This window comes from Gymnodraco acuticeps, unplaced genomic scaffold (assembly GCF_902827175.1).
Source record: "Gymnodraco acuticeps unplaced genomic scaffold, fGymAcu1.1, whole genome shotgun sequence".
NCBI lineage: Eukaryota > Metazoa > Chordata > Actinopteri > Perciformes > Bathydraconidae > Gymnodraco > Gymnodraco acuticeps.
This window is the reverse complement of record NW_022990274.1, coordinates 1,742,872-1,814,960: the sequence shown is the minus strand read 5'-3', so window position 1 is coordinate 1,814,960 and position 72,089 is coordinate 1,742,872.

Sequence of the window (72,089 nt, the reverse complement as noted above, 5' to 3'; positions counted from 1 at the left end):
AATGTGAGCGGCTTCAAGTAGCTGGAATAACTGAAAAAGTCTCCCGTGAGGATGCTGTGGGATGATTGTTTTCAGAAGTAACAGCTTAAATAGAGAGCAAAAGTTCATGTTAGGTTTCCTGCTGTGGCCCCTTAAATTAATTTCCTTAACTTCTTCATAACTTTCCAAAACCGAAGTGCTTGGTAGGTGAGGTAAGCATGCATTCTGCTCCACTCTTTCAAAAACAGTCCTTTGTAAATCACCTTTATATACCCAGAATTCCCCTGTGAGTTTCTGGAAGCCGCTGATTTTCTCTGTCTTGATTTACACCTCTCATTATTCCAAGTTTCAGAAATTCCACGAGCAACGGGAAACCTGGCGAGTGAGCGCAGCGAAGGCAGAGGAGGGAGGAAACAAAGCGGGGCCTGTGCAGCTAGCAGTGATAGCATCACCGCTGAGTCAAAGACCCCGTCTGTGTCCCCCGACTCTCAGAAGCCCCGCCAACGAGAGAGAGAGATAGAGAGAGGGTGACAGAGCAGAGAGAGACGAAAACAACTCACGGTGGGATGAGACACAGTGCACTCTGGTGATGACAAGCAGACCTCATCAATTATCATTTATTTTAATGTGATTCCAGCTGTTTGGCTCAGGGATGGCACAACTTGAAAAAAGGAAAAAAAAACTTAATATCCTGCACAAATAAATCTTACCTCGGTACAGTGCGAATGCATTATCAGCAAAGTCCATGTAAAGCTACAGTCATTGATTTGATGGCCACTTTGGGCCAGTGGAACAAGCTAAAGAACATCGACAAATTCAAGAAGCTGCCAGACGTTCGGAAGCAGCTCTCTCGCAGCTTTCCTGGTGATTGACTTGCTATGAGATCTGTTCTATTTTGGTTGATGTGATTTTCTATTCTTATATCAGGTACTTTCTAACATATTTCCTATCGTTACATATTTATTTTGTTACTTACATTTAAACAATGAGAAGACACAGAGCAACATTGTAATCCAATTATCTTTTAGTCCATATATTATAGAGTCAGTGATGATGTATTTTTGAAGGCCAACCCGGAAGTTAGCATCCCAAGGTCTCCCCCAACAAAACCCAATGGGATTCACCCATTGGGTTTTGGTCATTTGCAGAAAATAAGCCTTGTGACTAACATACTTTTATGATACTTAACATGTTTTGCTCAGCAGGATAATTTCCACATTAACACCACTTAACCCATTTTTTAATCGAAATGCGATTGAAGTAAACAGTTAACGGTGTTCTGTAAATGAACTACATCACGGTCGCATGGCTGTTAATTAACACGGCTAAGCTAAAGATGGCTAATGTTTGCGTGATGAAGTTCAGTAGTCTCATTTCAAGCTCATTCTCAATCTTTATTTATTTATATAGCACATTTAAAACAACCTTCAGTTGACCAAAGTGCTGTACAGGCAGTAACTACAATATTAAATAACCCAATGGGAGTACAATAATAAAACAATAATTAAAAACATAATAAAAAGCACAATAACTAGAAACATATAAAAAATAAATAAATAAAAAACATACAAATATAAAAATATAATGTTCAACTAGTATTAAAAGCCAGTGCAAAGAGGTGGGTTTTTAGCTGAGATTTAAAAAGTTCAATAGACTCAGCAGTCCGGATATGTGCTGGGAGGCTGTTCCACAGTCTGGGAGCTGCAACACTGAAAGCCCTGTCACCTCTGGGTTTTTTCCTGCTCCGAGGAACCACCAACATATTCTGCTGAGCTGAGCGCAATGCTCTAGCTGGAGCATGGCGGTGCAACAACTCAGACAGGTAATGTGGTGCCAGTCCATGCAATGATTTAAAAACAACAAGTAAGTACTTGAACTGGATCCTGTAACTCACAGGAAGCTAATGAAGGTCTGCCAAAACGGGTGTGATGTGGTCATAACGTCTCTTCCCAGTAAGAAGGCGTGCAGCCGCATTTTGGACCAGCTGCAGGCGACGGATCAAACACTTGTCAACACCAATATAGAGGGAGTTACAATAGTCTAAACGAGACATTATAAATAAGTGGATTAGCTGTTCAAATTCCTTACTAGGAAGATAGGCTTTTACCTTCTCCAGAAGCCGCAGCTGGAAGAAGCTTGTCTTGACAACTGAGCTTATCTGTTTATCAAATTTAAAACAGTTGTCAAAGATGACTCCAAGATTTCTGACAGAGGGACGGCTGTAGGAGGCTAAGGGGCCGAGTACACTATTAAAGCCATCCAGGAGTTCAGACTGTCCAAATATTATAATCTCTGTCTTGTTTTCGTTAAGAGTCAAGAAGTTGATTTCCATCCATGATTTGATGTCTTTCAGACAGCTAAGCAAGGCAATCCTAGATTCCTTATTTGCTTTTATAGGCAGGTATACCTGCAGATCATCTGCAAAGCAATGGTAAGAAATGTTGTGCTTTTTAAAAGTTGACCCCAGAGGTAGTAAATACAGACTGAACAAAATGGGGCCTAGGACATTTAGTTACTTGTTAGCAACCACCAATTTGTTATGAGACATAGAAGCTTCAGACATTCACCAGTGTATTACTGACCTAATTTATGTCGTAGGAAAATAATTGAAAATCTCTTCAGCTTTTGGCTAATATATTTTCAGGCATTCAGAAAACCATTGAGACAAAGGTTCCAAATTGATGAAATACAAAAGTATTTCCTTGATTTAGGACTCATTCCTGCACCACTTAATATGCACAGTCTTTTGGCTCTGTTTTGTTGAATGGTGTATTAGGGCCATTGGGGGTAAAACAAAATACTGAACTAAGTGGAAAAAGGTTAGAAATAAATCTCACAAAATAACAAAAATACATTTGAAAAAGTAGTCATAAAGAGTCATACATTTACAAGGAAAGAAAAAAGATTAAGTTCTCTGAGATTAAAGTCACAATTATACGATAAAAAGTACAGTCGCACACACATTGCTTCATTCTGCAAGGTTGGAACAGACTCATCAAAGTACAGCAGAGTTTTGTCTCTTAAATGTACGCCTTAAATTCTGTTTGTTCCTTTGTATCCTACACTGGCCCTAATATGCTGTCATCGTGTTGGTTTCTATCAGCTCTTTGGGTCTTTCAAAGAGCTGAACGATGTTTAATGATTTCTGCAGAGCTGGATGCAAATTCTCTGTGTCTGTCACCTTGCCTAACACTTTACACATCCTCAATTGATTAAAATAATAAAGATATTGATCAGTTGTTCACTACTGTAACAGTTTATGATTGAAGTCAGTTCATTACAGTACACGCCTAATATTTTCAATACTTGTACTGGCAATATGGCAAGTGTTCATCGTTGACATATGTTCTCGGACACGTTCACTGGAGGTTTTCACATTCGGAGAGCAAAGAAACAGTTTTCTGTGCAACAATGGAGATTCTGAGGAATACACCATTGATTCTGAGCTGAGACAAAAAAAAAATTGCCATTCAGTGGAATATCGATCATAGCTTCTGCTTCACTTCTTTATAGTTTGACATCATTGTTTTGTCAAAAAGGGGATAAAAGGGAAAAAAAACGGTGCTTACTGTATCGTATTGATTTAGTTCATGTGTATGTTGTGGGTGGTTAAAAAAGGTCTGGCACTCCAGGCTGCCAAGAAAATGCTTTGAGAATGTGCTCTTTACCGAAAGACAAACCAATCTTTCTTGAAGCAAAAATTAGCTGTAGGTATCTTAATTGTTTTGCCTCAGCGTGAGTCACAGCTCCATTCGACTATCACTGCTCTGTCATCTTTGATGTCGGCAGACAAAGAAATCTGTGTATCCCTCTCAAAATGTGTGCTCTCTGCAAAACCAATTAAATGTCCATTTACTCAATTGCTCCAACAATGTACACACACACACTGAACAATTTGCTTAAATACTCCATATGATGGGCCATTTCCTGTCTACACTTACATTAGGAGAGCATTTCATTCTGCTTACAAGTGGCATCCTTTACTATACGAGAACATCTGCTCGCTCAAGAGCCTTGGTTGATTAAATGCACACAATCAAAATAATACAAAATCCTTTAACCAGTCAACTTGGTAACTTCGACTCTCAAAAGCTTTTTCCCCCCACCTGAAAAGGTTATTGGCACATTTTGAGCAACATACCAACCCTGATCCCTCTTGGTCACAGTGTTAGCTCGACCACACACTCTGTATCTCACCTGGCTCCACCTGGCTCAGAGGGACAATAAGGAGAAGAATACTCCTTGTAATTAACTTTCAGCTGAGAGGAGCTCCAGTAAAGAGGTCTCAAGTCTCTGGTTCTGTCCTTTGTCATTCCATCACACACAGCCTCTCACAGGCTCGTACGCTGAGCGGAGAGTGCATGCAAACACCTACATGGCCAGTGTGTGTGCTCACATTTCATATGTTTTACTCCAATAATTAATGGTTTTGTTCTCAGGCAGAGTCAGTCTGCTGGCACCTGACTTCCTATGTTTATATAATATCTCTTTCTTTTTATGCTATTCTATCTCTTATTTGATATTTTACTTGTTTATATATACTATTTGATTTTTTGTATCTCCTATTTTTACAATCTCAAATGGAACAACTGCAGAGGTTGACGACATACATAGGTCATTTAATTTAGTAAAGGTAGAAATACTTTGGTCTGAAAATACTCAAAATGTTTCTAAAGTAGAAGTACAGAAGTATTGTCAGATAAATTGTCAAACTCAAGGCCCGCGGGCCAAATCCGGCCCACAACCTCATTGTATGTGGCCCACAAGAGCTTGCAAAGAATATAATAAGTTTATTATACGGTTACATTGAATCTTGAATCTACATGCCGCTTTACAGAAGCACGTTGCCGATAAACTACATGTCCCACAATGCATCTCGTTTTGTGACATGCGCACTGAAGAGACTTGCAATTATTTGCCCCAGACTTCTTCTTTCAGACATGGTTAATTATGAAGTTATTACCCTATCCGATAATAATCCAATGCAGAGGCAATCATATAATATACTACATTATTTTATATAGTCTTAAAGGTACAACCGGCCCTTTGAGTGCAACCATAATGCTGATGTGGCCCACGAAGAAATTGAGTTTGACACCCCTGTCTTAGAGTATCCAAAGTAAAAGTACTTGATCTTTTGAAAGTAGTATATTATGATAGAATATTATATAAATCTTTTTTTTACTGCTTACAAAAGCATGTAAGAGCATTGTAAGTGTAGATCAATATATTTGGTATGTTTTTTTACTTTGTATATTGAGTTATGCAATATAGCATAATGTCATGTGTTTTATATGTAAACAGAAGCTGTAACTATGAGTGTTAAATGAATGAAGTGGAGTACAAAGGGACAGGGACCTTTGCAGACCATTTACATGCAAGAATAATAGAACACACTGCAGGAAAGAGAAATCTCCAAAGCACAGGGCCTCTTTACATTTCTGATTCCGATATTCCTGCATATCTTCTCAGTATGTAAAGCATTTGTTTGCTCCCAGGTTCACTATATTAACTTAAAAGTGGAAGATCTGTCAGTGTATGTGTTCACGTTTGTTTCAGAAGGCCTCCAAGTGGACATTAAAGCAGTTAATTCAGCTTTAAAGTTCGACATTACAGACTGGTACTTAAACTCACAGAAAATGAACAGCCAGTTTTCTCCGGGCTGTGTTGGTGCAGTGCCGACTGCAAACAAACAAAGCATAACAATAAGCAGGCAAATCATGCCCATGCACTGCCATCACTATAGATGTTAATTGCTTGGAGATGATATGCATGCATCTGAAGAGGTAAGGGTGTGTGGGTGTATGCAAATGTGTGCGGGCAGATAAACCTCGGAGAGGATTTGTTGTTTGCACAGTATGACCATATGCTTTCCCACATTTAATGTTTTTTTTCGGCGTAGCTGCAGGAGTGTATTTGTACGTCTACTAATAATATGCACCTCAGAGAGACACACCCGCTGAAGTGTAGGTACACACATGATATATACACACTTACATCCAGAATGGATAGGAGTGTGTGAGTATGCAAATGAGTATGTATATAGGTGTGTGTTCTGTCCTATCTGATTATGTGTGTGTGGTGTGTGTGTGTGTGTGTGTGTGTGTGTGTGTGTGTGTGTGTGTGTGTGTGTGTGTGTGTGTGTGTGTGTGTGTGTGTGTGTGTGTGTGTGTGTGTGTGTGTGTGTGTGTGTGTGTGTGTGTGCAGTTGGGGTGTAAAGTGAGGGTTTATATGAGCGGTTCTGTGTCGTAGGAGTAGGTTGATGCTGGTGGTCAGATAAGGTTTTTTTTAGACAAGGACCCCCTTTGTGTGCCAGGACTGTCTCAGCCACTGCAAGACGATCCGCCTCGGCCCCCTGGAGAATGAAAAGCCTGCCGTGTCCCAAACCAAGCGAAACAAAGTGGCTCCAGACCCTCTAACAAGAGCCAGGAGCCACTTCCGTAAACCGCAAGCTATAGGGCCGGGGGGGGGGGGGGGCGGGGTGGTTCCTCCTACAGCTGCAGGGCCAAGGACAAAGGCTGGTGGAGATATCACAACTAATATCGAATGGCTTATCATTAAATGTGGTTAAGATGGCCCCCAGAGGATGAATCCTAATGCCTTTGACCCCTGACATTCCCTGTGGGGACACCAACAGGTAGACATGGTTGGTTTTAGCTGAAATATCTTAAGCATTGTTGAACTTACCATGGAATTTAGTATGTCAATGGAGGCTAAATAACAGCAGGTTTATGAGGAGGTAGGATCTGAATTCCTCTATTCGTCCCACAGAGGGGAAATGTACATTGTTGTTTAAATTATGTATTTCACATAATTACTAGTGATGTATTTCATTTGACTGCTATTGCAATCTTAAATTAAAGCGAAATGTTGCTGTTTGGACTTGTTAGTCTTTTATTCAATGACATTAAGCAGGGTGGTTGAGCTATCCTGGTATTAAAGATAACCGTGTTCAAAAATTATATATTCAATTAATTTCACAAAAGATAGTTTTAGCTAAAGACCATCTCATGATGCGGTCACACAACCCTCAAAAGCAAATGGGCCAGGCGCGTAAAGTGTGTGTGTGTGTGTGTGTGTGTGTGTGTGTGTGTGTGTGTGTGTGTGTGTGTGTGTGTGTGTGTGTGTGTGTGTGTGTGTGTGTGTGTGTGTGTGTGCACCCTCTGCCCTCTATCTGCCAGCGACTTTGCTCCGCACCACTCCCTCTTTGTGACACCTGGCAAAGTACTCAACCTCCTGTGTGCTAGTCCTTGCAACAGCAGGTGTGTTTAAAGCACATTTTGTCATGACGACACGCACACACACACGAGTGAATCAAGTGCTTTTAATATGTTGCAGGGTATATTTGAAGTCAAATGAAGTCCCGCTTTGAATCAGCGTGTCTAGTCTTCAACTTGTCTGTTGTTATTGGGCCTGTGCGCAGTGAGAATTGTGTTTTTTTGGTTCCTAGATTTAGAGTGAGATTTTATTCATTGACCTGTGCCATGCGTCCTCTTCGTTACTGAAGGGATGTTGGTGGAGTGGATTACTGCCGTGCATGACCTCTTGTTTCTCGCTGGTAAATCAGAAGTAAAGGTCGGCGACATCGAGCGGGGGGAGGGAGTTTATGAATATTCTGCTAAGACTTCTAAGGGTAGAGAAGAGAAATATGGAGCGGATTTAGAGTGGGCGAGTACAATTAAAAGCTCTTTTAAAATTAGGTTTCTTGTCCAAGTAGAATGAATGAAATGTACATGATGCTTTGCTCTCTTCGAATGCACCGTCCCTGACTCTGAACAGCACCTCTAACTCTGTGTGGGCTGATATGTTGCCAGTGTTTTCTTATAGGTCAGTCTATGCAAGAAATGTAAAATAAGTTTTAAAACGCTAGAATTAACAACTCATTATTTAAATATGTCTCTTTTACAAGTACTGTTTATATGAAATAATTGTTTTTCAATATTATAAATACGTATTTTATTAGAAATCCTAATAAATAGTTTAAAATGGTGTTGCCTGTGTTCTAAGATGCATGCGTGTGTTGATTGTAGCTTTGAAGTTGAAAGGAAACAAGTCAGAGTCCCTGGTTCCCATCAGTCATTGAACTGGAACAAATCGCCCACAGGGTGAGCTATTTCTAGATGTTCTACCACAGAAACAAGCCGTCTGGATTCTGCACGTGTGTGATGTGTGTATTTGCATGAAGGGTGGAATGTAAAGAAAAAAGGAGTGAGACATGGAGGAGGGGGCCAGCATAAATTGGTGGAGGGTGCAGGGTGGTTGGATAAAGCATGTGGATATGCAAATGCCTTTTCAATGGTTACATTGGGAAACCAAGATAGCAACAGTAATGGTAAAGTTTAAAAAGGTAAATAGTTAGATAAACTGAGTAGGGTTCCAATGGATTTATTGAATCACGTTAACCTCTGACCTTTGACTTTCCCCTCTTTTGAAGTCAATAAGCCTTAAAGGTGGGGTAGGTCATTTTGTAGAAACCAGCTCGAGTGCGCTAGAATTTGAAAATACACAGCCGGAAGAAATCTGCCACTTCCTTACAGAGCCCCTCCTCCAACACACACAAACGCGTACATGACCAATGAGGGCACGAGATAAGTTTGTGCACAGATGGAAGGCTGACAGGCAGGTAGGCCATCCAGTTATTTTAGCCGGGCCGGCTCAGATGATTGGTCGTACAGCACTACGGCTTCCACAGATGACGTTTCTTTATGTATTTATTGTCAAAGCATTTAAAATATTCATTGCTATCGGGATGTTAAGAGCATTCCGTGGAATATAACAAAAAGTGTTTCTGAAGTGAATTACATACCCCACCTTTAACTTCAGCGTTGGTTCTCCTGCACCGTTTTTGGCATATGAGTTTGTGCATGTCAATAACAGCAATGTCGTGCTTTTACCACGCTGCTGGAACAGATTACTTGCTATATTTATTCAGGATTGTGATATTATATATCTTGATCCTCGATTTCACTCCATTGGCTGTTTGTAAAATGTCTCTTCAATGGTTGGTTTGGTCTCTTCGTAGTGAGTGTAAAGTACGCAAAGTAGCATAGCAAAAAATAAAACACACACTCAACGGCAGCAACAATTATAGTACACCAGACCAACCTCCTACAAACTGACTGTTCAGACTTTTTATGATATTTTAATTCTTAATTGCATAAATAATAATACTGAATGCTATAAAGGAGGACTAAAATGAAAGTGTGACGTTCTTTTCAGACAGTGGCACTGTAAAGTTGTATTATGATTGTCCTACTGCACAATTTCTGATATTTAAAATGATTAGAAATAAACACAGTACCTTTTTGTGATTTTCTTTTTGTATACACCTTTCTGACATCATTAAACACTTCACAAAAGAGGAGATCATATTCCAGTATGAATCATCTCATAACTGATGAACCCCGAGTGAATTGTTTGCTGAAGTATATCCAGGTCTGCGATATATAAACTACAGCCAACATCAGTTCTATTTCGGTCTCTTCCTCTCATTCCCACTGACCCTTTGAATCTGACCCTCTGAATTTCACATTGAAAGTGTTCCTACTCCTATTGGTTATTGGAGGGAACTCGGAAACCCTCACTATAAAGGGACGCTCCCACATGCCAACTTGTATTGAGTACAAGTCTGCTTTTCTAGAAGTCTTAAATAGAATACCATAAGAGCTCAAGAATAATCATTTGGGACATTATACTCTCTGAGCCTCGGGCATGTTTTATTTTTATCTGACTTTCCTTAAAGCATTTAATCTGGATCGCTGGATGGGAATCTGGATGTTGGGGTCTTTGCCTTCTTTATTGTACAAGATTTTGTCGCAAAGCCTGAAAATACATTACAGCAAGTTAGCCACCTGTTTCCAATGGAATTGTCATCAGACTCAAACAGTAAAAGCCCTCATTGAGGCCTGCAAATGCGCTGATGCAGTAAGTCTCACATAAACACTCTCACATGCACACAGAAGACTCACACACACACACACACACACACACACACGTCACAAACACACACATACGCACGTGCGCACACACACACGTCACACACACACGCACACACACACACACACACACACACACACACACACACACACACAGTTCAACTGCACATGTGGTTAGGCACTTACAAACACACAAACACACAAAACCCAACAAAAAGGATACACACATGTATAACAACACATGCAAGCAGTTACACACTTGCACATATGACAGCTCTTGCAGATATGCTGAAACAAATAAGTATTGTCCATGTGATTGGTCAGGTTCAAAGTCGTGTGTGTGTGTGTGTGTATAGTGCTCAGGGGTTTTCTGCTGCCGCCCACTGCCCTGATCTCTCTTTGAACTTTACCATCAAGCAGCCTCTCAGCAAAACACACTGTGTGACTTTGTTGCAAGAGAGAGGGAGCGAAAGAGATGCAGAAAGACAAAAAGAAAGTGAGACAGAAAGAAAGGAGGAGAGGTCAATGAGGGAGAAGGAGAGAGAAATAAAGAATATATATATAATATGTCTTGCAAGTTTTCTAAGGCAGTGTTTCTTTGTGTTTTATTGCATTCTGACATGTATGTGTATAGCTGTAGCTCCGTAGGAATGTGTGGGCTGTGGACCAATAAAATATATTAAGGTGAATAAATATATAAATTCAAATGAACAATGAGTTCTCTGCTTTGATATGTTGCCGTGTGACAGAGGGGCAGGTAAGAAGGTCTTGGCATTGTTTTTGTGCTTTATGTATTTTTTTGGCTATGTTTCATTCCTAATGATACAATTGATCTTTAGTTACCTTTAAAGCGGCTATATTCAATGTTGTTTCATGAATCAAATGGCAATTGAAGTCACATTAAGTGTCAGTTCATTGTTAGGATTAGAGTTGGGTTAGGGTTTGGCCTATCCAGCCCACAACAAAACATCTTATGACTCTTTTTCTTTCCATAGTCTTCTATATTACTCTTTAATTTGGCATGTCTGGAATATGTTCAAAAATGATTAAATAACTCAATACTTGCCAGGCCAATTGTAAATGGTTTGCTCTTCTGTCCCTCCTCTTCAGTCAATGTACTACTTTGAATTCAACCTCTATATGAAATGTTGTACTGTATGTCAAGTTGTATAACTAGCCTACATCATGTAAAGGGGAATGCATATTAGACAGGCAGTGATATGTGATATCGAATATGAACGATTCATATTATTTCCAAGTGTGACTTGGTTTGTACAAAAGAATCGGCACTGAAAAATATGGTTTTTGTTACTTCAGTTTTTACCCATGCTCCTGAATGTAAAGATCTTCCCTGTGTAACTATTTCACAAGATATAAGACAACATTGTGTCTGCTCTCTCTATTTGTTTCTTGTGACAACCCCTTTTTCTGTCTTTCTAATCTTTCTAGCCAAACATTCAAAATCAACATGTTCCATATTTTATGTAGGCTCTTTCTCAGGCTAGCTATGCGGTCACCCAACATTGAAAAGGAAGTAAGTGGCCCTGTAGAAGAAGACAGACGTGGGGAGAGGGGCAGGTGGGTGGTGGTGTCTGGGAGTCTAAAAGAAGAGAACAGTGGGAGACAGAAAAGGAGGAAGAGTGGGCTGATGTCTTGTGGTGAATTAAAAGACAGACTCTCAAGATGAAAGATTGGCATCTGCAGAGAGGGAGGACATCTAAAAAAAAAGGCGGAGCGCTGGATTGGAACCAGTGTGGGATATCATTGAGAGGCAGCCCCCCCCACCACCCTCCCCTCACTGACAATCACTTCCTGGCTTGTATGTGGAAACATATAGGAGCCGCCCATCTCAGAGTTTGGTGATTATTCACTGAGACAATCACCCAAGAATGGAAAGGGAAGCACATTTTTGCTTTCATATAAACCTTATGTCTGCAAGCACAGTCTTTGAGTGAGTATTAGGTTAGCCTAGCTTAGCATATAGCCTGGAAGTAGTGGGCTTGTCTGGCTCTATAATGCCCCTTTCACACCAGCGCTTTTCAGGCTCCAGCTCCGAGCCGGAGCTGAAAAAGCGCTGGTGTGAAAGGGGCATTACAGAGCCAGACAAGCCTTTCCTGTTCACACCGCAGCGGCGCCGGCTCTTAGCTCCGGAATCCGGTTCACTTCCAGCTCCAAAAAATTGTCGGTCTAGAGGCAAGAGCTTCGGAGCTAAGAGGTGGCGTCGCTTACGTCTCTCTTACGTCGAGGCGTGCAGGAAACTAAACCCACCTCCCCTGAACATGGGTCGACTGTCATGCCTGCCTCCAAGCAGTAGTGCTTATAAACACACTTTATAAAGTCAGGCAACACTAACCAGGCTTCGTGTGATTCTGTTTATTTGTACCTTACTTTGACCATCCGTTCACTGTTATTGATCATTGTGGAGAGAGGCAGACGTTTTGTTTTGTATTATAGCAGTTATCGGATGGAATCAATACATGGGCTGCACAGGTTGTCGTGTCCGACTATCACAAGTAGAATCATAATAAAAATAGGCCGGTAAAATGTGCCTGTAGAAAACGGTTTATGCCACAATAGGATAGCAATAGCAAGTAGTCCATTTAGCTTCGGTTGCTATGCTAACATCACCCATTTTATACCAGAGAAACTTTCATAACAGCGTTGTGATACCAAACAGCGTCAATTCAGACTGACACACATTCACTTAGGCTAAGGGGAACTGGGGATATGTATCAGCTGCTTGTGTGAGTCGGACAGTGAATACTTTAGAGCGGCCGCAGCAGTGTGAGCTAACCGGGAGCTAACGGGAGAATAAACTCCAGTGGAAGAGCAGCCAACACTGCAGCGGTCGGTAAATGCTGCAGAAACACATTAATAAACAATGAACCACGGCACTCTGGAGAAAAGTATAAGGTTGGAGAAGTCGTTATTTAATTTATTCTGGCTTCGTGTGATTAAAAGCAACACGATCATCGACCCGACGCAGTTCCCCGTTGTTGTTGTTGTGAGCGCCGTAACGCCGTTGGGGAGCAAATCAGTGATGTAAACGGTGACGTCATGACGCAGCAGCGGCAGCACCAGTCAGGTGCTGGGCGGTGTGAACAGAGCGGGAGCAGAAAAGGGAAACCGGAGCTGAACCAGAAAAGCTCTAGCTCGGAGCTAGAAAGGGAAAAGCGCTGGTGTGAAAGCCGCATAAGAAGTGCTAAAAATACTCCTACCACCACCTCTCACACGTCTTAATTACACATGTGTCTTTACCTTGGGGATTTACGTGTAACTTGGGAGCTATTCTAAACTAACATGTCTTTCCTCTGGTACTTTTTAATAAGCTAGTATATGCTACAGGGAAAAATGAGCTCCCGTTTTGGTCACTGTCGAGGCACAACAGCAACACTATTGTTCACCAAGAAAGAGTTCCAGCATGTAACTTCTTTTTACGTGTATAGTTTTTTTAATCTGAGAGCTAGGCTATATATTAATATAATAAGGGCTGTTCTATCTTTTAGCATGAACTTGTGTGTTTTTGTGTGTTTAAGATGATGTCAAGAGCAAGGATACTCAAACAGCCACAAGGGCAGGGGGCATTTGTGTTGTCAGCAGTTTGTGTCTATGTCTAAATATGTGTACATTTGTCCTTGAAACCTGTGTATCAGAGGTTCCAACCTGCACACCTAGTATTTGCTTTTTACCTTTCAGATCAATGTAATGTAATCTAATTGAATCTAATCTAACCTAATTTACATGGCCAATATCTCTGTCTGTCTCTCAGTTTGCTTTAGACAAGGTCATTCAGTCCCTGAACTCTCCACATACCTCTATCCTCTTTTTCTCCCTAACAGAGTACAGCAATAACTTTGCTGAACCCTGAAATGTGCTTTCCAACACTGTTTCCGTCTCTTCCTTTCTCTTAACACCGTACCTGTTCATACTGTACACACAAAAACACCCAAGTCTTCATGGTCATCGCTCATATAGGGACTATTTAACTACAATCACTCAAACAACTCAAAGGTTGTTGCAAGATTATATCAAAGAAGCAATCTGGATCAGAACACATTGTTTAATGGATCCTTAATGGGCTCCTGGTGGGACCCCAAAGAGCTCTGCTACAGAAAATATAAATTTCCTCATATTTTACACACAATCATGCTAACTGCGTTTCTAGGTCTTTAGACTTTGATCTAACCAACAAAGAATCCTATCAGGATTGTGCTGCTAGATATTCATCATACTCTCAAAAAATCCCATTAAAGATCCAAACCAATTGATCCTACTAAACACCTGTTCATCCACTCAACCGTTGATTAAGCAATATTTAAAAACATTTTTTATAAATAATACAGGAAAGGGAACAACCCAAAAAGTAGAATAGGGCCTCTTTAAAACTATTTAACTGTAAATCTGTTACAGCTTAATTAATGGTGTAGCAGTAAGATGAGTGATGAGTCATAACACTAGCTGCCAGAAGGAAGAGGTCATACCAAGCAATGTATACCAAAGTGTATAGAGCTACGCAGGAGGGAGTATTTTACTGTGAAATTGGATGGTCCATGTTTTTTAAATGAGAGGCTCGTCTCATCTTTTACAGGGAAAACATTGACATTTAGAAAGTTTAACCAACTCAAAATATGCAGAAGTTTACCCAACTCCTAAACATGCTTGGAAAACTGTTGCCTCTTTTTTTTTCTTGTTTTCAGAGTGTACTTGTGAGGCCCCTCACTCACATACTGTAGTGGATTTTCTTGGCCCTGCTTGAAATGTCCTCACTTTCTACTCACGTCCCCTCACATGTTTCATTCAAATGTGTCCTACAAAGACAGAAGTAGAGAGGCACATCCTCTCAGAGTACACACGTTTCTCAAGGACAGGAAACAGACGATGGCGCGAGTGGAGAGAAAAGAGCAGCATGATGAAGGTGAAGAGGGGTTTTAATGATAACTCTACATATATGCCCCCCCCCCCCAACCCACACACACGAATGCAGATACATAAGAATGGTTGCCATAGGGACTGGCCGCGGTTCAGAAGACTCTGGGGGGGGGGGCAGGGGTCTGGCTGAGATCAGAGAGCCCGACTGTTGTCATTTAGGCCCCGCCTCCCTAGCACACACACATTTTCTTGGTACTCACCCAACCTTGAGTCCAACCCCACCCCACTGTCTCTGCCTGATATCATACTCCAGTCAACTCTAACATTAAACACATTCATTTATTCATTTTGGTCGTCCCTCTGATCATTGTCCTGTGAAACCTGACGTTGTTAGAAGAATTCATTTAGCAGTGTTGCACTTTAAAGTCACAAAACACGCTCCCAGATGTGATGAAACACAAACCGACAGACGACAGCAGAAGTGTAGCGGATGGTAAAGCCACTTTACCTTTGAGTGTGCAGAAATAAAGGGTGTGTACCCATTAAAAGCTGACATCAATCTGCCTTTCAGCCCACATCACGGTAAGTAGCTTAAAGAGATCTACTTTATACGACGCGTCCCCAGTAATGTTGATTTATGTTTGCTCACCTTGTAAATCCTTCTAATGACTGCTGGCTGAAGGCAATAATCACACACGTTTATTTGCAATACAGCGATATCAGAGCAAAGGAATTAATGGATGGAGAGATAGATACTGATATGAGGAACTCAATATCATTTTCTATGGTTTCCTCAGTGATGAATTATACATAATAATAAAAAATGTTTGCAGTAAAAACAGATGTTTCCCATCTTTGACATTGAAGGCCTAATTAATGACTATTATAATGTCAAACAGGGCTCAAGCATTGAATGCCAATACTGTGTCATTTGTATTCACTCTCCGTCTGTAGCATTTCCTGGAAATTCATATTTCCAATCATTCAGTTGGCATGGGTTTGTAGTGTAGGAAACTGCTGGTCTGATTACTTTAACAACCCACTGTGGTTGTGGACATTGTTTGTAGAGAAAGATTGACTCAACTTCTTAAAGGGCTCAGCAATTTAGCAATGCACTCATGAGAAACATAATTTAAAAAAACAAAGGCCAAAAACCAGGACAAAGGAACCCTGACATTTATTTCTTATGGGTCCAGTTACAACATTTATGTCCTACAATTAGCCTGCCAAACAAACAGTCAGGCAATAACATAATAACAGAATAATAAAAAAATAAAAACATCATACCATAATAAAAGTATCACAGAGAAAATTGTGAGGAGAAATCCAAGTTTAACTATCTGTAAATGATTCCACTTTCAGGCACATAGTAGTGAAAGTTCCGTTTTTTCCTGAGGGGGTGTCTCAAATTTCAGACAGTCAGAGATATCTGCCTACCGACCGTCTGGAGATTAAGAAATGCAAAGGTGTTAGAACAGCATCAGGAATAGCTGCTAACAATCCGCTGGCCACTACCTGTCCAACAGCACCTGTTTATAAACATGTATGTGCCTGCCACGTACAGTAGGGATAACACTCTGCCATTGGTCAACGTCCTCGAGGAAGCGCCTTCTCATAAATGCTGCTCACCCCTTATTCTTTGTAGAACAACAAATACAGAGTAATCAGAATCCGAATACTTAGGTAATTAGGTAACGTGATAGTTGCATCATATTATAACAAAATGAACAAACAGACAAACATCAGAAGACTGCGGCCAATCGTAAAGACATGGTTAAGAATTGTGCTCATGGGGAATACTTGTTGAAGCTCTCTGTGCGCGACTCATGTCGGCCCAAACAATCTGGATGCCATGGATCTAAACATCCTGGTGCAGCCATGTTTCTGTAAAGCACATTAAACTAACCTCCAGATCATCCATATAACTCCTAGCTAACGGCGTTAGCTCGTCCTTTAGCCAGTGATTTGTTGTGCCCAGGCCATGAGGGGGAGACACTGCTTATATATCCTTTTCCCCATGAATCTGGACCCATCTCTCCTCCTTCGTCTCTTCAGTTTACCCAGCATCCTTTGTGTCCTCCTCCAGATTTAAGTGAGGATATCCGTTGTTCCGTCTGCCATGCCAACCAGCTTTAGCATGATCAGCTGTTCCTGGTGAGAACAAAACAGCCATGGGTTCAGTTTAACGGAACGTTTGCTTAGCCCTCAGCCTTTAGCTCACCATGCATCCTCTTGGTTCTAAAAACAATAACATGGATAATTAACATCTCTTACAAAAGCAACAGTCATCAGTGTAATCTTGCCATGGGTTTAATATTACATGTTCCTCATTTGTATGCACATTTTACTCTTCTCTTTCTCTCTGTGTATAGATGTGTATCTCTTCATTATCATCGGTATTTCATTGTTCTACAGTTTATATTTGGCTATCAAATTATTAGCTTGTTAGACACCTGTAAACCCCTTTGGATGAGCGGTGCTGTACAAATAAAGTGCGATGATAATGCAGTGGTTCATCATGGTTCCCTCTGTGTAACCTTAATGTGACAATAAAGACATGACTTTAAATAAAAAGTAACTCTGCATTTTAAATTGCTATCACGTTAACATAATGAAGTGCATGGCTCACATATTTATTTGTTATAACAAAGCAGTATTTTTTTTCAATTGTACAATATTTAATTTTACATTGTGGTGACCACCTTTAATACACTAGGTTACATAATCCACACATGGAACTAGAGTTGGGGGTATTGTTTCCACACGGATATATATGTGGTTACCTTTATATGTTGTGTGCCCTCCTGGCTCTTTCTCTTGTTGTCCCGGGCTGCGACCCGACAACACCTGCATTTCTGCTGCTCATTAAAGACAGTTTTGCACCTTCGATGCACCGCCTCCGACTCCCTTTCTCTCGGCACTACAACATACTGTTTTTAGCTTCTTATCCTATTTTATGTGATTATGGCTTATCATTTCTGCATTTACTTGCACATTAGTCACAGTAAGTTTATTGTAATGACGTACAGCGTTCACTGCAGCAGAGTCCAGTCTATTTACGTTTGATAGCTGACATTCTTTCACACACACATACGGGTTTTGGGCCGAGGGTGACACCGTACTTCCGGTATCAACCATTTCACACGAGGTGCATACTGAATATCATAGTCGATTGCCTTAATCAATATAGTCAACTCTAAAATACCACATATATGCATTGGCATGATAATATTATTGTGACAAGTGGGGTATTCACCTGGTGTTTCCAGAAGATAGACGTAGATGCAGCCAAAATCGACCGAAGGCCACTTTTGAGGGTCGTAATTCCATACATTGTACATCCAACAACCCACACAGCTCTAGTTTACGCTGGTAACGACCTAGAGCACACCCCTCAAGTCCAGAGATGTAATCCGAAGACATGCAGCGATTTCTTCGGTCGTTAAATCAGAAAAAAAACCTAGTGCGCTCTGCCTGGCTACATCAGCTAGCTGTTTATATAGCATTCCCAGGATTTTTGCACCTCCAGAAAAATGGCGTCTTTATAAAAAAATATATGGCGTGTTGCATTGTGGGTAGCTGTGACGTCACTGTGTGTGAAAGAATAGCATAAACCGCTAACCGCTAAAGTTGGGCTATCGTGCTAGAAAGAGTGATAGATAGATAGATAAATAAATAAAGTTATATCACAAGTAGAAACAAGAAAACACTGAGAAAAATAGGTCTATAATTGCAATTCATTTTCAGCAAGGGCCCCCGGGGTACCATGAGTGCGTTTGATCCCAAAGGCGAGCAAATGTGGAAATGGAGAGATGCAGTCTATGTATGCAGAGGGGGAGAGGGAGAGAGGGCAGCCGGGGAGTTGGAGAGAGGCAGAAAGCTTTTTAATATTCCGGGCCATGGGTTGAGATGAGAGACTGCTCTCATACCTTCAGGTTCATGAGCATAATGAGATTTTTATTTTGCGGATTGCAGTCTGTGAGCAAGCGTGTGTCCGTCCGTCGCACACAAAACACTTTCTGATCAGCTGTGTGCGCACGTGAGCGTGTGTGTGCTCTGCAGACTCTCCCTGTGGGCCTATATGTTTAAATTTGAGCTGTGTGTGTGTGCTGAGACGTAGACACACATCAGTATCATTCCCCTTTACAGATCAGATGACATTCATTGACTATAAGCCTCACAATAAATACTCATAACATTAGCACACTTCCATACTTCCGTATTATCCTCCCCAATGGCTGATTTCCCAAAACACCATCTCCCACTATTCCCACAATCCTTAGGGCTGAAAAAGGATCGGCCACATGACACAGGGCTCGTCTCGTACACACCCGATCAATGTGTGGGAGATGCATCTCTACAAACAAATGTGGTGTAGGTCTGCACACACACACACACACACACACACACACACACACACACACACACACACTCTCTGGTGTCTTTTTGTTTGGAATCGCCTGCTGAGCTCTTTGTCAGGAGGGATACAAGCAAGACTGGAGTCATGTTTCTGTTCGCCGCAGTACAGTGGATCTTTTGTTCGCTGTGTATAGGTGTGCATGTATGTGTGTGTGATGACAGGCAGTTTCTGCATTGTGTGGGAAAATGTCTTCAGTCAAGAGATGCGTGGGTTTAGGAAGACTTAGCCCATAACCAGAGGGCAAGGCATGATTCCATTTAATGAAAATATATCGCCAACATTTTGCAATCCTTTTTGCTGAGAACAATGTAGGCAGCAAGACACCTTTCTTTCTTTTCTTCTATTAGTCAAACTGAAACATAAAAGGGGAATTATTTGTCCTGACTCAGAAACAGTCATTTTTACAGGCTTAGGAAGTAATGGACTACATGGAACAGGATACAAAACAAGATAACTGTATTCCTTTGCAGTTATAAGAAGTAATCAGTTTACTGTTACATTTCTTACAATTGGGATTAGCAGGATTACAATGTTAATACAAACTAAAAAGAGCATAAAGTGTTTGTTGTAAAGGATCAGATGTTATCTCTTCTCTTAGGGCCGTACTGTTCTGTAGGCTAATACTCAAAGAGTGAATCTATCTCTACTGCCTGAATCTGCTTTATGCTTTTCTCTTTATTTGCTTCATTTGTTCTGTTTTAATTCAGCAGGTGAACCTATATGTTGATAAAACAGTGTGTGAGCTTCACTGTGTGTTGAACTAAAACGGAGCATTTGTTCTCGCTTTTTTAAACTAGTAGGCTCTGTGCTCATGTGTTTCAGTGTTGGTGCATAGGCTGCTGCCTGAATATGCTTCATGAAAGCCAGCTTTTCTATAAATAAAATCATTTTTGATCCTAAATCTTCTTTTCTAAGGGTTAGGGTCACATTGTTCTCTTGTCTTACATAATCATCGTTGCAGTATTTTAGTTTACAGTCTGTCTGTTATTTATCCAAACTGACATTCATAATACAAGAACAACACATGTTCAGCTATTATCTTAAACATACATTACACATGCATTCCATTTATTTGTCTGCCAGACTCAACCTTCATATATAAGCATCTGGATGTGTGTGCGTGTGTGTGTGTGTGTGTGTGTGCATGTGCGTGTGCGTGTGTGTGCGTGTACGTGTGTGTGCGTGTGTGTTAGAGTCTTGACGTGACAGCCTCTCCACACCTGGCTGTGCTCTACATAATCATTTTACTCTCCTTCTCCACAGCTGCAGTGCTCCTCCTCCTCCCTGGGTGACACTTATTTTCATTTTCAACCTCATGTTCTGCGTTTCAAATCCACTTTCAATCTTAATTATTCATCTTCATTTTCTCTTCTCAGCCCACCCCCCCAGTCACCTCTCTGCGCTCCCCTTGTTCTGCTCTCCGGAGGTGCTGTGTGTGTGATCTCGGCGTGTCATCAATCCTCTGTGAGACGTTGAATAATTAGACCCTGCATGCATTACTTGTGGAGCCCCTAATCCCCTGGAATTGTGCAAAGTAAACCAACACCTCTGCGGCCCCTCGTGACCCTACGCCCTCCCCCTCAAACCCTGTTTAACCCTCCATCTATAGCCTTTTTAACCCTCCGCCCACACCCTGCACAAACCATACATCCTCGTCACCACCCACCTACTCCCTTTAACAAGATAGTTAGTTGGAAAGAACCCAATGTCCTTATTAACAAGAGTGCAATATGTACACTTTGAGTTCAGTTTGAGTGGTGGGAAAATCAAGTCACACCTCCTCAAATATTTCAAATGTTGTGAAAAGGACTAGAGAGATATTCCCACTATCCAGAGCTGAATTAACTGGGCCAAATGTAGCTAAAACATTTCCAATATTTCAAGAAACAATACTGTTTGTTTCAGCAGATAACCTCTTGGATTTAATGACACATATATATATATATATATATATAACCACAACACTAAGGGTTAGAAAAATAATATATATGTTCCAAATAACTTAAAAAAAAGAATAATAATAAAAACCAAAGTAAATAATATATGTTTGAATTAATATACAAATATTAATACATACAAATAAATAAATAAATGAACGAGTTAGTTTGTATATCCACTGCTGTGGCGCCAGCTTTGGTTCCAAAACTGGTTCAATTAGGTACTTTTTTCAAAAATGATATATATAAGTTTGGAGGAATCACATATTCCTTTGCCGGTCTAAGATCTGCTGCTTCTCACAGTGTGCCCCCTGAATGCTTTCCCACTATCTAAATAAAAGATCAAATGCAACAAAAAATACGTATTTACCCTTCCTTCTCGACTCCCTCTGAGTATGGAAAGTTGTGTGCGGATGCAGACTCAAATATTTTCTTAGCATTCATTACTGTGTCATTACTTCACTTATCCTCCTTTTATCTCCACATTTCCATTTCTCCCTCCCTGTTCCACACTCTATCTTTCCACACCCCCTCTGCCCTCACTCCATTTCTCTGCGTCTCCCTGCCATCACATTGCTATTTGTCTAACCCTCCCCACTCTCACTCACCCCCTCCTCTTTATTTTTTAGGTTTATTTTCACATCCTATCACTCGCCGCGCTTCCATGTCTCCTTCCCACGGCAAACGGATAGGAAGGGAGTGACGTAGCGGGCGGTGCATTATGGGTACATTAGGGATGAATGTTAAGGGAACAGAGCAGTGCAGAGGGGATATTAATGGGGGTGAAGGAGGCTGACTGTGCATTACTCAGCCAATCGATGGGTTGATCTCGCCTTCAATAGCACCAGCGGGGGGGAGATATGTGCTTTTCCACTCTTGTGTGAATTGTGAGGTCATCAAACAGCTGAGTTCCAACACCTCGGCATCCTCCAGCAGCCTGCTGTGGTTAAACTGTGACTTCTGCCCCCTCCCTCCAAACATAATATATATACACATCAATAGCCCAAAATGACATACATGCACAATAGTAGTTAACACCGAGACGATCACAGTTGTTTGTATTCTGTAACTGTGGTTCCCATTGATGTACAGCAATGTATTTTCTATGTGCCATGTGTCTTAAAAAAATAAAATAATAAATAATAATATGTACGTGCCAACAAACTAAAACTAAAATAAATAAATGAATACATTTAATTTTAAATAATTAAATGGGTTGATCCTGCCGACTGTTAATTCCATCAATAGCACCAGCGGGGAGAGATATGTGCTTTTCCACTGGTGTGTTCTGTGAGATCATCAAACTGTGATTTCCTGCTGTGGTTCAACTGTGGCATCTGCACCCCCCCCCCCAGAGAAGTGCCTCCAGTTGAAGGCTTCTGCAGCAATGTGTTTACCTCCACATTAGCGTAAACAGGACAGAAGTCTCCGCCTGAGTCAGTGCTAGCAGACGCTCAGCACCTGTTTGTGTTTACCCACAGCTCAGAGATATTACTGCTCCCCCCGCATAAGATCAGCCCAATAAACAGGAAGGATGCTGACCTCCCATCATTCCTCTTTAGTCATGCGGACACTGAGGCTGGACTGCAGTAGAAAATCAGTGATTAGCATTCGTGATGATGTTGCAGCGAGCTATTTGTTTGTAGACGCGACCGGCTCCTTGGAATAATCTGCCTACGGCAAACACAAATTGAATTTAGATGACTTGCTTCCTCTGATATTATTTCGCACAAGCGGAAGGAATGTGCAATTTATTTGTTCTGATTGCTGTGTTCTTCTGAGGCCACAACAATGCAAATCATGTCATCTTTCAGCCACTGTAAGACCTCCTCTGTGCTCGCATGCCTCCACTGCAGCGCCAAATTAACTTGATGTTAGAAACACATTTTTCAGCAGAAAGATCAGGGAAGGGCCTCCAATACTTTTTACAGTCGAACATCTCAGATATGCAGTCTTTAGTCTTTACTTCCTTATCTAATTGCCCTTATATTTGAGGGGTTTTGCTACAATTGTTGTGCACCGTCAAAAGTGCTAAGTCAGTCATGTTCCATGTTGTTATTCTTGTATTGTCTTTCACTTCCTGTTTTGTTTTGTCACTCTTTTGTCACGTCTCATATTTCATGTTCCTTGACTCCCTTTCCTAGTGTGTTGTCCCGCGCTCATCAGCCAAGCCCCTGATTGTTTTCACCTGTGCCCTCCTGTTTATATTCCCCTGTGTCCCTCTGTGTGTTGTCAGTTCGTCTTGTCCTGTCCTCATGCCAGAACTCTGCGTTTGCTTATCTTGACACATGCCTGATTCATGCTCCTGAAAACTTTTTTGTAAGTTTTGTTCCTCACGTTGTGAGCGTTTTTTTATTGAGCCTTATTGAAGCTCTTTATTTTTGTCACCTCGCAAAGAGTGTTTTTCTTTTTGTATATCCTTTTTGGCAAATAAAAGTATATTACTTATACTTTACCTCTGGCTCCCGGGTCGTGCATTTGAGTCCAAGTTCGTAACAATAATGTCATTTGTAAAACCCTTTAAATGAAACATTTCCTGGTTTGAAAACCTCCCATGATCAGCAGTGATATGAACTAAGTACATTTACCCGAGTATTGTACTTAAATACTTTTTTGACATATTTGTACTTTACTTGAGTATTTCCATTTAATGCTACTTTATACTTCTACTCGATTTCAGAGGTCAATATTGTACTTATTACTCCACTACATTTAGTTTAACAAACACACTTACTGGTTATTTGAACATAAACACACTGTACTGTACTGTACTACTAATCTACACAGTATTTCAGGTATGAATATTAAAATGCTCTTACACAATTAAAAACAGGCATAACACATATAATGCTGTGAAAAGATCCATCCTGCGTAACGAGTACTTTTACTTTTAGCTGAAGTACAAAAGTATTTAGCTGATAAAACTTCTGTACTTTATGCAATTCTGAAATGGGCCATAGTGCAGAATGAGTGACATCAGGACTTTTACTTGCAATGGAGTATTTGTAGACCATAGTATTTTTTATTTTACTGAAGTAAAGGTTCTGCGTACTTCTTCAAACACTGTGTAAAAGTACAAAGGTCCAGGCAAAGAGGTGAGCAGTCTGAAGCAACGAGTCCTAGTTTAGGAGTTCTTCAGGATAGAGGAAGTGTGGCTGATTACTATTTTAGAAAGGTGTGAGCAAAAAAAAAGCAACAAAAATGGCTAACTAAATGGACATGTAATGTAGGCCTACTGTTAAACTGTAGACTTTAAAAGCCGTGGTGTAATGTTGAATATTATTTTATTAAATCTGCCTTATCAAAAGAAGCCTATTAACGATTTGAAAACAAAGGCCTGCTTGTGCAGCAAAGCCAATTCACATGCTGGTTATTTTAGTATTTACTGTACTTGATATTAACAGGGGAAATGACTTTAGGAGCTCCTTTAAGGTTATGTATGAATAACTTAACTTTAACAAGATCTAGTTCTAACTGTAAAGGTTAATTCCAGAGATGGGGTCGTTACTAAAAAAAAGTAATACATATTACATTAACAAAAAGTAATATATTACACTATTATTTCGTTACTCTCTACATAAAGTAACTCGTTACTTTACTCGCAGGGCCGGCCCGCCCCTCCCTACAGGCAGATCACACAGACTGCTAACGTTTCAAATGTTCTCTTTAGTTCAGTTTCCATTGTCGCATAAGACTGATCCAGATAGCTCCTGAATGTTCTCCTATCTGACCATGGCTGTCCTCTGTCTCCTGCTATCTGTATTTTGCGCAGTATATCTCTGAACGATGGTGATTCCACTGTGCAAATGGGTAACATTTCCTCTACTATGAAGGATGCTACAAGCCTGTCCATCTCTGCTTTGGTTACCGGTCCTCCAAATTCTAATTTGTGCTGCTTCGGAGTCGGCGGCGGCGCACTCACAACATCCTCACTCTGCGTTCGGGGGTCCTTAGCTATTAGCTTCACCTTAGCATGTGTTCTTTGCAGGTGCTTGTTGAGGTTTGACGTGGTGTTTCCAGCAGTGGATAACAGCTTCTGGCCTGGACACAGTTTGCACCTCACCGTCACATTCCTGTCTATTCTTCGGACGAACTCAAAATAATGGGCATACCTCCACCCCTCGAGAGTTATCGCTGACTCAGCCATGTTTATGCAGCACTGCACGTGGAGATGTGGAAGCGCAAATCGCGCAGATTACTATAAACCTGCGGCGGAAACCCCTCTTGTCTGTCAGTGTGATTATGACTGATTTTATAAAAGTAACGAAGTAACGCGTATCGGGGCAATGTTAGTAGTGTGATTACTGAATTATAAAAGTAGCGCGTTACACTACTCCGTTACCGACAAAAGTAATATTATTACAGTACAGTAGCCTTCTTTCTCTAAGTTCAGCAAAAGCACAGCGGCAGATTTAGTGTAAGATCTAGAGAGCAATGATGGTGAATTCCTCTTTACAAAATAAGTATGTATATCTCAGAGTGCTGAGCGTCCACACATAGGCTACTGGCACACCCACAAAGCATCTTCTCTGACCTCTCTTCATGATACTTCAAAAAGGAACAGATTATATCGCAGTGCCGCTCGCTCTTCTGGAGAAAATACAGCAGCTACATCCATATTTCAAAGCCCGGAAAGTTAGCAAAACAGGCCGTTTTAGGGAGGCCTCGAGTGTCGTACAACTGTAAAAGCCTTGTATAATTAAGAGCCACACAGCGATTCACACGATGGCTGGCTTCACTGCCGCTAATTGCGAGTGTTTCCAAGTCCTGCGCATGTTATTTGGAAAGGGAAGAGATGGGGTGAAAGCGATGGATCTGGTGAGAGATGCAGAGATCCTGACTGATATCAAAAAATCACGTTGGCATCACAGATAAGTATTGAGGTTTTTACTGCAAAGCACCTCTTCGAAAATCCGGTTAATGTGAGTCTGAGATTATTTCCACAGAGGTCGGCGACTCCTTTGCAAAATGTTTTGGTCACGCTTTACATTAAGTGGGTTTCTGAGCATCTCCGTGGAGTTAAGTAAGTGCCGTGCGGTTGAATGAAAAGCGCTGACTTGTGCCGTCGGATTAGCACGAGGAGGAGTTGAGGAGGAAGATTTTAGCGCTGAGAAAAAAGACAATGTTAAGCTTTGGAATGTGGTCAAGTATGAGGGTGCTGTGAATTCACTAAACCATCTGAGTACAGTAGTATAGAGTGTATCTATGCTAGGATAGCGGTATGTGTAATGATAGAGCATGACATACATTACATGTACAAAAGAAGACACACAAAAACGTCACCTATTTGTAATCGTTGAACACGAACGCCAGCCACAAGAGCAACAAGTTGACGAATCACACAACACCACCTTCACCACCTTTTTTTTGTAACACAATTATTTGAGAATGTTAGTTGCCTAAACTGCATTATGTACAGATGTACAGTACTTCATGTACAGAGAACAAGTATTGGTACAACATTTCTGTGCCATTTATGTAAAATATCGTTTAGATTTGAGACCATGTTATACAAGGACTGATTTGCTCAGGTTGTCGATACTAATATGTTATAAAAAGCTGTGTACTTCCGTGATTTCCACTGTTAATCACTTGAACATGTTTTTCTTTTTTTCTACAATTTTGTTGTAGGCTAAATGAATTGTCCGAACATGGAAAAAAGTTGCAATCATGTATATATCGATAACAAATATGTTTTTTAAAAGTTTTGTGTAGAACAAATAACCTCTCAACCATCATTGGAGCTGTGAAATAGCTTCAAACAATGATCCTCGTTTGTTTACTCTAAAATGTATAAAATGAGACATACAGTATGTAGAGTTTCTCTTTTTCTATCAATTCAACCGATGCAATGTCAAAGGCGGTGCTTTGTCAATATTTAATGGTGTTGGCCATTGGCGTTATGAAACCGCAGGTTGGAGGTGCAGGCCGGTCAAGTCTCTCCAATCTAAGAACACATGTTCTCTATGGAGCAGGCTTGGTGCACGGCAGCAGTCGTGTTGAAACTGGACTGGGTCTTCCTCAGGATGATGCCACAGGGCTGGAAACATACTATTGTTTCAAATGTGATGCTGTAAAACTAAAGCCATTGACATGTATGTCATTTATAACTGAGAGGCCTTGCTCAGAACATAAAAGTTGTACTAGTCCAAAGTACACAAAAGAGTTCTCCATAATTCGCCATTACCATACATACGTCTCCAATTAATTTGAATAAGAATTAGGAAATCTTATTCCTGTCTAATTCCATCATCTAATTTGAAACAATTAAAAAATCATTATTCCGACGCTGAGTCATGCCACATCATGCAGAACAATCAGAGACATTGATTGAGGCAACGGAATAATTAGGCCCTCCTCTGGCAGATTAAAGATGCCTTCCCCAGATCAATTACAGCGGAATCTCCCCAAACATCAGAGCTGGTGGAGCTGGCCTTAGCTGCTCCGCCTGCTCGCTCCCATTCATACAAAATGCTGTATGAATATGGATTATCGAGTGAGGCAGTGCGGGAAGAGCCCCTCGCTCTACAGGCCAGCTCTGGATGAACGGTGGTGGAGCTGCTCAGCAGAGCGGGGGGGGCGGTGAGCGTGCAGCCCGTATGTGCCGGCCGTGGTCATGCATGTAAACTCAGTCAGTCAGTCAGAGGGATGGCATGAAACATGTATGACCCCTCACAGCAGTCAAGACTCACTCACTCACAGGGACGCGGAGACATGTGCAGAGATATGTTCCAAAAAGGCTCAACTGTCAGGCACCGCTCTGACACATTTCGGCCTCGAAGCTATTCATTGTTGTGCGGAGTTCACATAGCGGTAGGACTTCAGGAAAAAAAGACCAAAGTGTGGCAGAGGTCAGGCCCGGTTGACTTTGTCTGACGCAAAAAAGAATTGCCTATATCAATAAATGCTTTTATGCTTTTTGGGGTTTTCCATTTTTACTGTAGTGTGTTAGGTTAGGTAGGTTTCTGTGCATGTAAATGGTCTGCAAAGGCTAAAATCCCTGTTATCCTTCCATAGGGAGTTTCTCTCCCCCTGCCTGAAACACCTCCATTGGACTCCTTTGTTAACTTCTGTAACATAGGGACATCACTACGTAACACACTCTTACTATTGGCTATTTTTCAGTATGAGAAACATAAAGAGCTTTTTGAACATTAAAGCATGGAGACATGTCGCAGGAGAGACACTAACAACAAAGATGACATTGAGAGTGAGTATAAAAGTGGCCCTTGAAAATGAAATGATCAATTGATTGCAGGTCAATTCATGTCAATTTGTGAATGAACACATGGTTGGAATGAGCTGTTGGTTATTTTGTGGGTCAAGATGATTTGCGGGGCCCCTTTGAACCCTCTGCTCTCACTCTTTGTTGCTGCATGTCCAGTTTCTCTCTGCTGGAACCTGACCCCTTATAATCTGAGTGGTCATTTCATTAAAGGCATTTTCAGGTCACATGACCAGGTCATAAAGCAGGATCCACCGGTCAATAGATATTGTGATTTAGTGGAATGCATTTCATGAAAATAATTATGTAAAACTAGCACACACAGAATGTATTGGTCTTTAAGGGTCTAGCAATCTGATTAGGTATTTTCTTATGTAACTGAAAGGGATACAGTAACCCTGCGTTACTCCCCAAGCTTAACAGTATGGTTTGTTTACATTTAGAGTAAAGTATGTTCAAGAAGCAACAAGTGATGATGCAAATGTTAAAGAAGACCTGAGGCACCCTGAGCAAAGAGTGTGTGTTTCCGCGTCAGAGCGTGGCCCTCAGTGAAACTCATCCCAATTTGCTCTCAAGGATATCTTCACTGTAGTTCTATAAAACACAGTAAAGAAGCTGGCAGCTGATAGAAGTCAACTTCCAAAGAAAGATGAAAGCCACACACACACACACACACACACTCGCGCTGACCTGAGGCGTGCTTCACTTACACTCACACGCAGCATACCAGAGATGCTACAGTAACAACATGTCCCCAGAGACAGACAACAGCATACCACAAAGCGCCGTGCTGCTGATGGATTTCCCTCAAGCTGATCTCTATCTGCACCGTTTCACCTGGAGTGTTTTGAACACAGCATTTAATTAAATGTGTAATGCAAAGTCAGGTGATCTGTACCCGCTCCATTAAACTCCAATGCATGTTGACACGTCATCAGCCTGGTGTTGACAGACGTCAGATCACGGCTGTAATCCATCAACTGTTTTCATGGTTGGGCTGCAGTTTTGATAACTGCATGTCAGCTTCCAGTTGTGTTTAATCAATGCACTCAGCAGAACACATTTAGCTTGATATTACTGAATTAAGTCAAACCCAATGTTGAAGGTGATGAATGGACTGAGAGAAAGATCCTGGTTGCAGATTAGTTTAGTTGAGTATTTCCCAATGTTTGTTGTATTGAACGAGAGGTACAATCATACATGTTCACAATTGAACATCTTCATTTTTTTCTTCAGCTCCAACAGTCCACCCCGTATCCCCTCCTACCCCTACCTTGAAAACCCATACAGATCTCTAATCAAAAGATGCACATTGATTTCATGTTTAAAAATAAAATAAAGTAAAAAAACAAAAAGACAGATAAGTAAATAAAAAGATAAATAAGTGGGTGCATAAAAAAAGCTAAGAATATATTAAAAGGTGTTGAAAATAAATAACATAAAGTCATTTGTCGCTATTTGGTTGGGGGTGTATGGAGGTCGATCAAGCACTGCAATTTCTTATAGGTTGTATTTAGTTTAACCTACCGTTTCACTCAAACTCATGTCCTCTAAGAGTTTCTTCTTGGCAATGAGGATCTGTTTCTTTCGTTTAACACTCCCTGACCTGGAGCAGTGAAATGAATGCACTCATTCTGTTTTGTAACTGAACTCTGAGTGAAAAGGCCCCGGGTGAAAACCATAAAGAAGTAATAGCAGGAAGTGCAGGATCCTGGAGGGTGGAGTCCAGGGTTGTCAAGGACAATTTAAGTCCCAGTTTTAGAAGCCCAGTGGTGGAAGTATCTACATCTTTTAAGTTGCAGTCCAACTATAAAAAAGCGTAAAAAACACCTGAATTCAAAATATTACTTAAAGGTGGGGTATAAGTTTGAGAAACCGGCTCGAGATACACTTTTTGTTATATTCCATGGAATGCTCTTAACATCCCGATAGCAATGAATATCTGCTTTGACAAAATGACAATGAAAAGTGCTTTGACAAAAGATCCATTAAATAATATAATCTGTGGAAGCCGTAGTACTGTAAAGAGCACGACCAATCATCTGAGCCGGCCCGGCTAAAGTAACTGGATGGCCTACCTGCCTGTCAGCCTTCCATCTGTGCACAAACGTATCTCGTGCCCTCATTGGTCATGTGCACGTTTGTGTGTGTTGGAGGAGGGGCTCTGTAAGGAAGTGGCAGATTTGTTCCGGCTGTGTATTTTCAAATTCTAGCGCACTCGAGCTGCTTTCTCTGAAATGACATACCCCACCTTTAAAGAGAGAAACCTTTTATTCATCAGCTCAAAACAGTTATTACAAATGAAGCAAAGAAAGGGAAAACCATAAAGCAGATTCAGGCAGTAGCCGTATAGATTCACACTTAAAAGTATTAGCCTACAGAACAGTACAGTTTACAGAGAAGAGATAACATCTGATCGTTTACAACATGCCTTCCTAATTTAATACAGTATATGGATATGCTAGTGAACTGTCAATGTGGGGGGAGCCTCGCTGCGGGGAAACGGTGGACCTCTGTCGACTGTCAGCACAACTTCAATGATGCCGTTTAAAAACATAAAAATGTAAGTGCAGTGCCGGCAGTCAGCGAACCGGCCCTTGACGACCGGCCGTTCTGTGATTCTCCAGATTATACAGATGGCCAGTCCGCCCCACACACACCTCTACACACACACACACACACACACACACACACACACACACACACACACACACACACACCACACACACACACACACACACACACACACACACACACACACACACACACACACACACACACACACACACACACACACACACACACACACACACACACACACACACACACACACACACATACCACACACACACACACACACACACAACACACACACCACACACACACACACACACACACACACACACACACACACACACACCTCTACATCAGTGGTTCTCAAATGGGGGTACGCGGACCCCTAGGGGTACGTTAGAGTACTGCAGGGGGTACGTGAGATTTATTTTGTTATTGAAAAAAACAACATAAGTAATGCATTTAAACAAACTACTAATAGTAGATTAACTACTTTATTCAAAAGTTTACAATAATTCTGGATAATAAAATGGGGAAAATAAACGGGGTGCTCTCTTTTCCTCTCCCTCTTCTGACAGCTCGTCAGTCTCGTGCAGCTCGCTGAACCTGTAATAAGTGACCCGGCAGTAAAGAATATACATTATGTATAACTAGTTTAGCTAGTTCCAGAGTAGATGAAATAGCTAAGTGTGTTAGGTCTAACTCTTAGTGTATTTAATTTTGCTCCGCTCAACGATCCGTCACAGCGGCGGAGCTGTGATCATGCAGAGCTGTGTGTTCTCCGTCAGCAGCAGCTGATCTGATCTCTGATCTCTCTCTCGCGTCCGGTTAGACTTCACTCGCGTTTATGTCCAAATCTATCAGATCCAGCTAGTTCTAGTTAATTATATGACTGCCTGCTTATCAAAGGACCTAAACAATAAGCATTGCTTGGCAACGGCTTGAGGCCGCAAAGTATAACGCAGCATTATGCATATGTTTATATGAGGGGTCAAAATCCCATGTTCATAAAATGCTCATAAATCTTTTTCTCTTCATTCCCCACGCCCCTAAATGAATAAATATACTAATTTTAGGAAAAGTAAGGAAGTTTGAACAGTGTGGGTTTTATATTAACAGAGTTACACATATTTCAAAACGTGAAGTGTAATAACTGCAGTGGCCTCCCTGTCAGAATGACAAAGATCCTCAGTGAAGCACAAGCCCATGTTTCTCACTAAATTAAGTACAACTTATTAAAAAGATCAGTTCAATGCAACTAATGTCGTCTCAGTGTTATTGCATGATGTTAAAATTGGTTTGCCATGAATTTAGTGATGGATTGTAAACATTTGAAATGAAGCATTTAAGTGTTTCTCAGTTACAATGTTGTTGTTTTAATAAATCAGACATTGATGGTGCAGCGCTGTGCTGTACCTCTTTATATAGGCATTTGTTCCTTAACTAATTGTGTTTGCGCTGATCAGGGGGTACTTGGCTGAATTTTTTTTCCAAGGGTGTACATTATAGAAAAAAGTTTGAGAACCACTGGTTCGAACTGCCCGATTACTGCCCCTTGGATTAGTTTTATCAAGGAAATGTCCGGTCACCAGGGTGCATGATGTGAGTCTGTTTGTGCTCTGCTCAGCTCCGCTCTGTGTGTTTGTTTCCCTTTAAACCATGGCAGCAGGTACTCTGAGAGTCACGGACATTCATTCATAGATCAAGGCAGACTGGTTTACAGACTCTTCTGTTTTGCCAATCCGGTGCTTAAACAAATAGCTCTACAACCCTGGCCGACATGTCCATCAAATTAGCCTAAATTCGAAATATATCTCAAATAGGCCTAATGTATGCACTGTCATTTCCCCACGTAAACATAACAGTCTGCAATGAAATGGTTGTCTCCTGTGTGCTCCACTTCCTCCTTGGCACACCGGTAACTTTTCTCAACAAAAAAAAAGTCAGGATAACGGATGAGTTTCTCGTGCGCACGAGATACTCACATGCTTTTTTTTTTCTCTCTCTCTGTTTTTTTTTCATGTCCCTTTAGGGCATGGGTCGGCAACAGGCGGCCCGCGGGCCATTGTTGGCCCGCCAGCAATAATATTTGGCCCGTAATTTTGAGAATCAAAAATAAAATATTTTTTTTATTTTTTTATTTTTATTTATTTTTTACAACATAACCCTAACCCGACAGTCGCACATCAGGGTTTCCGTTAGCCGTTGATCGATCGGCCGCCGGTCATTATCGGCCGATATTCACTCTTAATAGTTTGATCGGTGCTCTCTATAAAGGCCGATCAGGAGAGCTGGATCTGATCGATATGGACATAAACGCGAGTGAAGTGTAACCGGACCCGAGAGAGAGATCAGATCAGCTGCTGAGTCTGATGGAGACACGCAACTCTGCATGATCACCTGAAGCCCCGCCCACTGTTTAGCGAGCTGCATGAGAAACTGACGGGCTGCAAAAGAGAGCATCCGTTTCTCCCGTGTTATTATTCAAAGTTAATGTAAACTTTTGAATAATGTACTTCATCTACTACAAGTAGTTTGTTTGAATGTAATAATTATGTTGTTTGTTGTTTGTGGAATCATTTATTGAAAAATAAATCTGAATTTTTTTGATCTGTAACGATTATAAACTGAAGCAATATAAAAATGAGCCCCATTAACTGAGTTTTAAACATCAGCATATCCGGTCCTAGTCCGGTGATTACCTGCTAACGGAAACTCTGCTACACAATTCTTATTATTATTATTATTGAAACATGACCGGTAAGTTTCAAATGTGTCCGGTAAAATCAATTCTGTCCCGACATATCCGCTTACATTCATAATGTCAGCGGAGGGAACTTGACAATACTTATCAGAATAAAAGTATTAAATAACACTGCTAGTTACTTTACTCAGTGGAGGCTCGTCCATTGAGGAAAGGGAGGACCATCCTCCCTACAATTTCAGAGAAAAATAAACTTTGAAGAGAACAATAAATACACCTCAATTTAAAAGATAAGTCTGTTAAAATACAGATAATAGCCCTGGCTTTGGGACTGAAATGGGGCTAGAGAGGACGAGCCTCCCTTTGGGCGGGTCTAGCCAGAGGCTCTGGATTGGGCGCCTATATCATCAGTGAACCAATCAGCGGATCTGACTGCGCATCAGAGTGTTGATAGGGAGGGTTATCATCAGAGTTTTTTCTGAACCGGGGAACAGGGGCGCTGCGCCCTCTTACCAAAATCAATTCCTTGAATTAGGCTTTGATTATGTTCTGGCCCGCCATCTTGCGGCTCAGCAAAAAATTGGCCCACGGCCAAACTTACTTGCCTACCCCTGCTTTAGGGGCTCTGTATAATCCTGCTAATTTCCCTATTTTTATAAATGCAACAGTAATATCATTATGTATTTTTGATGTAACTGTGAGGGAATACAGTTTTTTTGTATCCTGATTACATTATCCCGCTACATGTAATCTGTTTCTCCCCAAGCATTTAGGTTTCTTTTATTTATAAATGTGCAAACATACATATTTTCAGTGTCAGATATTCTTAGTAGTAGTAAAAACTGTAGCGTTTGTGGCTCACTGTTTCTCTCTATAGACTACATGGTGTTTCTGGTGTGTTTAAATCGTATTGACGATGATAGTAACGTCTTATTGTGGTCATACTTTGCTCTGCCAACCCACAGTCTGACCTTGAGGTCATAGTAGATGTTGTGAGCCTTGAACTGCACGCTGAACAGGTCACTGAGGTTATTGTTAGATAATGTGGCTAACATCTGCTCTTGGGAAAAACCAGGGCAAATACAATGTATCCATCTTCTTAGTGAGAGATTTCAGTGAAAATAGGATAGATATCATCCCCCGACTAATCTGACTGGACCGTCTGCCGTAACAAAACCCTAAATCCTGCTGGTTTAACACTGTGTCTGAGAAAGTGTGTGTATATGAGAAGGAGTGTGTTTAGGTGAAAGAAAAAAGGAGAGTGAGGTTACAGAACAGCCTGATCCTCTGGTAACAGGAGCTGAGGCTTCCTCGCAGAATGACAGGTTCCCACACCCTCCCATCACTTCACACTGGTTCTCACACACTCCCAGTCCTGCCTCTGGCACTCAGGTGTCACTGCCTGTCGCCAAGTCCCCTCACACACACACCTGTGCGAGTGTGTGTGTGCAGAGGTCTCCACGTGTGTCCTTTCACCTGAGCAGCCATTTGAATGCACACCCTGGAGCCTGGCCTGCTAAAAATTACGTTTCCAAACAACTTGATAGCATTTTCATTGACGTGTCAAGGAAAATGGTTTGTTCCAGATTAAGAGTGTTGTGAATGTATCTCATAGATTTGTTTGTAATTGGTCTGCGGAAGTTTGTGAAGGAAGGATGTTGGAGTGGATTTATGGGTTAAACAAATACAGGACTTTCATCCATGGGAGCGCTGTTCGTGTCCTGAGCAAAACTAAATGTCAACAACTTTTTTTAAGTGTACGGTACATGTAAATAACTTCACAAACATTATTTTTTTAGGACACAACAGGATATGAGGCAAACAAACAAGTGCACTGGTAAGGTAAATTAGGCCAATTAATAAGATATGAAGTGCTTTGTAACTTTGACCCGCTTGAATGAATACACAAAAAATATGAAGAAGGAGTTATCTCTGGGGCTGCCAGCTGTAGCTCCCCGCGACCCGAAAGTAGCGTAGCCTAGCCTACTTCAACATCAATGCATACGAATGTGCTCGAAATAGGCTGTATTGAACAAATAAACTAACACAAACTAACTGTATCACTATAACATGATGGTGATAAAGAATGCACCTAATAATAATAAATAATAAAGTAATACACAAACGGAACATTAAACCAACCATCATGCTCTTACTTTGAAATCTTGAAATCCGGAAATGTCATCATCAGCAGGCCATCACGTGGTTTCCGAAAATAACCGAGTGACACGAGCAGATTTCAGTCGAGACCGGCGGAAAGTTTGTCTCAAAATTCTGTGTGTGTAAAAAGACGACCCACAAGCAGAGATGTGAGATCCACGAGCGCATTTTTGGTCAACAAATACAAAATGGATTCACAAAAACCTGATCGAAAGTTGTCAATGTTAAAGAGATATTTACAAATTCCTTTTGTTTTTTTGTAAATTAATTATAGTATTCACAGATCTTTTTTTAATTTGTGAAAATATTTTCCGTATTTGCAGATCTGTTTTACATTTGAAAATGTATTTGAGTTTGCAAATCTTTTAAATGCATTTGTGGATGGTGTTTTACTACAACAAATCACATATTTACACACACGTAATTGTTATGTTCACACATATTTATGAGACAAATCTAAGCCCATACCCAAAATACGAATATGAAACTGAAAAGCAGCGTATGCGCTCTTTAAGTTAAAGGAATGGTTTGCACTAAAGAACAGCAAGTATTCCATTACTGCTTGTCCTCGCCAACGTTGGTAAAATGAACACACCGATGTAAAAAATACTTTGTTATTTTAATCACCTTAAACTTGGACTTGGGCAAGACGAAAACAGGCATCGAGAAATCACTTATTATATGTTTTGAACACATTCATGAGCACAATTGAAATGCATTAACAGATTTGCAATGACGTGTTTTATCACACACTTATAGAGGGTATAATAACCGGCATTGTAATATCTGACAGGCATCGAGCCACAATAGAGATGTGTTCTCTTTCTTACGCTCAATTCAGTTGTGAGCAACGAGGTATTAAATCAAGAGAGAGAGCGAGCGAGACGCAGACGAAGGGAAGGATATTGAGAGAGCTAGTGTATAACACAAGTGCTTAGAGATGATGTCAGTGATCGAGCCCAGCTGTGCTGCCATGATTTGGTGTTGGAGCCTTTGTTTCTGTGAGCTGAGAGAGTGTGAAAATCTGTGCAACCTTACCAAAGTGTGTATGAGTGTCAAAGGGAAAATAAAGAGAATGTCTGCTGAAAAGCTCAAACACAGTCGGCATACAGCCTCTGGAGAGAGCTGCAGGCACTACTGACAGAACAGCCACAATATAGTGGACCAAATTCACTTTGCAGCTTTTCATTGATCATGCAGTTCCATGCAATGGATGGGGCTTTTTCCTGAATACTTTTGAAACAAATGATAGGAGGGAAAGGAACAAGTGTAAGTAACAACATGAATGCATTCCTGTGTTTCAGTTTCAGGATCTGGTATTGTTCCTGTTGACTCACTGTCAAACTGTCATGGCTTACTGGGACAATAGAAAACATTTAGCCATTGTTCCGCCACCTGTGGTTTTTCTACTATGACAAGGCAACATGTTGGCTGTCACCAAACACTAAAGTTTAGTGGTCATATTTGTGAGAATTGTTTTTTATGTCATACTTCAGACAGGTAGAACAAAAGAAACGGGCAAATATAGAAAAGTATTTTAAGGGGCAGTATAATGATTATTTTCAGGTTCATATTTGTGCTTTAAGCCTCTACTGTGAAATGTTCACATGTTCATGTTTTCACCCTCTGTCTGAAATCAGAGCCCAGTCTTTTCTCATAGCTGTTAGCTGCCCAGCTTAGCTGTGACTGGTCAACCACTTAGAGATGTACACCTATCACGTGCAATGTGTTGGAGCACTAGCCAATAGAAGTGCAAGTGCTGTGTAGTGATATCACTGCTGTATGTTCCGGAAGTAAACAAAGGAGTCAAATTGAGGCGTTTCAGAAAGAGGGCAAAAAAAACCATTATAGATAGTATTGAATATCAGACTGATATAAATAAACTTGTGTTTCACTTACGAGAATATAAGGATTTAACGTCTGAGTTGTGGTTGCAACTGACTAGTTCATGATATTGAAAGGGGGGGCTAATCCTCAATTTTTGAAGGTTATTGACATTTTAAATATAAGACCTGCTGGAAGGATGGCGTGAACCATTGCAAGAATGGCAAGTTTCTCAAGGAGATAGTTTCTGCTGCCAGCTCCACTGACAATGTTTTTGCAGGAAAATTATAACACTTCCAGCCAAGAATAAATGACGCGACCATCTGGGCATTCTAATTCCTCTTTCTTAATGGAACTGCCATCCAGAACATGCTGTGTTCAAGAACAAGGCCTTCTATTCAATCTGTGGGGAAATGTTAGGGCATTATTCAGGGATATGAGGCCTCGCTGCCAGACTGTCCTGACCTGTTGGAAACAGATAGGCATTCTTTCCTGGATTTGGAACGTCTCAGAGAAACTTGACATTTGTTTTCCCTGTTCTATTTCTAACTCCTAGGGAATAGTCGAAAACCATGTTCATTCATATTCAAATGCTCAAATCCAAAAGGCTGACATTTACCTTCCCAACACCAAGATGTGATTGCACAGCAGTGTTTCCTGAACAGGAGGCCTCCAGAATAATGGGCTGACCAATGGTAAACCTTCGATAATGGTCGTTATAAAGTAATAAGTTATTAAGCCACTAAATGTGCAAGGAGATTTCTGGTTCTGACTCTGGTTCCAAAAGTTCAAACCTTTAGTGAAGAACCAATGAAGGCAGAAGTCTTGAAGGTTTATAAAAAATAAATCACATTGTTCAAATCCATATTGTATGATGACGGTTCAATATACACTTGATGATACCAATATATAACACTGCATGAAGTCAATGACGACTAGACTTTATACAGGCTAACATGGTAACACATTGTATATTAACACAGTCAAGAACATACAGTATATGGATCCATGCCTTGCAGACTTACTTCTACTTCTACTTGCTACTATCTGCTTTAGGGCATTTTTAAATATATGACTATATGCCTAAATATAATTTTAAGAGCTTTGAGCTTTGAGATGTATGTTCTTGACTGTGTTAATATACAATGTGTTACCAATGTGTAAATTTATAATTTACAACTTCCAAAGATCTAAGCATTGAGCTGTCTTCTCATTAGCAGGAGTGTATGGGAAACCTCATTTCTGTTGATGACATCTTGTAACACATTGACAAAGATCAGTGGACTTTAGCCTGTTAGCCTGACCCCTGGAGTGGTGGACCTCAGGGTCAGTAAACCACACACATGATTGGGTCATTGGAGAAGTTTAGTGGTCAGTTCAAGGCCACATTTAGAGTTCTTGTTACTAAGAAATCAAGTGAATGATCTGATGAGTGGGGATTGTGTTACTATTTTGTGAGTTTTAGCCCCCCAAACAAATGCATGTGTGTGCTTGTTAAATTCTCAGCTGATACTTCACAGATCCACAGATTCAGAAAACACCTACTGCTTTGACCTAATCCCTCATGCACTGTTAATCTCACACTCTCATACACACACACACCATCATACGCGCACCTGGGAATTAACTCACTGGCTTAAGCTGAGACAACCCATTGATAAAGCAACGAGATGATGTATGGGCATAATGATACCAGGCTAATACTCTATGAATCCTTAATCGAGGCCTCGGCCGGACTATTCCGCAGAGACACAGCGGATTAACATGCGAAAGTCTTCGTCCTACGCAGCCTGATCCCATCTCCTCTTACCTCTTTATGCCACTTCACCCCTGAAGACCTGATGAGCAACGGACAGGCAGATAAAAGAGACTAAGACTTGTAATGATCGTGTCAGTCAGACAGATTGTAGCAAGGGAAGAGAACAGAGCCCTTCATTGCAAGTGGATGATGTGTGAGTGGAATTTGTCTATGTAATCAGCTGTTTTCATTTGAAATCTTTGGAATATTTAGTTTAATATGTTTGCAAGTGTATGCATATCCCACTCCTTCCCTATGCCTACTGCAACATGGTTAAGAAGACTACATATTGGTCCAAGGACATGTTAGCTAACATGCTAACGTTTTACTATTGTGTTGTGTCTCGTCAAATGTGTTAGTTGTGTCATGTATTATGTCTGTGATTTCATGTTTTTTCATGTCTGTTTATATTAGGTCATGTAATCTCTAGTCAGTCTCTGTGTTTATTGTCATGTCTCGTTTTCCATTTCCTGTTTTATTTTGTGCTTACCTCTTGTCTTTCATTTCAGGCCCTGTTTCTCCCTCCCCTTGTGTGTTTTCCCGCCATCATCAGTGTCTGCCCCGCCCCTGATTGTTTCCACCTGTTCCCACTCACCTCATGTTTAAATAGTCCTGTCTCTCCCCTGTCCTGTGTCAGTTCGTCTTGTTTGTTTCCCCGAATGGTCGTGCCAAGCCTCAGCTCTGAAAGGATCGCTTTCTCTCATGTCAGGTTTTCTTATTTTGTTTATTTTGTTGGCTTAAGTTTTTATTAAGTCCTCTTTTTGTTATGCTAGTTTTTTCCTCCTTGTGAGCGCCTTTTGTTATTTCTACCACCTACTCTGTTAAGAGGGATTTCCTGATCTGTGAAAATATCCTTTTTTTATATTCAAAACTTTGTCTCTGGGTCGTGCGTTTGGGTTCATCAGTTTGTGTGAGTATGGACAGCCTTAAATGTATAGGTTGTCTTTGGGCTAACTGCTGATTCGCTATAGCTTTTGCAACTCAATACAGTATAAATGAGCGTTTGTCTATCATTTAATATACTATTATAAATAATTATCTACAAAAATATTGTCATTGTTTTTTTTGTGATGCTGTTATTGTTTGAAATAGAAAAATCATTATTTGTCATGTATTATGTTTAGCTTTAATTTGTGATCTAGGTCTATACTAGTAGCCATTAGCACTCGACTCCACAGTGGGTCAAGTTCAACTCTCATCGGTTTTGGCATGTAAGAATATTGTTTGTCAAAGTTAGTTATAATACTCAACTATTCAATCAATATCCTTTTAGACATGTTTTTTTATTCTAGAGAAAAGGCGCTAAGGTGTAACACAAACCCTGTAGCATGTAGCTGAATTTACACTAAATAGTTAGCATGGATTATTTATTATAAATAATCATTTAAAAAACAAAACAAATAACATAAACTCACTCAAATTCATTAATTGATTGTAGTGCATTTGCACTAAATATAGGAGCTGCGTTGTAGATGGCTGTTGAGCCATGTTGCCACGCCAATCCGCACAAACCCTCAGTGCTTAGAAATAAATAAATCTTTCAAACGATAATCTCAATAATTCATATTCCTTTTTAAAAGCTGCTTTCGTTTTGATTTGGGAACAACCAAGCGTAAGCTTTCGTTCTAAATATATTTCATCAGAGGTAAGAAGAACCAAATTGCAAATGAGTGACATTTCTTACTTCCTGTCATCTCTCCTCTGTCCATGCTTCTCTCCTTCCTCTCATCTCTTCTCGCTTCGCTGTAGGGGCTAACGTCCTGTCTGGACTTGTAGAGTTGGAGATACACACTCACACATTTATACACAGTCAAACACATCAAAGCAACAAGATAAGTACAGACACAGCATGACTGAAAGTGTGAGACGGCAGGTAGGAGGCAGTGGCTGGGAGGCAGTCGTTTCTCTGCACTTGTTTTTATTCAGGTGATTGATGGAGATATGGCACCCTATCTCATTCTCTCTGTCTCTCTCCCTGACTGTGTGTGTGTGTGACAGAGAAAGATAGAATGTGTATGTGTCAAATGCCTGTTAAAGAGGGCGTTGGCTTTCCATGTGTCACATAAAAAACAATGCTAAAAAATGGTTTGTTCTGTCCATGTATTGTCTCTGTAAGTGTTGTTGTGTGTGACACAAGCTTTAACACAGTAATTAGGGCATATTATGCTTACATTTTTACAATGTAGCATCATGGGATTAGCACAATTAGGTGTGAAGAGGACCTTTGGACACGCTTCAACATGCAAACACTGTGGTACCAGTATAGCAACACAAAACATTGCAAACACTGACCCATTTCTGGCATGTGTTTGGTACGGTGATTTTATTTTTTATGTCTGCAATAAAAGTACTATTACACCAAACAGGCCGACATAATGTCAAATGCAATAATAATTGTTTTTTGAATCGTGGTGTCATTGTTGTCTTTATGGCTTTGTTCAGTGTTCAATCGTATTCAAAGGATGTTCAAAGTGCTTATTTAAAAGAACAGCATTTGATATGTTGTCACCGTCTGGTCTTTGATTTATGACTTTGAAATGTAGATACAAAAATAATTAAATCTGTAAATGAAAGTATTAAAGCTGATAAGACTATACAAAGCTTCAAAGTGTTCTGTGCAGGAGTTTGTGAAGAAACAGACCTGCCAAGTTAAACGTCTATGGGATTAGACAACATGTTAGCCGACTGTGAATTTAGTTTTTTTAAATACAGCTCTAATTAACTAAACCGAAACAGGTTTTGTTTTTTTTACCTTTCTAAACTTGAAGGAATAGTTTGACATTTTGAGAGTTACGCTTTCTTACCAAAAGTTAGACTAGAAGAACAATACTGCTCCAATAATCAAACTAAGCAGCCAGTAGCTAATAGCAAGCTGTAGATTCCTATTTACATGAGAGTGATGTTCATCTCACCATGAGAATTTGTTTTCACACAAATATTTTAGTTAAGGACTGGAAACATGAACAGCGTCATTGTTTGTGCTATAATGTTGTTGATCGTATCTTGAATGTACACACCTGAAACCGTAAATGTATGCAAATACTCTGATTGAAAAAATGTGACTCCTCTGTCTGGACTCTGCAGGGCTGTGAAAGAGTGTTTGGAGTCTGAGTTGTTTCTTACATATCTTTTTTTTTTAAATGTATTCCATTTGACTTTATTCCAAATGCTGCACAGAGACATATATATATTCAAAATTGCTCATATTTCTATATATTTAAAATATTCAAGATTCAAGGCTTTATTGTCATGCTTTATTGTTAGCTGTGTAGATATGGAAATAAAAAACTTAGGTCACAGGCAACAGTGCAACATGAATATCTATAGGAACAAATAAAATAGTGAAAGACAGCTTCACATAATTATATTGTTTATTTTAAACTGTATTCATTCTTTATATGTATATTTATTGTATCCTTATGTGAACTCTAACCTGTGCTGTGGATTCCTTTTTCTGCTTTAAACTGAATTGTCCCTAAGGAGATCAATAAAGGTTTATCTTATCTTATATTCTAGTTTTTTTTAGCTACTTCCTTTAAACTGTTTTAGAGAATATAATGTATAAGAGGTATATAACCGGGTACTCCTTTTGCAGAGTCACAATTAAACTTCACTTCACTATTCATTCAAATAAAAAATACCTAAGTTCTACTAGTTACTGTAGTTCTGTTTGGAGAGAAATTGAACTGAAACGTGACATTTTATTCACCTTTTAACCTAAGCTCTGGGTGGTGCAGGAAGCTTTGGTATGATTTCATCAGCAGGATAAAGTGAGAAGTGTCAGATTACAATAACAACACTGTACACTTGCATGAATTTGATTGGATGTTAGTAATCACTAGCTGATAGTCAAAGATATCTGATCAATGGACCACTGATTGTGACGCGTGAATGAAACCGTTGATCAGTTAACACACGATCATAACGCAGAACTAACGCTACACTGTCTACAACACGTTGTATCACATAGCAGACAAAAAGACATGGGAGCAGTCATCACACAACAACCTAAGGATCCATCGAAGAGCCAATAGTGTGTGTGTGTGTGTGTGTGTGTGTGTGTGTGTGTGTGTGTGTGTGTGTGTGTGTGTGTGTGTTTTGCTGGAGAAGTGGATGATCTTGGCATTATTCAAAATCATGATGCCAGCTACTTAGTTTCCCATTCACCCTCATATATCTTTTTTATTGCAAGGTTATCTTAGCGGAAGCCGGCAACATTTGCATATAAAGATCAATTGCCCTTGTGTTTACTAAGACAGACAAAATGAAAGAGTGCCATTAAAGGCTCATGTTTGGGAAGGGAATACATAAAGGACAAGATGAGGACACTGAGGGAAGAAGACAGACAGAAGGAAAGGCTCAACACTCGGTCAGAGTGGTCATGTGTGTTGAGCTTGGACCTTGGCAAATGTTCTTAACATACTTAGACAAATACATTTTAAAAGACACATAAAGGCTGCTTCGACGTCCCCCCCCCTCCCAACACACACACATAGGCCTAACCGTGGGGCAGGGCTGGTTCTAGACATTTTGGTGCCCTAGGCGAGATTATGATGTGGTGTCCCCCCCCCTCCAATGAATAAATAAATAAATGAAAAATCTCTACAAAAGACCAACACACTACAAAAACTGAAACGTATTGACATGATGGTTATATACATAAAGAAGGTTTCAAATGTATTCATTATTGTATGAACATGTTTTAATTGGGGGGTGGACGTCACATCCTCTAGGGGGGTCCGGGGTTAGCCCCCCCGGAAAGATTTGTTGGAACATTTTAAAGTAAAATGCTTCAATCTGGTGCACTTTGAGTAGAATTACTAGAGACGATCTGGGGGGTACAACTTTAAACACCCATATGAAAAAGATAGGTTTACATTTTAATAATCAAATAAGTATTTGAACATAACCAATCACCTACCATAGCCAATAACAAATGAATGTATCAGATTTTATTTTCGTTGTTCATTTATATCTTATTTTACCCAGTTAACATTTATTTATTCATGCGTTTTTTTTAATATCCAGTTTTAAACGATATTTTTGGTTTACTGTCCTATAGTATGCATTGATTTCAAACCTGTTTATATTTATCCTAATAATTATAAAGGAGTGCCTTGGAAATATGTGTTTACATAAATTGTGATCAAAACGTTTGAGACCCACTGAGATAACTTAGCCTAAAGTGAACTATCTAAACCCTCAGAGTCCTTTACCTCACTGAGCTGTAGTATCAGCCTCAATCCAACAACAATCCGCGGTACCGATGCGCGCCCTCTCTCTCTCTCTCTCGCTCGGAGGCTCCCTCGCACTTTGGCTGTGAGCTGCGGGCGCCTGATAAGTCGACATCCCCCACTTTCATCACTTACAGCGCCCATCGTACAGGGCAAATGAAAAGTGTAACCGGGGTGAAAAGGGTGTTACATTTACTTAATTATGAATGTTGTTACATCAAGGCTGAAAATGAGGATGAGCCAAACGGTCAAAAATGTATTTTTCCCTCCCAGAACTACCAGCGCAGCGCCCCCCAGATCTGGCGCCCTATGCCAAAAACCGGCCCTGCTGTGGGGCCACTTTCCCTTGATTCGGGGGACAGTATTTGTCTGAATTCTTGTCAGACCTCCACCCCTCAACACAGCCAGGTGGGGATAGGAATAATAGCAACTAGAAAGAGAAGGAGGGAGGAGGTGAGGTGACGACAGGAAGTATGGACGACTGGCAGCTACTGCTAAGATAAGACCTGCTGAGGGAGAAAGGAGGAACACGGGAATGGTTGTGTCTGGAGATGGAGTGGGGGGTTTCCATGGTGACTTAGTTGCCTCCATATTTTGTGTGTGTGTGCGTGTGTGTGTGTGTGTGTGTGTGTGTGTGTGTGTGTGTGTGTGTGTGTGTGTGTGTGTGTGTGTGTGTGTGTGTGTGTGTGCGTGGCCTAGCATTACTATACTTGTGGGGACCTAAATCTGTTTACACAGTCACGTGTGGGGACTCGCCTCCCTTATGGGACAAATTGGAGGTCCCCATGAGGGGAATCGGGACGGGTGGCGCAGTGGTCTGTGCATCCGATCATCAGATCAAGGGGGAGTGCTGGGGAACTCCAGTTCGAAACCCGCTCCTGCCGCCACTGCGTCAGGCCATTGTGTCCTTGGGCAAGACACTTCACCCGGATTTGCTCCTGTGGGTATTGTCCACAGTACATGTATAATACCAATGTGTACCTGTAAAAGCGCCTCGATGACCTCGAGGCGTGAAGATGGACGGTGTGGCGCAGTGCGCTGTGCAATGATCATCAGATCAAGGGGTGAAACCCGCCGCTGCTGCGTCTGTAAAGCCGGTGTGTCCTTGGGCAAGACACTTCACCTGAACTTGCTCCTGTGGGTATTGTCCACAGTATCTGACCATTGCATGTATCATATATGTGTAATGTGTGTATATGTAAAGCGCTTTGAGTCATTGATAAAGCGCTATAATAAATGTAAGGAATTATTATTATTAATCATTCATTTTAGGGTGAAGACTTGGTTAGGTTTAGGATTAGGGTAAGGTTAAGGTTAGGGTTAGGGTAAGGGTAAGGTTAAGGGTAAGGGTAAGGGTTAGGGTTAGGCATGTGTTGGTTATGGTTAAGGTTAGGATAAGTCTCCAGGAAATGCATGTAAGTCAATGTAATGTCCCCTGAAGTGATGTATACATGGTAAATGTGTGTGTGTGTGTGTGTGTGTGTGTGTGTGTGTGTGTGTGTGTGTGTGTGTGTGACTGCATGCATAATGTGGACTGTACAACGTCTGGCATCCTTCACCACCTGACTACTCCTCAACCCCTCCCTGAGTGAAGATTGTGTGTGTGTGTGTGTGTGTGTGTGTGTGTGTGTGTGTGTGTGTGTGTGTGTGTGTGTGGGCGGGGTGCCAATCAGACGCCGGCGCCTTCATGCTGGCAGGCTTGCCCAGGTCAGACGTATCCCACAGACCCTACACACACACACACTATTACCACCTCCAATCACCAGCCGCGGGCAACCTGCACAAACACAGAGACACACACAATAACACACACACACACAGACAGAGTGCATAATTAGCTCTCCATCTCAGCAGACAATGTAAAAGAAAAAATAAAGGCAACCCCCCCCCCCCGTGGGTGATCTGGTGAATAAAGCAGACATACAGTAGGAGAGCACACTCTGGAACAGCGGGGTCAGACTGAGCAGCGCTAACATCTGGCTGACAGCCAACACGGACATAGGCTGATACACTTGTTTGATTTTGACTGATAACAAGCAAAATGCAAAACTAATCTGAACCCAAGACTGCAGGCTAAGAGCTGAGGCTCATGGGTAATTGGTATCCGTCTCTATCTGCGATTATTAAACACTTTTCTATGAATGTGTTTATCGAGACTGCAATAACTGAGTTTTTTTCTGCCAAAAAAGAACATCTTTGTTTTCTTATCTCCTCTGTTTACTTTGCTATTATGATTTATAGTGCTCTCAACTTTAATCTGCCACCTTGCATATGAAGCAATGTCTCCGAGGTAACTGTAGCAGATAAAAGGATGACACTAATCTCACGGTTCAAGAGAAGTTGGTTTGGACATAAGAAGATGTTCCAATGACAGCCGATGGCAGCAGCAGAGTTTAGGGTTAAACTTGTGTCAGAGTCATGATAGAACCCGCACTGCCCTCATACCTGCAGATCCACTGCTGCTACAAACAGGGAGAACAAAGGCTTTGATCCAGTGTGAAGAAGTTGTCTTACTTGATGCATGACGATTAACCAATAGATAACATCTGAGGTTTACACCTTGAGTATGTGTCAGGGTGCTGATTCTCTTCAGAACTCTTATACAATGGAAACGTTAACTTTAATTAATGACAACACATTTCCCATAATTGTATTAGGTTAGCTGAAAGCAATAATATTAGCTAGAATCTAATATTTTGTATTTATACTTAATATTATTGCTTTCAACTAACCTGATACAGTTATGTGAAATCTGTTCACATAATACATGTATTTAAAGTCAATGTTTCAGTTTTCAAGAGTTGCTCCGAGACGAGATTCTAAAAAAATATCGTATGTAACGTTATGAATTAACCAGAGTTGGGTGTAACAGTAGGCTACATTAGTACAGTAGGCTACAGTTAGTAGGCTACTAAGGGAATACTTAAGAATAATTATCCTTTTGCTAACTTGCCTTCCATTAAAAGCTCAGCATGATTTATAATACAATGCATGCACTCTCTCCTCTTCATCAGTGTCTGTCAATCATTGATGTGTCTATATCAAGCTCCACTTAACTGCATCGTGCTGCAGAAATATCCATATCTTTGCATAAAACAAGGTTCGGGCAGAATGATGCTGATCATAGCAATCAATGTGGACTGTCAGTATCAATGTAGTCAATACAAGTCATACAAAAGGAATAGAACACTTTTCTCCATATGTTCCCACAGCACTTCTTTCCACATTAAAGCCTATATTTAAAAACAACAACTTGTGAATGTGATCATCCTGTCAGCTCAGTCTGTAGGGACTCTGCTTGGGAACCGAAACCCCTTACCTCTCTATTAGTGCATGTCTATGTGTCCTGTTTGTGAATGTGTGTATGTAAAGAACACCAAAGTGAAGAACCACATTTGCTGTGACCATTCTTCCTATAACAACTTTTTGTATACAAAGAAGACAAAAGACCATTGCTAAGGAGCTCAAGGGACTATGTACAGTCATATCAAGTCTGGTCAATTTACCGTCAGCTGTGGAACAAAGAGTTTTCTCCACCAGAAACCACTTTGGAATGCTTTTTAATATTCATTTGTGGAGGGCACAAAACGTTTGATCCATGATGGCTAAACTGTCCTCAGAAAAGAAAAGAAAGAGAATGCAAGAAAAGGAAAGCCGTCAAACGACAGAGCGCCGGAGGTCAGAGAAATCAACAGAGGAAGTAAACTCTACTTTGATCAGTGCTGCCATCATTTGAAGTTATGTTGCTGTCATCGCAGTTCTGGCTGTTGGTACATTCCAGAGGGAGGTGGCAGCAACAGACAAGGACCTGTCCCCCCGGAGCTTAGTCCTTCTGGTTTCTATGACTTTTGCATCTCTAGACCTGAGACAGCGGTTGACGATGTGAGGTGGAGGAGGTCAGAGAGAGGGAGTGGCCAGGTCTCTGGGGCTTTGTAGGAGGTGTCAATACTGTATTTAACTGGGAGCCAATGGAGGAAGTGAGGGCCTAGAACAGTCTGCAACCTTTTTGACCAAAAGAGCAATTCTTCCCCCTTTTCCACCAATTGTTTTTGTCTGGAGCCGCAAAACATATTTGATAGCTTGATAGCTAATAAAGTTGTATATTGTTACATCATAGACAAAAAACTACTGTTCTTTTGCATTTAGCGCTTTGAGCACCAGGAAAAGCGCTTTATAAATGTAATGTATTATTATTATTATTTATTTCAACCATGCAATACAATGTAAATAGTCCTACAAATACTTTTATTTTATTTCCTTCTCATTTTTGTCTAAGCTCAAGGGAGCCAGAGCAGAGGGCTTAAAGGGCCGCGGGTTGCCGACCCTGGCCTAGAATAATGTGGTCTAATAATAATAATACATTTGATTTAAGGCGCCTTTCATGACACCCAAGGACACCGTATGATTTTGTTAAATATTCTAAGGGGTAAAAGCAACAGAACATGATAAAAACACAAACATACCATCATGGAGAAGACAATTAAAGTGGACACAAATGATAGGGACGGTTATTCAGGGGAAACAGATGATAGGGAGCACTACAGTGAGTAGGCTGATCTGAACAGGTGGGTTTTGAGGAGGGACGTGAATGCGGTGATTGTGTCAGACTGTCGGATGTGAAGGGGGAGAGAGTTCCATAGTTTGGGAGCAGTGCAGCTAAAAGCCCGAGCCCCCATCGTGACTAGGCGTGGGGTCGGGACAGTTAGCAGGCCAGCAGAGGAGGAGCCGAGGGAGCGAGAGGGGGTGAAGGAGGTCAGCCAGACAGGTGGGGGCCAGGTTTTGGAGGGCTTTGAATGTGAGCAGGAGGGCTTTGAAGGCTATCCGGTATTTTACAGGTAGCCAATGCAGACGGATGAGGATGGGGGTGATGTGGTCAGAGGATTTGGTGCGGGTGATGATCCGGGCAGCAGAGTTCTGAATGATTTGAAGTTTATTGAGGACTTTGATGAAGACCTGAGAGGATGGCGTTACAGTACTCAATACGGGATGTGACAAATGCATGAACCAGGTCTTCAGTGCTGGGTTGAGACAGGGCGGAGTCTGGAGATGTTTCGTATATGAAAGGATGCAGTCCGGGTGAAGTTTTTGTGTGGGGTGCCAATGAGAGGCAGCTGTCCAGAATGACACCAAGGCTCTTGACCTGGGTAGTATATGGAACAGGGGGGTGGAGCTTTGGAGAGGGTGGATTTGGAGCCAACGAGCAGGGCCTCCGTTTTGCTCCCGTTGAGCTTAAGGAAGTTACGGCTCATCCAGCTCCTGATGTCCTGGAGGCAGGTGGTGAGAGAGGTGGGGGGCAGGGCAGCATATGGAGATGTAGACATATGTGTCGTCAGCGTACCAGTGATTGGAAGTGAGCAGTGGGGCAGAGTTCTGGACATATTGGAGTTTATTGGTGATTTTGAGTGTTTCTGCAGCGGTAAAAGAGATGGAGGGTCGGAGGCGGGCATTGTTTTTGATATGGAAGAAAGTAGTTTTGGTGATGTATGTCCAAGTACTGCTAGATGGTGATACTGGGCCTCCACCCTTCTGGATCAGGGCTGAAAACATCGAGAGGAACACACTTATTACTCTTCTGGGTTCATCCTCTTACAATTAACTTGAAAAAACCAATATAAATAATTGATTAGAAGACATATTTGCAACTTTAATATTTTTAGATGTTGCAGGACACAATTGGTATGTTAATCTAAAGTAGGTTGCTGGGTTGTTGTTGTTGTTGTTGTTGTTGCTGTTTTTAGGGTTGGTAGGCCTGGGAATGGGTGAGTACAGATGTTCAGGCCCACCCTAGATTCCAGTATTTACAGTACAGCTTCCATCCTGGAAACATGGCCCACTTCTTATACACGGGCTCCAGACAGGAAGGGCGTGATGGACTGCCAAGAGCGCCATCTGAAAAAGCAAACACACACACAAGCTCATGTGGGCACACAACATGCATACATCTGTCAGAACACACACACACACACACACACACACACACACACACACACACACACACACACACACACACACACACACACACACACACACACACACACACACACACACACACACACACACACACACACACACACACACACACACACACACACTATTTTCATGGGTACAAGAGTCACTTCAGCGGACTGCAGTGAGCAGCAGTGAAAACCAAATTCACTCAGCTCTCCCCTGATGATATGGGATGGATGTAACCTGGAGGACATGGAGAGAGATGTGGAGGGAGGGCGCTGAGTTTGTGGGGCACCAATGGGGGCACGGGAGCAGATGATGGGAGGCGAATGAAGAGGGAATCCAGCGAGCGGTTCAGTCTATGAATTATAAATGAGGATCAGAAAACGGAGAGCGCGAAACAGCGATCAGTGAAGTGAAGTGAAAAAAGGAAGAGACTGGAGGATTTGACAGTTACAGTGAAAGAGCAAGATAGAGTAGGATAAGGATGGGAGTGAAAGTGATTGCTAGAGCAAGGGAGAATTCAATGAGGCAGGGAGGTGCAGGAAGTAAAGGCAGGGATGAGAACAGAACGGGGAATTATGGGCTGCTATTTACATAAATGATGATGGATTGAGTTAGAAGAAGGAAATGCAAAGTTTCTCATGTTTTTCATTAATGTTGCTAAAGTTTTGTTGAGAAATGTTTTCATGTTATTTTTAATTAGTGACGTCCATCGCTTCACTACTAAAGGTCGACTTGGAAAGGCCCAGGATGAAGGTGGCTAACCGCTACCTAGCTACTTCCCATGGTCGCTGCTCTCACTTCCTGTGGGGAGTGACGCCCCCCCTGACTCTCAAACGGGCTTCCCGTTGTAAGTGCATCGGGGTTCTGCGGTGATGTCGACAACCAACCTTGGCTAAGTAATTATGGTTTAGAATTGTGATGCTGCCTGACCCCATCAACATCAAAGAATGAGCTGAAGGCAAATAAATGACATGGCTTGGGGAGCAGTGGCATACATACATGTAATGGGATTACATAATCAGGATACAAAAGAAAGTTAATGGTTTTCCCTTACAGTTACATGCAAAGTAATCAGATTACTGATACATTTCTAGAAAATGGGGATAACTCCAACACTTTACAAAACAGTTTAACTTCCAGATCTTTCAACAAGTTAGCATTTTTCTCAACGTCAAAGTTTCAAAATCATAATCTCTAAAATACGTATATTACATTTGGGACACATGAGAAACGAGTCCCAGGGAAACAGAAAAAAACAATTCACAAGGGTAGAATAATTTCTGAAGTGCTTGTGCTAATTGATTTCCACCTTCCTATACATGTATGTTGCCAAAAACCTGAAGAAAATGAAAATAAAATGCAAATGTATTTATATCATTGGCACAAACACACCTGTAAACCTAAAAAGAGGCCAAGCAGAGGAGCCTGAACATGAATGAGTCCAATAACAGAGTGTAACATCACTGTCTCTCATCAGAGCGCCTGAAACATCATGTTTCTCCTGCTCTGACAGGAGAGGGGAGGAGAAGCAGGCTGTATTCCATCTGAACACACACATGTTTGTCTTACACGTTCACAAACACATGCAGGCTCAGTGTGTGTACATGTGTGTGTGTGTGTTTGCTTTTGGCCCACTACTGTCTCGGGTTTAGAGCTGGAGGTAAGATCACACGCTTCAGTTTGACAGCTGTGTGTAACTCACACAATGTGCCTTGCTTCAACTCTCGTATACACATTCCAACAGGTAACAGTTGATTTTTTAACTGACCATGAAGCCATATGTCCTGTAAACTGTGCATTGAAGGCTTTGATCAATCATTGAAAAAATACCTTTACATATAACAGCGAGGAACAACAAGCAGAGATGCCAGTGATTCAAAGCTCCCTCACCACAATGATGGGCTATGCTAAATCCACAGTTTGATGAAATCACCTGGCTGCTATATTCCTCTGCTGTAACCACACCAGACAGAATGAGACAACTGCTGCATTACCAAGGTGTCACAGCCAACATAACATGTATAAGTAGCAGCATTAAATTGAAATATCTTACTTTTGACCGTAGACAAAAAGCAACATCATCAAGTGGATTGTAAATGATTTCAATGTCAAGTGAAGAGTCAGCTGAAGAAAACACAGTTATACTGAAGCAAACTAGTTCATGGCAAGTTTTTAAAAAAAATAGACAAACAGTTACTTTACACCCAAGCATGTTGGAGTCTCCATTGGACTCCTTTGTTTTATTCGGTAACATAGTGACATCACTATAACACACTGGCTAGCACTCCAACACATTGTACCTAACGGTTGGGACATTTCCGATACATCTCTAAGTGTTGACCAATCACAACAGGTAACCAATCAGAGCATACTGGGCTCTGGTTTCAGACGGAGGGTGAAAAGAGGTGCTCAGCACATCAGGGAATATGAGAAAAATAAAGTAACCTGAAGTAACCTGAAAATGAGCATAATAGGTCCCCTTTAACAACTGTTGAAGGATTGCCAATCATTTGTCCTGACAATAATATTGAAATCATCAATATGATAGGCCTGATTCTTTTAAGACTAGACTTTGTTGAACAAACACCACAGATCTCCAGAAAATTAGGCCTCAGCTGAACACAAAGAGCGTTTCAAGTTAATACAAAATAAATATGCATAACATTACCCAGTTTTCTGAATCACGACGTATACAAAACATTCACTTTTCGTTTGGGTAATGCACGATTTACTTACAAAAGTCATATTGAAAACCCAGCGTGAAAGTTTGAAGAAAAGGCCTGAGACCGAAGATAAATTGCTGCGATATATGCTACGTGTTTGTCCCTAAAATAAAAGATGTACTTGATATATGTTATAATTCCTTGTATATGTACACAAACAAAGAGAGCTGATTTGGATACATATGTACTTCACCCTACTTGTTTGTATCTAATATTTGTTTGCACTGTTCGTTCAAAAGGGGATATGCCAGAGCCAGTTTCAGTTTTGGATTTCTCTCTAGACTGCAGTTCTTTTGATGGCTTTCAGTGTGTCCCTGCTGGAGTCCAAATATCCTGCAATTTCACACACACCGCCTCCACCATTTGTTTCTTGTGTCTTCTCCCCTCAGTGCTATTCTCCTTACCCAGGCCTGTTGCTTTCAGGGCCCCTCACACAGGAGCTTATTCGCCAGGTTGGCTTTTTGATGTCTCAGAGCTAACAGGCTGCTGGGCTCGCTGGTACTCCTCTGTTTTGTCAGGTAGTTAGCCAGAGGGGCGTATGGTGTGTGGACAGCCTCTCAGTGTGGATGAAAATGGGTCCATGAGAAAGAGATTTTCCATCTTTTACTGTCTCTCATGCTGTCATTTCTCCACCTGGGCTTTTGACATCCCCTCCTCTCTTCCTAGTTGTTGGGGTCTCTCTTTCCTCTGGGTTTCCTCTGACAGTCTCCTCTTTGGATATATCCACATGGCCAGACATTCTTGTTCCTCTTCTCTCTGTGTTTAACTTTAAAGGCTCTCTATCCTTTGCCGGTTCAATGGTGCTTGTCATTTGCGTCACACAGGGACCTCGATGGCAGAGACAATAGCCTGTGCCACTAGGGAAGCAGACGTTGGAACCCTTAATATAAAACCATTTGATGCCACAGTGTGATGGGCTCCGACTATAGACATAATAGAGGAGTCCATCCATCACGAGTGAAATTAGTTCACGATAAATTGAGTTGCAATGCAGAAAAGCTTAATGGGCTATTATAAGTGAAGGTAAAGGTTTACTGTTCTTTTTTCCAAGAAAGGTCACCTACTCAAACATGATGGGAACATCCATGTGTTTCTGTGACGGTGCTCTTTCTACAGAGAGCCGTAAGGGGCCATGAAACACCAAGATAGCAACACAAAGGAGTATGAAGTTGAATTAGCTATGGCTGGTTGTAATTAGGGCTGAGAAATGTTAATAAAATACAAATTAGCATTTGCCAAACAATATTGCGATTGAGGGTTCCCGTTATATGCTATTAATTAAAACTCTAAGCCTATAGTTGTGGTGTACATGTATAAAACACAGTGTTTGTACCAAGAGAGCATCCTTGTTTCTACATGGATCAGCTAAATAATGTGTAATTGCTTGTTAATCTCACAGAGTGAAATCCAGTTAAAGTAAAGTCAAATTATAAATAAACTTGGCTGGTGTTTAAGCTTAGCTTAGATTCATAAGATTATTACAATTGTGGTAGGTTATTCAAATATATAATTACCCTAATCATGCAACCCAGGAGACAGTTTCACACGGGACATATTTGTGCCCTGTCTGAAACCGAGTTTACTTTAATCTTGCTTTTATTACAGGCACTAAGTTAGGTAGTGTAAACTTACTTGTTTTATTATTTTGGATAAAAGCGTCAGCTAAATGCAATGTAATGTAATGTATTTTCATGAGCGACTGTGGTTGTGAGGAGGTGCGGGCGTCTGCCAATCGAAAGGTTGGGGGTTCATATGAATGTATCCTTGGGCAAGATACACTTCCCAAATTGCTTGATGGCATGGCCAACAGTGTGTGAGTTTTTGTGAATAGCAGCCTCTGCTTCGGTATGAATACGTGTGAATGGGTGAATGCTGACTTGTATATAAAAGCGCTTAATGAATGCAGTCCATTTATTTTAAGAACTAATCTTAACCCTACTTCTTTTATCTGAAAACACAATGTTTTCATAAGAGTTACTTTAATACCATTAACCTAACAATGTATCTAATAATATGGTTGAGCATCTGCCTAGGCTAACTTTATGTCATGATGGTTCACATTCTCTCTCCCAACTCATCAAATAGAGATGCTTGGTCAATGGTCCTACCCATTCCAAAAAGTGACCCTTTTGGAGAGGTCATGTTTCAGTTTTCGTTAATTACATTTATGTTCAAGTTTCAAAATAAACTTCATGTACACATGAAACATAGTTTTGTCTCATTGTATGTATACAGTCTTTTTCAAATACAAGTCGAAGGTCTATTTCTACCTTTGCATGACCTCAACAAGAACCAAACAATCTCACTGGCAAAAAAAAAGAGCAAAAGGAGCAGTAGTTGCCTTTGAGTTAACTTTATGAGGATGTGATGTTTTTATTGGGCGCTGTGGCTACATGTTCTGCTCCGTGGGCTGCCTGGTGGGCCTCTTGGTTTGCCTTGAAGGCCTCATGACGACTGCATCATTAGCAGCTCGGCTACAGTAGAACACTGCCAGGCCCACACAGCACTCATGCACACACCAGCACACACATATCTTCATTTTATAACCATTAAAATAGTCTCCTCAGATAGTGAGTCAGCTGCATCAGCGGAACCTTTTTCGGCAATTCCTTTTTTTTGTGGCAAGAATCAACACTTGGCACATACAACAAAGAAATATCCATACATGGTCATAAACGTACATGTAACATTTGACTTAATTTGACGGTGATACTTAAACATATATACATACCAATGATCGATGAATGATAAGAACAAAAGTTTCCATTTAAAATGTAATTTGGTGGACCCTGCCTCCTTTCATAACACTTTATTCTTATTTTGTAATGTGTGTAGTTGTTGAATTTATTTAACTCTCAGAGATATGAGAAATGGATGGATGTATTACCATTTCAGTACATGTATCATTTGTAAAACATTTACTACAAAAACCGGCCCTGTCTGTGTGTGTGTGTGTGTGTGTGTGTGTGTGTGTGTGTGTGTGTGTGTGTGTGTGTGTGTGTGTGTGTGTGTGTGTGTGTGTCCACTGAGTTAAGTGGGAAATTGATTCAAAGGTGACCTGAAATATATTGATATTATAATAATTTCCAGTTAAAGGGATTAGTAATCTGACGTTATTGAAGGTACATTCTGACTGTATATTTCATGTTGTTTGTTCACAAGTATACAGTAAATAATTGAGATCTCTATTTATAAAACTGATTCCAGTGTGATATCTGGTGATTTCCTTTAATAGAGGTATTTAAACTAATGTGCTAAAGGTAAGTGACATTGTGCTCAACCTATTTAAATATACATTTCTATATGTCACTCAGCTAAATTGTTCAGTGTGTATATTTGATAGTAGTAGACATAATCTAATACTAGTGAAGTTACAGTATTTAAAGGTGCTTAAAGGGACTCAAGGCAACACAAAGGATACATTGGTCAAATATAAACAGGATAACTTAAGAGAAATAAGACAACATTACCTTAAGTATTCTTCATTATAAATTAGATGTATTGAGTTAACAAACTCAGGGCCCTTCCCTGATTAAACTAGGGAATAACTGGGCTACAAAAGCATGACACAAGGTATGCTTTAACACAAGCTAAGAGATTTTCATGTCTAGTTTCGACGACATTAAATACGTCACTGGGGGATGTCCGAAACGTTAAAACAGTGGTTGCTAACAAGTGTCTAAATGAACTTCTAAAAGTCATCACGCATAACATTAGCCACCTTTAGCTCACAGTGGTGATGCGCAGCCAAGCGACCCTGATGTAGTTCGTTTACAGCCTAGCGTTAGCTTTTTACTTCTGGCGATTGCGTTTATAATTCAAAAATCAATCAGGTTGTGTTAATAAGCGGAAACAACCCTGCTGATCATAACTTGTAAGTAGATTTAAAAGTGTGTTTGCCACTGAGCTTATTTTCTGCAATATTCAGAAATCCAATGGGGATATCTCAACTTTTTTTAGGCGAGCCCTTGCGATGCTAACTTCTGCATTAGCCTGCAAACTTAGGTCAGCACTGCACCACTCTATTGCTGGGCTGGTGTTTAATGCCCCGGCCACACGAGGACGAAACCGGCCGTTTGCGTTACTGTTTAGTGTCATATAGACCATTCGGCCACACGAGGACGACCGAATACGGCACTAAACGACTGAGGAAACGATAACGGGTCCCAAGGTGGATAGAACCATAGATATATATATAAACACTAGATGGCTCATGGGAGATTTTCCAGCGTAGCTCACCGGCCGCCATCTTGCTACAGTCAACAGCTACTCTGGTTCGCGCTATGGTAGCTGTTGTAAGGTGAGTGCTCTGCACAAAAATACTCTTAAATCGCTGAAATCTTGACTGATTTACAAACGGTTTTGTTTATTATAAACGTTATTAGCATGGCTATGATACAGGATGCTTGGACATGTTGAAATTGCAGGTTTTCTTTGTGTATGTGGTTGTATTTATTAGCTGGCTAATAACAAGAGGCTGTGAGTGAGACCTATTACAAAGTTGACCCAGCAACTTTACACCAGTGGGAGAGGCAGAACTGCTCTTTCTTTTCAACATAACTTAAGTTACACATGATTTCTTCCAAGTGGTTTGGCTTGTTAAAAACATCTTACATTTTTAGATACATTATGATACAGGAAATTGCTGGCTTTGTGTTTACAGAAGTACCTGACTATGCCTGACTTTTGTGCAGCCTACGGCTGCTCTAATCGCCGCAGTCTGCAAACAAGAACCCGTGGAATCACGTGTAAGATATGACAATATTATGACTATAATTAGGATAATCGTTCATTATTTAGTGGATGTATGTACATTACAAGTCCTGCTACACAGGATCAGTGGGGCTATGTGAGATAATAGTATTGCAAGATTGATGTTGACCCAGCCTCTTTAGAATATGTTGCTACCATTTCTTTACACAATTATGTAATGTTTCTTTTGGACACCTTTTTTATTACTCTTAGTGTGGTTGTCTTATTCTTAAAGTATACATACATACATTACATACATACATACAATTACCCCAAAAATATGATAATTTCGGTGTGTATTTTTTGTCCTTACCCTTAATGTTAAAGGAAAGAAGGGCGGACAATGTTGACAATAATTTATATATCTGGCTACCTTTCTCATGTTTTTAAGGTTTCCCAAAACCGGAGAGAGGAGGAGGCAGTGGGAAGTTGCCCTAAGAAGGGACGGTTTTGTTTCCTCTGGCAGGACGCTGCTCTGCAGTGAGTACTTCAGGAGTGAGGACTTTGACAGGACGGGGCAGACTGTCTGGCTTAAAGATGGTGTTGTGCCAACAGTATTCAATTTCCCAGCTCATCTTCAAAGGGTATGTGTATCATTGGCCAACAAGAATTCAAGGTGTATAAGATTGATTGATAAATATGTGATTAAATGTCACACTTTAGTTTTTCTTTCTGCAAGTTTAGGAATAAATAATGTGTTGTGTATTACAGCACATTTTAAACACTCAAAAATGTCTTTTAATTATGTTTATTTTTAGCCGGAAGCAACAAGAAGCACAACCACTTCAAGAGGAGCGGAAGATGAACCTCAGCCTAATGTTGTGAGTATTCTGAATGTGGCCAAGACCAGAGAGATGGTCATTGATTTCAGGAGGGTGAGGACGTCTCTTCTACCCCTGTGCATTCTGGGAGAGGATGTGGCTGTTGTGGAGGACTACAAATACCTGGGAGTGCACTTAGACAACGGACTGAACTGGAGGATCAACACTGATGCTGTGCACAAGAAGGGGATGAGCAGACTCTATTTTCTGAGGAAGCTGAGATACTTCCACATGTAAAGTAAGATGCTGGAGATCTTCTACCGGTCTGTTGTGGCCAGTGCACTCTTCTTTGTTCCGGTCTGCTGGGGGGGGCAGCATCAGAGCCGGTGACACTAGCAGGATCAATAAACTAATTAGGAAAGCTGGGTCTGTCATCGGCATCAAGCTGGACCCCTTTGAAGCTGTGGTGGAGAGGAGGACACTGAACAGGCTGCTGTCCATGATGGATAACCCACCCATCCTCTCCACCTGCAGCTGGACAGTCAACGGAGCTCCTTCTCCAACAGACTGCTGCAGCTCCGCAGTGCCATAACTCAACAAATCACCTCTGGCTGGAAGATAACTCTCTGCTCCATAGTTTCTCTTGAATATAACCACGTTGTACATTTTACACATATATAATCTATTTAATATTTAACATTAATATTCCATATGCCTTATATTTATGTATATTATATATATAATATCCTGCCAAACTCAACATGTATATTTTCCTTTTTTTTTATTTTCTTTATTTTTCTTGCTTATTTCTAATTCATTGTAAAATGCTTTGTCCCTTATGCTGCTGTAACCAAATTGGGATCAATAAAGTACCATCTTATCTTGTTTTATTTGCATGTGGAATGTCACTAACAAATGAGAGCATCATATGGCTTGTCATATTAAATCCTTTATCTCTGTGGTACCCAGGAAGGTCTATGATGGTGTTACTAGGAGAGCCCAATATAATTTGAGGTGGTACTCTGTGTAAAAGGTTTGAGAACCACTGGCCATCTCACTTGCTCTATGTCACTCATACACTTGAATAAACATGTGCAAACATTGAAACACCACCCAGGGATTGGCAACCTTTACAATCAAAATAGCCATTTTTGTCCAGAGCCTCAAAACATATGTTTGCCTTATAAGGGGAAAAGCCTATTAAGATCAATTTCTTAAAAGTACGCTAAGTTGTGTTTTCTGTTGGAGAATGTAAGAAAAATCAGGCTCACAGTATTGATAAGTGAACATTGAATTGTTAAAAAAGTAACTTATTAATTTCCATATTACTATTATTTATATATTCGTATAATTGTGATAAATGAGACAGAACTGGCCTGTCTGTGAGCTCATTTTATGTTGGTTTGGTTCTTCTGATAAAGGTGTGAATATCTAAATAATATACCACCATATGCTATTGTCATTAGTTGTGTCCCTATTCTTAAAGCTAAGGCATTGCTAAATTAACAACTCTTGGCTTACAGAGTGGTAACATGAGACCGATTTTTATATATAAATATATTTTAATTTTATAATTTATTTTAAATATTAACAATATAATAAAAATAAATGGAAATATATACACCGGCAAATATTTAATATAAATACCTTGTGTGTGTGTATAGCTATTGCTTTATCTGCTTAATGTTATTTTCATAAGAAAGTCCATGACTATAAGTATACAGTATCATAACTACATCTTTGATGTTTATAAAAAACCAAACCGTTTGAAAATTGGTTGAAAATTGAGCAAGCTATGGTTATTTAAATAGTAAACCATAATGTTATGAATGAGAGAACTACCTGTAGCAAGATGGCGGCCAAGTGGCAACGTCGGTCTCCATTGGCCAGCAGCGCGGGGTGAGTCATCTAGTGTTTATATATAGCTATGGATAGAACGGCATACGCAACGCTCTGGGGGGTCAAACGGCTCCGTGTATACGCCCTATACGATCATTTTCTGATAGTGATTGCGCAATAGCAATAGCCCCGCCTCTCCCCACCTCTTCTGCTTACCCCGCGCCATTGCTGATGTGTTTCGCCACCAACAACAACAACAACAATGGCGGATCGCAGAGTTGCTATCGTGCTCCGGACGCTACTGACCATGCTACAGTTCTTTGTGCAACATCTACAGCAGACTTACACATCCAGGGGGGATCTTACTCGCTGCTTTTGTGGATATGTACTGCAGCTTCAGCGATCATTTTCTGTTAATGATTGCGCAATAGCCCCGCCTCTCCCCACCTCTGCTGCTCACCCCCGCGTCAAAGTAAACTGCTCACTGAATTCAGATTATTTATCTTTCTCTCGATATGGACATAAACGCGAGAGAAATCTAATCTGACAGGACGGATACACCTCTCAAACTACCTAAACTAGACAGACACTGACGCTGTCCAAAGAGAGGGTGGGAAAAGAGAGGCTCCGTGTATTTTTATTATTATATTATATAGATTCGTTATTCATTTGTTTTAAAGCTCAATAAATAACAAAGAAGACCTTTGACCGGCACTTTTATAATTTTGTCGGAAGATTTCAACTTTAATTCACGTTGACTGGCGAAAAACTCTGCCCGGTTCCCTCGGCCCCCACCGCGGAGAATAAACAGAAGGGCAACCATGACAACCATGCTTCTTCGCTGCTTTTGTGGAGGATGTTACAGCGCCACGTACAGGCTCCTGCATATGTACTGCAGCTTCTCCAGCGGTTGGAGCTAAACGGAGCGGTCTCGTGTGGACAGACACTATCCGGATAACTATTGGGTGTGGACGGAAGCTTGTTTGCGATTGCGTTTGCGTTAATCCTATGCGTTTAGCCGTTTTCGTCCTCGTGTGGCCGGGGTCTAAGACTTCATTTGGTTTAACTTGGGCGACTTCATCAACTGGTTAATGTTTTCATATATATCCTCGCAGCTCCAAAATGTAAGAACAAATTATGTGTTTTAACTGCCAGAGCCAAAGCTTCCTACTGAGATGAAAACCGTTCAAGTCAAAGTGCTCACAGGGACATCCATCACACACATGAGAAGCAGCAGCAGTCTCCACAGCCAGGCACATGTGTCCATCTGCACCACAAAATAATGAGTGTGTGAGTTCATATTTTTCCTATATGGCTCTAACCATTTAATGTCTAAATATGTCAGACGAAAACATATAAGACTTATTTTACTGCTGTACTGCTGAAAAGTGTGTTTGTGTCCTTATGGCTTAATGTTTGCCAATGTGTCTCTGAGATGAAAGTAGGTTGAGGACAGTTATGGAGCATTACATTTAGTCCAGAGGCTGGTAGCGGAATAGAATCCTGGGAAAGGTCAAGGGCCAGGCTGCTGTGGCCCCTTGGGGGACATTAACCCTTGAGCTGGATGTGTTTCTGTGTGTGAGTGTGTGTGTGTTAGAGTGAAGACAGGAGAGGTTGATAGGCATTTAAAAAGGAAAGAAGCTGATGGATAACAGGTAAGACTGTAATATCTGAAGTGTGTGTGTGTCAGGAGGGAAGAGTGTATTATTGACTAAACACAAGTGGCTGATGACCTGGACCTCTGGAATGTCACGCACAGTGTTTTAAGTTATCCAGAGAGAGGGAGACAGACAGACGGACTGTGTTGTCTGAGGAGTGTCTGTCAACGCGTCTGTCAGCGGCTGAATTAGCTTCAGTGTGCAGGAAGAGAGTGTGTGTTACAAAGAGCAGATGGGTGGCAGAACCTAAACATCTGAAGTGCAGCTTTTTTCTTCTGTCCTCGTCTTTTTGAACAATATCAGATTATCTCCACTGGAGGGTCCATTCAGTCCCTATAGAGGAGTGGACTGGAGTTACATGAATGGACTGTTATAACTTGGTCCTGGTTTCAGGAAATCAAGTCCCTAAAGGAGGACCCCCTGACTTTTTCTCTAGGGCCACCATGAGGTTAAAGAGGACATATTATGGTTATTTTTAGGCTCATTTTAGTATTTAGTGTCTCTACTGTGACATGTCTCCATGCTTGTGTTGTTTTAAACATGCCTAAATGTTCAACATGTGCTTAATCATTTTGCCATTGTTAGCAACACGAGGGTTGTTGTTTGAAAGAAGATATATTTTCCATAGGCTTCATTTGTCAGATAATTCAACAAAAGCATCCTAAAAACTAGTGTCAATTCACTTTGTCTTTAAAAGGTAAACCGCCTTTTCAAAATGAGCTGGATTAGAGTGGAAATCCTCTCAAATAGCATTTGTTAAATAATATACAATGTGGTTGCTATAAGGGGCTTGCTTTAGGGCAAACTATGTTTAATGGCACTGATGTGACATTTGTTGATCTTACAATGAGTATCGAGGAAGTTGGAACACTTTCATGACCTAAAAACTGAAACTTTAATCCAATTAGTTTTAAGGGATTATTCATATTGGTTGCTTGGATGGTTTATATTGGGTGAGACATTTTGTCCTGGCTGCATCACGGCCTGGTACGGCAGCTGCACCGCCCTCAACCGTAAGACTTTACAGAGGGTGGTGAAAACTGCACAGAACATCACCAGGACGGAGCTGCCATCCATGGAGGATCTCTACTCCCAGCGGCTCAGGAAGAAGGCCCTCAGGATTATCAGAGACCCCCATCACCCCAGCCACAAACTGGTCTGCTGCCGTCTAGCAGGCAATCTTGAATCTTGATAATAAAATCCCCCCTCAAACACAGATCCTATACAATTTGTTGTGGCAATCTTGGGTCATTTAACTACTAAATTGTTAGCTGTTCATTTGTTATAATGCCACCTCCTGTGACTATTATCTCTGTGTTAGTTAAAAAATGCAGAATAAAAGTAGCCCATTCCTGACATGAGCAAAAGCAGAGCTCAACAATAGCATTACCAACTGAAAAAATGCTATTCACACATCCCAGGCCATTCACAGACACAGCGAAACATGCATTCCGCGAGTTTCACACATTACAAAGCCCTCAAATAACACTGCATGAGTTCATAGCTGTGAAAACCATCAGCGCTTCCCATTATCCAGTGACAGAGGAGCCTCTCTTTGGGATCACAATAGCAGACCTGTGTCAAATAGCTTTCACCACATTCCTAATATTTATTCTAACCTGCTTACATGGCCAAATGGCTTGGATTTACTGCCAGGGAATGAGCCATATTAGGAACATGGACTCAAATGGAGCCGGCTGAACTGTGGAAGAGGTCGATTCATGAAGGATGAACTGCAGTCATTTAATGTAATGACCCACCCTGCCCTTGACAAGTTAAAATTGACGTGCTAGAAAAACAAGACAATTGATTGCATTCATTGATACAATAGTCGCCCAGTAAAATCAATTATGTTTGCGCATATATTTAGAATGGCTGCTAACCGGTGGTTTCGAAAGTCGCTAATCAGGCCAGATCTCATCGATGGAACTATGGATGTACACACACTAAAGATCAACTGACCTTGTTTCTGTGCTTTACATTGGCCTAGTGTTCTATGGCAGTATGCTGGTGGAAAGAGATATGATAGTATGTGCAAAGCTGGCAATAATGGCTTTAAAAGGTATACAATTAATACCAATGAGTGGCTTTGGCTGTCTCTTTAGTGGATAACTAGGTGGCAGTAAATCATCAGTGACTTTGCTCTGGAAAAAAATCGTCAATTCAAGTGAACAGACCAAGTACCGAATGTGAAGTGGTATCTGGACCTTTGCCTCCTGCACACCGGCAAGCTGCCACAAGCTCCTCCCACCCCCACATTGGACCCTGTATATTAGCTGCCCCTTGCTGCTGATCCTAGGATGGGCTTAATGTCGGCGACCTTGAGAGCCTTGAAAGGCACCTATATAAAATAAATGAATTATTATTATTATTATTAACGCAGATTCTTGATTTCACAGTTTGATGTACTATTTATAAGTTTGAAAATTAGAATTCAGTGATGATGCAGTATTTACCTTTAGTGAGCGACAGTAAGCCCTCTCTGACTCACAATCTGACGAAACACACCTGTCAACGCCACCTGCACGATGCTAATGCTCACCAACTAGCCTCAAACAGAGCTATATACATTTTTTTCACCAATTGCACATTTTTACCATTTTCATTGTGAAAGAAGATGGAGCAAGTGAAGCTTTAAGCATGAGCTCTCTGACAGGGTGGCTTTTTATCGGTTTGAGGTGGAGTGTCAGTTTATGAAGCGAAGCAGGATTGAAGCGCTGCTTAACTAGGACACATACGGAGCGTTTCCAGGGAGAGCAAGGACAGGCAGGTGAACTAGATTGCTGTGATATCACAGGAATGGCTTCAGGGCTGGAAGTGTATTTGTGAGAATGACGTGAGGCAGTGAAGACTAATACATTAAAAAGAGCCTTTCTTCTTCAAAGACTTCTGAACACAAGGCTTCTCACACACACTCAAAAAGCACACAGCTGTGAGTGTGTGCACACATCTTTCAGTGCCCTCTTCCTTCTTCTCTCCTCACCTCTCTTGCTCCGTCACAGACTGACAGTCCTCATTTAGATGTACAAAGAATGTGTGTTTGTCAGAAGCCTTTTATAAAAGTACAGGTACAATTTGGAGAACAAACTCAACCTGAAATCAATAGAAACAAGTAGACAAAAGAAATGCCCAAGTGTGCACATTCCTAAAACACCAAACAACTGTACTCCTTTTAAACACACACAGTGTAAATATGAAGAGAAATACACCAAGGTTATCTCGGTTTGGGTTTGGAGGGGAAACAAATGCAAACAAATAAAGTCTAGTTCAATCTTTAAGAGATATGGAGTTTGAAAGATGATGGTACCAGGTATAAAGGTTCTTCTTAAAGATGCTTACTGTATCTTCTGGATATGTGAAGGTGTGCATCAGGGCTCTGTCTTAGGGATAATGCTGTCATTTCTATGCAGATGTATCAATTAATTTGCAGTAGCCTTATCTCCAAAAATCTCTCACTCTGATTCTCATCTCGTGTTAAAGGGGACCTATCATGCAAAATGCACTTTTTGATGTCTTTAATACATAAATATGTGTCCCCGGTGTGTCAGGAGACTCACAAAGTGTCAACAAAACCCTCTCTCTTTGTCACGGTGTGTGAAGCAGGTAGGACCCAAATGCAGAATAAAGTGACAATTCCTTTATTTCAAGGCTAGGTGATAACAACGACAAAACAGAACACTCACCGACGAACTAGTCATGACAAAAGACGAACCGACAAAGACAGACAGAAAAACCAGAACTTAAATACAGACAAGACTAATCACAGAAACTACCACCAGGGTGGGTGGAGGGGGTCAGGAGGACGGGACTGAGCTGACCGCCCAGAGGCACAGCAGAGGACCATGAAGGGATCTCGGGCGGACGGCCCGGGGGCAAGGCAGAGTCTAAGGTGGGGGACTCGGGGCGGCCGAGCATGAGGGCGAAGGCAGCGGGCAGGAAGAGTCAGGGCGCCGGGCTCGAGGACGAGGGCAGCGGCAGGAAGAGTCAGGGGGCCGGGATCGCGGACGAAGACCACGGCTCACAGAGGGCCGGGATCGAGGGCAAAGACCGCGGCTCTCAGAGGGCCGGGATCGAGGGCAAAGACCGCAGCTCTCAGGGGGCCGGGCTCGAGGGCGAAGACCACGGCTCTCAGGGGGCCGGGCTCGAGGGCGAAGACCACGGCTCTCAGGGGGCCGGGCTCGAGGGCGAAGACCACGGCTCACAGAGGGCCGGGCTCGAGGGCGAAGACCAGAGAGCTCCGGAGGCCGGGCAGGACCCGGTGTCGGCCGGACAGGAACCGGAGCTGGTGGGACAGGCCTCGGCAGGATCCCCCACGGAAGAGGACCAGGACACGGGATTGGCAGGACCCCCGGCGAGACAGAGGATGGCGGGGCCTCCAACGGAACAGGACAAGGGGTTGGTAGGACCCCCGGCAGGAGAGTAGTTGGCGGGGCCTCCAATGGCACAGGACAAAGGGTTGGCAGGACCCCCAGCAGGAGAGTAGACGGTGGGACCTCCAACGGGACAGGACAAAAGGTTGGCAGGACCCCCGGCAGGAGAGTAGTCGGCGGGGCCTCCAACGGCACATGACAAGGGGTTGGTAGGACCCCCGGCAGGAGAGTAGACGGCGGGACCTCCAACGAGACAGGACAAAGGGTTGGAAGGACCCCCGGCAGGAGAGTAGACGGCGGGACCTCCAACGGGACAGGACAAAGGGTTGGCAGGACCCCCGGCAGGAGAGTAGTCAGCGGGACCTCCAACGGGACATACATACGATTGGTAGGACCCCCGGCAGAGGAGTAGTCGATGGGGCCTCCAACGGGACAGGACATGGAGTTGGCAGGACCCCCAGCGGAACCTCCAACGGACCAGGACATTGGGTAGGAACTTGAGACGTGACTCGAGAGGAGACTCGAGAGGAGACTCGAGAGGGGAACCAAGGGGGAACTCGAGAGGGGACTCGAGAGGAGACTCGAGAGGGGAACTAGAGAGGGGACTAAAGGAGGGACTAAAGGAGGGACTAGAGGAGGGACTAGAGAAGGGAACTCGAGAGGGGACTCGCGAGGGGAACTAGAGGAGGAACTAGAGGAGGGACTAGAGAGGGGACTAAAGGAGGGACTAGAGGAGGGACTAGAGGAGGGACTAGAGGAGGGGACTCGAGAGGGGACTCGAGAGGGGACTCGAGAGGGGACCGGAGAGGAGACTTGAGAGGGGACTTGAGAGGAGACTGGAGAGGGGACTCGAGAGGGGACTCGAGAGGGGACTGGAGAGGGGACTCGAGAGGGGACTGGAGAGGGGACTCGAGAGGGGACTGGAGAGGGGACCCGAGAGGGAACTCGAGAGGGGACTCGGGTAGGAACTGGAGAGGGGACTCGGGTAGGAACTTGAGAGGGGACTCGGGTAGGAACTTGAGAGGGGACTTGAGAGGGGACTTGAGAGGGAACTTGTGTCGGTCGGTACGCCGACAGGACCCGGGGAGCTGGCATCGTCTGGGAGCCAGCAGGAGACGAGGTGCTGGAGTCGGCCGGTACGCCGACAAGACTCCGGGGAGCTGGTGTTGGCTGGAGAGCCAACAGGAGACGAGGTGCTGGAGTCGCCGGTACGCCGACAAGACTCGGGGAGCTGGCGTCGGCTGGGGAGCCAGCAGGAGACGAGGTGCTGGAGTCGGGACCATGACTGCTGGAGCCGGTACTTGAGCCGGAAACATGGCTGGAACTGGGGCCGGAACCATGGCTGCTGGGCCCGGTACTTGAGCCAGAATCATGGCTGGAACTGGGCCGGAACCATGGCTGTATGGGCCAGCTCTGGTGCAGGGACCACGGTTGTAAGATCCAGTTCTGGAGCCGGAAACATGGCTGCTGGGGCCGGCACTGGAGCCGGAACCATGGCTGCTGGGCAAGGAACCGGAACACGGATCCATGGCTGTGTGGGGTGGTACTGGAGCACGGTACCATGGCTATGTGGGATGGTACTGGAGCACGGAACCATGGCTGCTGGGTCCGGCACTGGAGCCGGAACCATGGCTGTTGGGGCCTGTACTGGAGCAGGAACCATGGCTGCTGGGGCTCGGGCTGCTAGCCTGGCCTTGCGACGACTCCTCTTAGCAGCCTCCTGAATACTCCGTGGACCTCCATAAGCCTGATGAGTTCCGGAATACGACTCCTGGACAGGAGCAGGAACTGGGGCAGAAGCACGGGTTGACCCTCAGGCGGAACCCACCAAGGCGTATGGTGCCAGGTTGGGAATTGGGAGACAGGGAGCTAGCATGCCTGGAATCACATGCTTGAAGGAAGTCCAAAATCCAGTCAGGTAAAAACTCAACAAAACATGGTTTCTCTGCTGCCAACCGGAGCGCCTCTACCAGAGCGGCCCTCTTCTGCCGAACACTGGATGCTCCCTTCCACCAATCAAAGCAGCAAGCCAGATAGAAGGTTAAATGCTGTAATTCAACCTCCCATGGATCATCTGCTGGGTCCATTTTGTGGTCGGTTCGTTCTGTCACGGTGTGTGAAGCAGGTAGGACCCAAATGCAGAATAAAGTGACAATTCCTTTATTTCAAGGCTAGGTGATAACAACGACAAAACAGAACATTCACCGACGAACTAGTCATGACAAAAGACGAACCGACAAGACAGACAGAAAAACCAGAACTTAAATACACACGAGACTAATCACAGAAACAAGACACAGGTGAGGAGGGAGGAGAAAACACAGGGACACCAGGTGAACACAATCGGGTAAATTAGACACACCAGGGAAACTAACGACCGGGAACCACAGACAGATTTAAACAAGACACAACGCAGACAGAAACAGGCAAGACAGGAAGTGAAGACCTTTCAACATAAAACATGAAACAAGACAAGACACCATAAAGACAGATCGTGACACTCTTTTCCTTGATACCCACATCTCAAAAAAAGAAAAGAAAGGGGGTGCTAACAAGCAGATCCAGAATGTTCGCTCCTATAAACGTTTGGCGACATCCGGCCGACGTGACACGTCCCAATCTATCCTCTCCGGCACACGTGACACGTTCCAACCTATTGTCTCCGGCACACGTGACACGTCCCAACCTATCCTTTCCGGCACACGTGACACGTCCCAACCTATCCCTCTCCGGCACACGTGACACGTCCCAACCTATCGTCTCCGGCACACGTGACACGTCCCAACCTATCGTCTCCGGCACACGTGACACGTCCCAACCTATCGTCTCCGGCACACGTGACACGTCCCAACCTATCGTCTCCGTATACACGTGACACGTCCCAACCTATCGTCTCCGGCACACGTGACACGTCCCAACCTATCGTCTCCGGCACACGTGACACGTCCCAACCTATCGTCTCCGGCACACGTGACACGTCCCAACCTATCGTCTCCGGCACACGTGACACGTCCCAAACTATCCTCTCCGGCACACGTGACACGTCCCAACCTATCCTCTCCGGCACACTCAATAAATTCAATAATTTTTTAATTTAAACGGAAAAAACCGAATATCAGAATAACGAAATTGAAACCCGAATAGTACTCCAACGAACGAACATTCAGATATTCGGATATTCGGGTACAGCCCTAGTTGACGTGCAGGAGGTGCATTTCATATATGTTTGTGGAGTCACATGTTTATAATGTGGCACGCTGATGTATTTCATCTTCTCAGGCTAAAGCTACCTCTTGATTAAACTTTCTAAACATAGTACAAGACATAATTTACCATCCAAATAGTTGCCATGATTCTGCCATCAGATGATATATAGATAAAATGTCCTTATTCCCGGCAGCTTTACTGGAGGGAAGAGAACAATGCGCTTGTTGCCATACAATTTAGAATATGACCCTCAACCAGTGGCGAGCCGTGACTTTTATACCTAGGCCCTCTGACCCCACCCCCCTTCCCTCAAGTTATTACGTCACAGCGTATACTTCAGCGGAATATCAAAACAACGGCCCGGGGTGCAAAACGCATCTATTAAAGCGACCCTCTACCACACAAAACAACACCTGTAAATAACCCTATTTGTGTTCTTTGAAATTGAAAAGGATATTGCATTGTGTTTGTTACTTTCGTTGCAGTTGTATGTCTTAAGTGTAATTTGGCATGCTTTTATTTTGAAGGCGAGTTAACGCTGTTGACAGGAAGTTGTTGTTGCTATGGAAACAAGAAAAGTTTCACAGCGGGCGGAACTTGTCATAAAGTCCGCGATAATAACACCCACCCATTTAGAGGGAATATATGATTGGTCAATTGTAATGTCATTTGACATTACTCTCTCGTTCAGTTACTATAGCTGGGCGCTCTGTGAATTCATAGCTGGACCGCCTGGACGTCCAACAGCTCCTCTCTTCACAGTAACTCGCAGAGATGAGCTTCTTTCATTTAACCCTTCACATTCCAACATAAACTGAATAGGCAGATACGAAGTATTTATTTCTTTGGAAATGTTATTTTAAATACAATTAAATCAAGTTATTTTGATAAAACTAATGAAAAATATAACTTAAAAAATATATTAAAAGAAATATAAAAAAATATATTGTTTTTATTAATGTTTTTAAATATTATTTTGTAGAATATCTTAGGCCCTCACAGAGGGCCTAGAGGGCCCTGACAGCTCGCCACTGCCTTCAACTGTGATTATGTTCTGTATCTTACCTCAGACACTGCAGATTATTTTGTAGTCCAACTTTCTATGTATGCACATGCAAGGTGATTGGACGGACAACAACAGTAGGCAGAGATACCAGTGGCCACCTGTCCTGACCTGCTAATATGTGTAATGAAGAACGTGTGTTCTTATTGCAGCTATTGATCTCTCTATGTATGTGAGCTGTTGAAAGGCATTTTGAAATGTTTTAAAGTAGAATGTTTAACCCAAAACATGTAGCAATGTTTTTAAACCATACGGTATCATATGTATCAGCTTAGTGTTGGGATCCTATTTACGATATCGGTGATCGGCTACTGACCAACGATTTGATTTAACATGTTGATTAGAAATGCTTTTATTGATTTCAAAATTATCGAAATGCTTCCACTCCAATACAATATTCCATTCCGCTGTGTACTAATGGATGGAACTGCAGCACCAGTAACGTAACTTAATCGAGGTTTGCTATAACTGTCCAAGTATTTTCACATTTTCTCACAGCCCATACTGTGTTACCGTTAGTGTTTACTTCCTGTCTGTCTTCTTCTGCTGTTCGCTTTAGTGTTTACTTCCTGTCTGTCTTCTTCTGCTGTTCCCTTTAGTGTTTACTTCCTGTCTTTCTTCTTCTGCTGTTCCCTTTAGTGTTTACTTCCTGTCTGTCTTCTTCTGCTGTTCCCTTTGGTGTTTACTTCCTGTCTTTCTTCTTCTGCTGTTCCCTTTAGTGTTTACTTCCTGTCTGTCTTCTTCTGCTGTTCCCTTTAGTCTTTACTTCCTGTCTGTCTTCTTGCGCTGTTCCCTTTAGTGTTTACTTCCTGTCTTTCTTCTTCTTCTGCTGTTCCCTTTAATGTTTACTTCCTGTCTGTCTTCTTCAGTGTTGTGCTAGTAACTGAAAACCAGTAACTAGTTACCATTACTAGTTACTTCATTTCAAAAGTAACTCAGTTACTTTACTGATTACGTAAAAAAAAAAGTAATGCGTTACTGTGAAAAGTAACGTTTTAGTTACTTAAAAAAAGGGCTCCCATTAATGCCCTTATAGCCTTCATTTCAGTACTGTTATTGCATTGGAGAATAATACAATCTGTTGATCAACTTGACATGCATT